This window comes from Pinus tabuliformis, chromosome 9, assembly GCF_031772625.1.
Source record: "Pinus tabuliformis cultivar Carrire ecotype Pingquan chromosome 9, CPIR1, whole genome shotgun sequence".
In the NCBI taxonomy this organism is placed as follows: Eukaryota; Viridiplantae; Streptophyta; class Pinopsida; order Pinales; family Pinaceae; genus Pinus; species Pinus tabuliformis.
The window spans coordinates 1,461,988,149-1,462,060,237 of NC_142307.1; the positions used below are offsets into that span (position 1 = coordinate 1,461,988,149).

The following is a 72,089-nucleotide window of genomic DNA, read 5'->3' on the forward strand; positions in this document are numbered from 1 at the left end:
GAATTGTTTCTGAAGCTAATTCCTGGATAGACCGAAGTTCTCTGAGGCGCATATCCTTGTAAGCAGCGTTGCGAAAATCACGATTAAATCGCAATTTTTTCACGCAAAGATTTAATTGGCAATTTTTTCAAAAAAATCACAATCCGATCAGAAAAAATCATGAGGCTGCGAAAATATATATATATATATATATATATATATATATAATTGTATTTTTTAATTTTTTTGAATTTTTTTAATTTTGTGGACTTTTAGCGATTTTTCCTTTCTCCAGACAATGGCCAATTTAATCTCGATTGCGATTATCGCAACATTGCTTGTAAGATCGCTTCGTGGCAGAAGAAATACCATCTGAGGCGGGCCGAACTATTCCTGAGGCTGGATAATATCTCTGAACAAAACTTGAGGCCGAATTGTGGAATGAATTCAATTTGTGACCATTCAAAATAGTCTGAGGCTAAAAGAAGGCCTTCCAAGCCAAGCTGAAACCCTCCTGAAGCCAAACGTCACATTTCTGAGGGCTCATTTGTAGGACAGGGTCAAGTTACTTTCTGTGGCCGTCTTAGATTGCACATGAGAATTTTTGGCTAGTCTGATGATCTGATAATGAGATCTTAGACAATTATTAAGGTATTACAGACACGTGCAAGGATTTGCCTATGTTACTTTATGCAATGGATCAATAAGATTGCGAAATACATAGACAATGAAGCAGTTAAAGAACATAATAGACAAACACACATAAACACAGCAAGTTTAATATGGAGTTCACCCAACACTCCTGGGCTACGGCTCCTAGTCCAGCCTTCAGTGGTGACCTCTCTATTATGTCTTCAAAAGCAGAGTTTTTACAAAAGTGAGCTCAATTTGAGTCTCACACAACAAATACAAACAACAAGGCTTTACTTGGATCCCCCTAGTCTTTCTGAGTACACTGACTCTCTGTCTCTGTTTGCTCTTTGTCTCAGCACTGCTTGCCTTGTTTTCTATCAGTCTGTGGCTTTAAAGCCAATCGGCGTTGTCTGTTCGTTTCCCTTTCTCGAGCTCTCTGGCTCCCGGCCCTTGTCCGCTCAGATCCCCCTCTGAGCGTTAGCAATCATTGCTAAACGCTTTCAGGGATGGTGGCCACCTGTTCTGTAACGGAATGGGTCATCAGGCCTTTGAAATCCCCAGCAACAGTGTTCTCTGTTTTCACTGAGAAATACAATAAAAAAACACAGGAAATTCGCCAAACTGTCGTTTATCGGATTTGAAATACTATAGATTCTGCCTTATAACTCCTATCGGGTCTGCCTTTATGTCGCTTATCGCATCTCCACCGTTGATCTGGAAGATCTAGATCCAACTGCTCTGATTCATTTCGGGCGGCCCATGCGTACAGGAGTTAACCGCCTGAAAGAGTGGTTTTCTCTCTCCAGGGCCTGGACACGTGGCAGCCAATGTATGGGCTCGGGCGAAGCCCGGCCAAAACCTCTTTCCGCCTTCGGTCCTCCCAAAATCCCGCTTGTTTCCTTTGTATTAAAAAAAGACATTAAACACTGAAAAACCCCGTAAAATGGCTTTAGACGGACTTGAAATATTATATATTTGCATCCATAAACCCTTTCGGGTCCGGTTTCATCGCATCGGTGCATTTTCTTTTGTTTTTCGTTTATTTAACGAAAATGTGATTTACAAAGGAAAACCCTGTTTTCCGGATCTCAAAATATATATAATACCATCTATATTTCCATCGGGTCCGGCTATCGCGAATCATATTTATATCGGCCCCACTCCATTGTAATGTTTCGATGCGATGTTGCGATGCGATTGATCGCAATCGCATATCGCACATACCCCCAGCCGTTTGTGAGCGCTCCTTTGTAATCGCCGATTGCGATATCGCGATTCAACTTGGGTCGTCGATCTATGCGCTTGATCGACGGTCCTTGTTGACCGCCCTAATCGCTATCGCAATAAGTCTATGTAGCCTCCGATAGCCTCCATCGATTGCGATATGCCGATCAGATCTGGATCATTGATCGGCCAACTCCGACGGCTCTCATGCAAAGTAGTTTTAAGCCGCTGATACTCTGTTTTTCAATGTTTTCTCTATGTTTTTGCCTCCCGATAGTGTAATCCGACTTTTTAAAAGGCTCTTCTTTTGCGATAGTCTTGAATGTTTAGAAGACTTTGAAGACTTAGAGGGTTTTCTAGGATCCATTTGGATCATGCCTTCCCACTGAAAAAGCTTTTGGACCACCAAAAGTTGGTTTTTAAGCATCAATCAAGTGAGGATACAGCTTCCTCACTTGTCCAATCTCTATCCATCTTGCACTGCTTGGTTTTGAACCTTTGAGTCCGATTTTGAGGTACTCAACATCCCCTCTGCGCGTAGTTCTCACCTTCCTGTCCAGAACTATATCTTCCTACAACTCATTGAGATATTCAGGCAACAGATCATCAATAGAAGGCAACTGACTTTGCTCTTCGGGATCTTCAATCAATGAAGGTTCAAATAGTCTCAAGTTCTTTGCATTAACTACTGAATAGATGTGCATGTAAGCTGGCAAATCAAGGCGAAAAGCGTTCTCACCAATTTTCTCAAGTATCTTGAAAGGCCCATACCTTATTGGCTTCAGCTTCTTACCTTCACCTTGCATTCTGTCTTTGCTGATGTACAGCCAGACTTGATCACCAACTTGGAAGCTATGCTCAATTCGATGCTTATCATGCCTTGCCTTGTACTTGGCCTGGCTCTGTTCCAGCTGTTCCTGCACTACCTGGTGAATTTCTTGGATCTGTTCAATGAACTTGGTTGCTTTGTCCACATCACTGTGTCCATCAACTGCTATGTCTTTACTAAAGACAAAATCCAAGGGAGACCTTGGTATAAAACCAAAACAAGTCTCAAAAGGAGATCTTTGTGTAGAAGAGTGCTTAGCACGGTTGTAAGCATGTTGCACATAACACAAATGTTCATCCCAAAGCTTGGGATGCTTGCTGCAATAGCCCCTGAGCAACTGGATCACTGTCCTGTTGACCACCTCTGTTTGGCCATCTATTTGTGGATAAAAAGCTATGCTTTTCTTCAGTCTGGTGTCCATCAATTCCCACAGACTTGACCAAAACTTCCCAACAAATCGGGAATCTCGATCAGATACAATGGAAGTGGGTAACCCAAAACGAACCCATACATGCTGAAAGAACAATTTTGTTGTTTGTTCAGCCGTGATCTGCTTATTACAAGGTATTAAAATACACATTTTGTTGAACTTGTCCACAATAACATATAAATAGTCATGACCTTTTCTAGATTTTGGCAATCCCCCAACAAAGTCCATGGAAACACTTTCCCAAGGACGAGAAGGAATTGGAAGTGGAGTGTACAAGCCTAGTTTTCTATTGCCGGGCTTGCTTTTAGCACACATGGTACACCCTTTAATATATCTAGAAACTGTTTCATGCATTCTTGGCCAATAACAGAACCTTTGCAGCTGTGCAACTATTTTACTTACACCAAAATGACCTGATATAAGAGAAGTATGTGCTTCTCAGATTATGTTAACTCTTTCAGTTTGAGGAATGTATAACTTTCCCAAATGATACAAGAGTTGGTCCTTAACATGATAATCCAATTCTTCTACTTGTTTGCCATGACTTAAAGTTGCATATACATCTTTAAAATCTACATCTTGAGCATATTGTTCAATGTATCTTTCATGCAATACTGAGTTATGCTTAAGTATAGTAGATGCATTTCTGATTGGTCTGGACAACATATCTGCAACTTTATTGTGTATGCCTTTCTTCTATCTGATGACAAGATGAAACTGTTGTAGAAAACCCATCCACCTATAGTGTCTTGATTGCTACAATTTAGTTTGTGAGTGTAAATATTGAAGTGGTTGATAATCAGTATGTATAATGGTCTCCTTGCCCAATAGGTAATGTTTCCACTTTTTACACTCTGCACTAATACATACAATTCTTTATCATATGTGGGATAATTAACTACTACAGAATTAAATGTCTCAGAATGATAACATATGGGTTTACCGTGTTGCATCAACACTACTCCCATGGCATAGTCACTGGCATCTATTTCAATCTCAAATGGTCTTTGAAGATCTGGCAATGCTAGTACTGGTACTGTACTATTTTTTTCTTTCAAGGTGTCGAAGGCTTTCTGTTGGTTGCCTCCCCACTGAAACACCTTGTTCAATCCTATCAAAACATGTAAGGGAGTTACAATCAAAGAAAAGTTAACAATAAACTTTCTCCAATATTGTGTTGCTCCTAAGAAGCTCCTAACTTCTGTAGCAGATTTGGGTTTAGGCCAGTTCACAATGACTTCAACTTTAGAGGGATCTATCTTCAATTCACCACCCCCTACAATATGACCCAAATAATTTAAAGATGTTTTGCCAAATTCACATTTTGATAACTTCACATAGAGATTTTTTTTTTTCAAAACATCTAGAGTCTGCTTTACATGCTTCAAATGTTCTTCCCATGTTTTACTGAAAACAAGAATGTCATTTAAATATACAATTACAAAATCATCAATAAAAGGCCTGAGTACATCATTCATAACTCTCATGAAAGTGGCATGAGCATTAGTTAAGCCAAAAGGCATAACCAGCCATTCATACAGCCCTTGCTTTGTCTTGAAAGCAGTCTTCCATGCATCTTGTTTTGCTACTCTGACCCGATGATAGCCACTACGCAAGTCCAACTTGGAAAAGTAAACAGCTTCTTTCAACTGATCTAATAGATCATCTATGCGAGGAAGAGGATAACAATTCTTTATCGTTATTTTATTCAGTGCTCTGTAATCAATGCACATCCTCCACGAACCATCCTTCTTTCTCACCAACACGATTGGAGATTCGCATGGTGATGTGCTTGGTCTTATAAACCCTTTCTCGAGCAGCCACTGTATCTGCTTCTTGATCTCTGCATTCTCTAAAGCGGATAACCTGTACATTCCGATGTTAGGCAATGGAGCACCTTGCTGCAAATGAATATCATGTACAATTTCCCTTTTGGGTGGCAAAACTTTAGGCTCTTGAAATAGGATATCATATTCTAAAACAACTTTTTCTATATCAACTTTCTATTTAGCATCACAGCCTTCAAATGCATTGGTTTTATCAGGGTTCTTTTCCTTTACAACCATTAGTAAAATTCGCTTGCATGAATTTACAATTCTTTTCATCTGCCCTGAGTTTATGAGAATGTAGTTGTTTTTGAGCTAATGAACTCTTACAATATATTCTATTGCATATTTTTGTGAGTTGATACATATTTTCAGTTCTATAGAAAATGGCTTTTCTATCATACAAGTAAGGACTTCCTAAAACAATACCACATATATCCAAGGGAACTATATCTAACTCAACCTCATCTACAAATGTTGACCCAAAAGCAAACCTAAGTTTACATTGTCTAGTCACTTGTAGCTTTGCTTTATCACATACCCAACCTAATGGATATGGCTTCTTGTGAGGTGTGGTTAGTAGTCCCAACTGTTTTACAATTGCTTCAGAAATCAAGTTTACTTGTGATCCACTATCAAATAAAGTATCAATCATTTGATGCTTGGAAATAACTCTAATATGAAAAAGCTCATGTCTTTTCCTCTCATTTTCTTCATTATCAATAGATTGTGCAGAATTACTAGTAGATGCTTCAGAATTTTTATCTTTTATACCTGTAGCTGTGACTATTGTTTCATCACCTGAGTCTGACCCCAAATCTTTCTGAATAGCAGCAGCAGTCTTCTTTTTCTTGCCATCGAACTTCTTGGGTTTCAGCTCCGGATGCAAAGACCAATAGTGTTCATCATCGTGTCCACCCTTCTTGCAATGAGTGCATGAAGGCTTGTCTTTCTGTACAGTGTTTGTCTTCCTCTCCTTCCATTTTTGCTTCTTCTTTTCCTTGTTCTTGGTTGCAGTGGGTTTTGATGATCCGCCAATCTCTGGGTTCACATTCTTGCCTCTAGCCTCCAAATGTGTAGCCTGAACTGATACCTCATCTATGCTAGTAGGGTTAAACATGAGAATGGTGTGCCTCAAATAGCTATGCAGACCACCTATATACTTCAGCAAAGTTTCAAGTGAGTCTAGAGAAATGCCTAGAATTAAAGCTCTTTTTCTAAATTCCTGGGTATAGCTTTGTACACTTTGCCCCTTTAATTGGCAAAGAGTTTGCCAACTCATCATTGCTTGTTGCATATAAGCTAGTGGATAGAATTGTTTTTTAATGGCAGAAACAAATTCACTCCAGGTAGAAAGAATTTTACCATGCTTCTTCAAATTAGCTTGTGTCCTGCCTTCCCACCACACTAGGGCAGTTCCTCCAAGGTGAAGGCTGGCCAGCTGAATCTTTCTCCTTTCTAAATCGATGTTTTGCACCCTGCAATATACATCAATCTGTCTAATCCAGTTATCTAGCTTTTCTGCATTTAATTCTCCATCATATATTGGAAAATCAAACTTTACATCTAATTTAATCAAAGATGTTTTCTTCTTTTTATTTTCAGGGCTAGAAGGAGGTGTTGATGGAGGCTTTTCTCCTTTCCCTTTGCCTTCTGAATGGGCAAATAGAAGAGGTTCCTCTTCTCCTTTGCTTCGTTCGGGTGTTGAGGTGCTTGCACCTCGATCCTTCTTAAATTCCCGATACATTTCTTCCACCATGGCTCTCATGGTCATGAAACTGTCCATGAACTGAGAGTCTGATTCCAAGGGAATTTCTTCTGCCATTTTCCTCCTAGGATAGACTCTTCCAATTTCTGGGTTAGTCTCAACCAATTCTCCTTCTCCTAATTTGAGCTTTGACCTAGTTAGCATTCAACAATCCAGCACAAGCTTGTCTAACCTTAGCAAACCTAAAGCTCTGATACCACTTGATCTGATAATGAGATCTTAGACAATTATTAAGGTATTACAGACTCATGTGCATGGATTTGCCTATGTTACTTTATGCAATGGATCGATAAGATTGCGAAATACATAGACAATGAAGCAGTTAAAGAACATAATAGACAAACACACATAAACACAGCAAGTTTAATAAGGAGTTCACCCAACACTCCTGAGCTACGTCTCCTGGTCCAGCCTTCAGTGATGACCTCTCTATTATGTCTTCAGAAGCCGAGTTTTTACAAAAGTGAGCTCAATTTGAGTTTCACACAACAGATACAAACAACAAGGCTTTACTTGGATCCCCCAAGTCTTTCTGAGTACACAAACTCTCCTCACTGACTCTCTGTCTCTGTTTGCTCTCTGTCTCAACAATGCTTGCCCTGTTTTCTGTCAGTCTATGGCTTTAAAGCCAATCGGCGTTGTTTGTTCGTTTCCCCTTCTCAGGCTCTCTGGCTCCCGGCCTTTGTCTGCTCAGATCCCCCTCTGAGCGTTAGCAATCATTGCTAAACACTTTCAGGGATGGTGACCACCTGTTCTATAACGGAATGGGTCATTGGGCCTTTGAAATCCCCAACAACAGCATTCTCTGTTTTCACTAACAAATACACTAAGAACACAGGAAATTCGCCAAACTGTCGTTTATCAGATTTGAAATACTATAGATTCCTCCTTATAACTCCTATTGGGTCTGCCTTTATGTCGCTTATCGCATCTCCACAATTGATCTGGAAGAACTAGATCCAATGGCTGTGGTTCATTTCAGGCAGCCCATGCGTACGGGAGTTAACCGCCCGAAAGAGTGGTTTTCTCTTTCCAGGGCCTGGACACGTGGCAGCCAATGTATGGGCTCGGGCAGAGCTCGGCGAAAACCTCTTTCCGCCTTCGGTCCTCCCGAAATCACGTTTGTTTCCTTTATATTAAAAAAATACATTAAACACTGAAAAACCCCGTAAAATGGCTTTAGACGAACTTGAAATATTATATATTTGCATCCATAAACCCTTTCGGGTCCGGTTTCATCGCATTGGCGCATTTTCTTTTGTTTTTCGTTTATTTAACGAAAATGCGATTTACAAAGAAAAACCATGTTTTCCCAATCTCAAAATATATATAATACCATCTATATTTCCATCGGGTCCAGCTATCGCGAATCATATTTATATCGGCCCCGCTCCATTGTAATGTTCCGATGCGATGGTGCGATGCGATTGATCGCAATTGCATATCGCACATACCCCCAGGCTGTTTGTGAGCGCTCCTCTGTTATCGCCGATTACGATATCGCGATTCAACTTGGGTCGTCGATCTGCACGCTTGATCGATTGTCCTCGTTGACCGCGTTAATCGCTATCGCAACAAGTCTGTGGTAGCCTCCGATAGCCTCCACTGATTGCGATATGCCGATCGGATCTGAACCGTTGATCGGCCAGATCTGACGGCTCTCATGCAAAGTAGTTTTAAGCCGCCAATACTTTGTTCTTCAATGTTTTCTCTATGTTTTTGACTCCCAATAGTGTAATCCGACTTTTTAAAAGGCTCTTATTTTGCAATAGTCTTGAAGGTTTAGAAGACTTTGAAGACTTAGAGGGTTTTCTAGGATCCATTTGGATCATCTTAACCCCCATGGATTTATACAGAGGCCTGGAGTAGGCCAAGGCTCCTAAAGCGTACGCAAGATTAGTTTTGAGGAGTCTAGGCGAGTTCAAGGGTGGATCAGAGTCTACAATTACCTAACAATCTCTCTGAGGCAGCACACACTCCATTTTTGCATCATAGTCACAGTACGAAGAGCCCTGTAGCAGGATAAGGGCTCGATCTAAGGCTAGTTTCTCTGGTAAGGATTAAAATAGTATAGATCAATCATTTGATTAGATAAAGTGATCTTCATCTACCTCTGTTGAGTTCCAAATTTGCTTAGAATTTTTCATAAACCTGTAAATAAATTGAAATCTCTGACAAAATAATTCCAAGAGCAATACAAGAATAAGATATAAATGTTTCACTCTTTATTAATAAAAACCCTTGAAGTAGGGTAACATCATATAATCACTCCTTAAGGAAGGAGAACACTCCACAAGCCATGTGTTTGTCAATACAATACGATATTTCACATCCCTTCCCTTCCTATCTTTAACAATGTAAAATCTTCTAAGATATAAAAACCTAACAAACTCTAACTACTTGTGGCCCTTGCATAATGCGGGTTAACCACTTTCTTTATTAACTTTGGCCCATTTATTTATCATCCTTAACTAAACTAACGAATTGTAGTCCATTTTTATAATGAGGGTCAACCACTTACAATCATCATTAATGTGGGTAACCATTTACGGACTTTATTTACTAAACTAACTAATTGTAGTCCCCTTCGACATCACAATATGCCCTTGGGTACCCCCCCCCCCATGTACCCCATATTATCCACCCCTAAGTATACTACATTCCACCCCCCTTAAAGCAAGTTTCGTCCCCGAAACATGAGAAGAACATAAATAATAAGATCTACTCAAAAGAGTAGTCTGTTGGTGCCATGCACATGCATTCATCCATCCAAGAAAAAGGCGAACACTCTGTCTATCAGTTGCCTCGCTCGCTTGACATGGAAACTAGTTCTTGTGGTTCCCATGTGTTGATGTGTTGTGGGTAGATCGCCATGGCTCTTTGTGTGTCTTCCAAGTGCCTCCATCCTTGTCATTAGTCCAGTGCCATATTATTGGTTGTTGTCTTGTTGATTGAAGACTTGTTGGGTGGTATGGGTGGTATGGGTGGTGATATGCAGAAGCCTTGACTGATGGTGTTTCCTTCTCAATTCCCCAAACGATGGTGCCTAAGTGGTGTCGGGTTCCTTTTGTGGTACCTACTTGGTGTTTGTGCTAGATTGTCTTCCATTAGTGCTTCCACCATAGACTCATCATCTGATGTGTCAGTATTTGTAGAGTTTTCCAATGTTCCACCAAGACTGTGATGCGGGGAGACGCATAGGGGGGACGTGTGGGAGTACCCTCAAATTTTAGGGAAATTTCAGGGGTGCAGGGGGACATCGGGGTATATTATTTTTTATTTTATATAGATATAGATATAGATATATAATTCAAGTTCATATTCATTGTCCAATAATGAAAGCATAAATATTAAATACACTAATAGTAATATGGATACCAATACATTGAAAATTGAAATTTGATCCACACATAAAATTTAAATTCATAATTGAATTAAATAATGACATACATTCATCCATCCTCAGCATTCATTTTGATACAAACATCATTCATATGACATACTCATTATTCATCCATACCATGAGATTCAATAAAAATATTCAATAATAAAATATCTAAATACATTGATCCATAGCATTCATCATTCATCATTGTACAATCTACATTGATTTAAAAATTAAATTCATCATTCATCATTCTAGAATCTAAATTGAAAGCAAAACATAATAGTATATTACCATATAATATATACTAGATACTGAAGTTTTGAGGGGGGATGCCCAGACACACCCCATTTGGGGAGTGTCGTCTCCCACATTGGGGAAACACACCCCCTTGCGTTTCCCCAAGACTCCCTAAAAAGGGTGCGTGGGGAACACACCCCCAGTAGACTCCTCATCTCGGGTGCATGGAATGCGAGGGGTGCGTGCACCCGACCCTAGGAGACACGTCCCTATGGAACACTGGAGTTTTCTACGTGTGCCTCCTTGGTCTCTACCTGGTTACTAATGGACATATCCTGCAAAGTAATTTTCTTCTTTTTGTACCATAGATTCAACAATTTCTTTGTACATTAACATTGACTGTACCAACTGAGTCCATCCAAGGATATACCAAAACAACATCCTCCCCATCCATATCTAAATTATAAAAGTCGACATGTAACACATATTTATCTATGGTAACCTTCAAGTCCTTAAATATTTGAATATGCGCACCATCAATTTGTGTGTTTCCAATATGCTATGTTGGAACCTGCAATATTTTGGCCAATCGGAGATTGACGAGATGATGTTGGCAATTAGGGTTAATATAAACAATGACCTTCTCCTTGTGAATATATCCATGAACCTATAATATGGAGATGTCGGCAAAATATAACCCTTTATGGTTCTGAATAGCCTTCTTTCTAGCATGAGACCATTTGTCCAAAAAGATTTTCAAATTCTTCAGCTGGAAGTGCCTGCATCTGATCATGGTTAAGTGAGTACATCCATGTGGCAACATCATCTCTGAAATCAATCCATGGTCCAAATCTCCAAGTTTATGGGCATAGTGACTTGTTATATTTTAGGTATTCTTCAATAGTAAAACCATCATCTTTTCCAGTAAAAATCATCTTGCTATAACTCCTAAAACAGAGTGAGGCTTTTGAAAAAAAATCGCTTTCTTTGGAGTTAAAAATTTGAAATGGTCACAACTCGACCAATATAGTTAGAATTCTTATTATAACCTGTTTTAGGAAATGGAATGACCACTTTGCATCTTCCCATGTGGCTGGAATCACAAACTGAGCACTCTGTGAACTCTGATTTGCGTTGCAACTTTCCTACCATCACAAAATTTTCTGAAAAAAATAAAAAAAATAGTTGATTTTAAATCAGCGAGATCTCCTCAATCCAGATTCTGATTCAAACGATTTTTTAAGAATTTGGGTATTTTCTGGAGAGGAAATCAAACCTACAATTAATTTCTAAAAAATTTGCACCAAAATTTCCATATCTACTCCACGAACTTGCTTGATGTCACAAAAATTCCTGAAGAATAGATGATTTTAAATTAGCCAAATCTCCTTCGTCTAGACTCCAATTTAGACGATTTTTTTTTAAATTGGCTATTTTCTCAAGAGGAATTCGGATCTGCAATTATTCTTCTGAAAATGTTGCACCAAAATTTTCAAAAATTGACTTGAAAGTCGTCGCCCACTATTTTTCCCCAAAAATTCCTGCAAAAAGCATTAAAAAAAATCTCCTCACTTTGCCAAAGAAAGAACTCAGATACGACTTGTCGTAAACCTGCAAATAAATTAAAATCTCTAACAAAATAATTCCAAGAGAAATACAAGAATAAGATATAAATGCTTCACTCTTTATTAATAAAAACCCTTGAGGTAGGGTAACACCATACAATCACTCCTTATGGAAGGACACTCCACAAGTGTTAAAATTGGCAACTAGGGCCAAACTCCATGTGGGTCATCTTATTTATGGCAGCTGATATTTTTCCTAGATTCCTCTCGTCAAGAGGTGTAGGATTGATCTAACGATCATCTGATTCTGACAAGTATTTATGGAGATATGAATTTATTTGTATTTACTTGACAAATTGTCAAGGTTGGCCAGCAGCTAAATGTGTGGCACACATGCCCAACACATCATATAAGTACAAGTGAGGTTGAGTCATTATTCACTCATCTCATCCCAACTTATCTTCTCTCTCCTCATCTCATTGGGCTAGCGAAGGAGCAGCGTCTCTCACACGTGCAAGAAGAAGGACGCATTTTCTATTTAGGGCAGCGTTCACTGATTTTAGGGCAGTGTTGACTTTTCTAGGGCTGCATTGACCAAGTGTTGGACTGTTTTGTGAAGCGCTGACCTGCACAGGCTATCTGGGTGTTGCGTTGACCAACGTTGACTGGTTAGGGCTAACCACAGACTGTTGATCTTTGACTATTGTTTTGACCGTTGACCAAGGGTTGTTTTGGGCTGCCGAAATTTGTTGTTGAAGACCGAGTTCTTCAAGGTTGACTAGAGGTCAATCCGGGGCTGTTTGACTAAGTTTGACTTTGCTGATTTAGGGTTTGCTGCTGCTGTCATAAAATTACAGATTTCTGAATTTGTACTATTTCTCTCTGCTGAACTATTGAAGATTAAAGAAGAATTGATCAAAGGGTTTCCCCGCATTGGGGTTTGTCCCTGGCTAGCCGCCACATCTTGTGTCTCTTGTCTTGGCTTGTTTTCTGTCGATCTATTAATGTTCTATCAGCATTTTACTTTATGTTTATGTGATTGCTAAATAGTGGCTAATAAGAAGAAATCGAAGTAAACTGCACTAAGCATAGAACATACCATAAATTAACATGGTATCAGAGCTGAGGTGAAGACAAAGCCCAAGCAAGAGCAAGAGCAAGAGCAATCACCGAAGGCTGTTGAAGCAATCCTAAAGACTTCATGGGGTCCTCATCACACTTCCCCGTTGAAGACAAGCTCCGTGAGAAGTCTGACTATCACGGATGGAAGATGTCTCTCGATCTGACATTAGAAGAGCAGGAAGTGTTGGACCATGTGAGAGGCAGAATCATTGAGCCTCCATCAAATGCATCCGCTGCTGCTAGGAACAAGTGGACCAAGGGAGAAGTCAAAGAAAAGAAGACCATCCAAGACTCTATCGACAAGCACCTGGTGGCCTATGTTTCCGAGCTGAGCACCTCCAAGGAAATCTACGATACGTTGGTAAGCTTATTTAAAGTTAATGATGCAAATCAAGTTTTGTTCCTTAGAAATAAGCTAAAGGAAATTAAGAAGGGCAAAGATGAGAGTATACAAGCATACTTCTTAAGGATCACCGAGATCAAGAATGATCTCTTATCAATTGAGAAAGTCGTTCTTGACAAGGAAATGACTATCACAACTCTCAGAGGGCTCCCATCTGAATGGTATATATTCAGAACCACTCTTCTCAACAATAATGTAATCCCAGGATTTGAGAAACTGATGGCGAGATGCATTCAAGAAGAAACTAGGATGGAAAAGCAGGAAATGCCTACACTTAGAGGCAATCCCGATGCATTCTCCTCTCATGCTAAAAGGAGAAATAATTTCGGGGCAAAATCTAAAAGAAAGGTCGAACCGAAGGGTGGAAGAAAAGGAAGATGTTGCAATTGCAACAAAATGGGCCACTATGCAAGGGAGTGCCCTGATAAAAAGGACTCACATCATGACGATGATCAAAATCACTCCCGAGGCAATCAAAGGAGTGGCAAGTTCAATGGCAAAAGGAATGTCAAAAATCAAGGAAGTGGTCAACCCTCCAAGAAGGCAAGAAACTTCAGGTATGAATCTAACGTTGTTAACAATAAGCAAGATGAATATTATCTACCAGCAGCCCTCTCTACCACTGCTCCCCCGGACTCGCTTGGAAATTGGCTTATTGATAGTGGTGCCTCAAGGCACTTCACTGGTTACAAAGAAGCTCTCTCTAATCTGATAGAGAAGGAGACCAACCTGGAAATTGTTCTTGGGGACAACTCAAAATATCTCGTGAAAGGCGTAGGGAATGTCACTCTTCAATTGAATCAGGGTAATACAATTCATTTGCAAGAAGTCCTATATGTACCTGATCTCAAAAAGAACATGGTGTTCATTTCGTCAATGGAAGACAAAGCTACATGGTGGCCTTCATCGATGACAAGGTACATGTATGGAAAAAGAATTTTAAAGATGCTTTCACTCTTAGGTTTCGAATTGATTCATTATATCAGGTCGGAGGAAGTCCGTTGGGTGTCATGTCTTGTGACACATCCCTTCAGTCCGAACTATGGCATCGGAGGTTTGCTCACCTTCACTATAAAGCTCTACCCATTGTGAGATAAATGGTGACACGGATTCCCAAGTTCAAAATAAAGCAAGAAGGTGCATGTCCGAGATGTGCCGAAGGAAAGCTCAAAAGGGGACCATTCCCCTCAACCATAGCAAGACCTCCGATATATTGTAGTTGGTTCACTCAGAGATATCTGGTATGATGCCTATGAACTCCTTGGGAGGATATTTATATTACCTCACTTTTACAGATGATTATTGTTGCAAGACTTGGATATACTTCTTGAAAAAGAAAGATGAAGTGTTCTCCTGGTTTTGTCACTTCAAAGCCTTGATCAAGAATCAAACCGAAAAGAAGATCAAGATCTTAAGGACTAATAATGGGACTAAGTATGAATCCAATGAGTTCCACGACTTTTGCAAAGAGGCTAGCATTAAGAGGGAGACTACAACACCATATACTCTTGAGCAAAATGGTGTGGCGGAAAGGAAGAATCGTATGATTGTGGAAGTTGTCCGTGTTATGCTCCATGATCAAAGGCTCTCGAAGTTTCTATGGGCCGAAGCTGCAAATACTGTCGTATATGTGCAAAACCAATGCCCTCATCAAGCATTGGGTTCCAAGACTCCCGAAGAAATGTTCACTGGTAAGAAACCTGACGTATCTCATTTTAGAAATTTTGGAAGTCTTGTATATTTTCATGTGCCGAAAGAGAAAAGTAATAAATTGGGTGCATCTGGAAAGAAAGAAATCTTCGTGGGCTATAACGAAAATACTAAGGGCTATAGAATCTATGTGGTTGGTCAAAGGGAAGTCGAGATTAGCCATGATGTCACCTTTGACGAAGATATCGCCCTTAGCAAAGTTAACAATCTTCCTACTCTAAGGGAATCTAAAGAAGTTGACACCAGGAAACTAGAGGAAAAGGAAAATGAGACAATGCCCGATGTGGAAGAACTTATGGATCCTATTGATCCCCTTCCGCAAGAACCTTCCTCTTCTAGGAAGAGGCCTTCATCGCTGAAGGGGACACTTGATGATGCCGAAGGACACATTACACCCAGAGGGACTTTCCGTGAAAGTAAGAAGCCGGCCAAGTATCAGGGATACTTGACCATCATGAGCACGATCATTCAAAATGAGCCTTCGTCGTTCGCAGAAGCTATCAAGCATCAAGTATGGAAGGATGCTATGACTGAGGAATATGAGTCCATCATGAAGAACGATGTCTGGGATGTGGTCCCCAGACCCCAGGACAAAGCAGTTGTCACTTCGAAATGGCTTTACAAGATAAAGCATGGAGTTGATGGAAGTGTTGAAAAGTATAAGGCTCGTTTTGTCGCTCATGGCTTCTCTCAAAAGGAAAGTATAGACTATGACAAGATATTTGCCCCTATTGCCTGATATACCACCATCCACTCGATCATAGCCCTTGCTGCGTCGCAAGGATGGAAACTACATCAGATGGATGTCAAGGCCGCATTCTTGCATGGTTTGATCAAAGAGGAAGTCTATGTGGAACAACCCGAAGGATTTGAGATTCATGATCAGGAATCTCATGTGTGCAGGTTGAAGAAAGCCTCTATGGGCTGAAGCAAGCACCCCGAGCGTGGTATGAGAAGATCGATAGCTACTTGATGAAGCTGGGATTCACTAGGAATGAAGCTAACCCTAACCCTTACTTTAAGGTTGAAGATGACAAACCTCTCATACTGGTGATGTACATTGACGACCTCTTTCTGACAGGTGCAGACCCTCTCATTCACAAATGTAAGAGGGAGTTGGCTTCTGAGTTTGAGATGAAGGACTTAGAACTGATGCACTATTTCTTAGGACTAGAAGTCTGGCAAAAGCCAAGGGAGATTTTCTTATCTCAAGGAAAATATGTGGTGAAGATATTGGAGAGATTCGGTATGGTGGACTGCAAGCCCGTGACTACCCCTATGGAGCTTGACTTCAAGAAGTTAAGCGGTAGTGTTGTCGGACCTGTTTTACAAAATGCTACTGAGTATCGTCAACTCATCGGAGCATTGATGTTCTTGGTGAACTCCCGTCCGGATATATGTTTTGCAGTCAACACATTGAGTCAACATATGGTTGAGCCTCACCACACACATTGGATTGGTGCCAAGAATCTGTTGAGATACCTTCGTGGCACAATCACTCATGGGTTGAGATACACTGCCAGAGATGTGAGATTACATGGATATATCGATGTTGATTGGGCAGGCAGTGTGGTGGACCAAAAGAGCACTTCCGGGTGTTGTTTCTCTTTGGGATCTGCCTCGATATCCTGGATGAGCAGGAAGCAGAAGTCGGTGGCTTTGAGCACTACTGAGGCATAGTACATTGTTGTGAGTATGGCCTCTTGTGAGGCGGTCTGGTTGCGAAAGCTCTTCAGTGAGCTGTTTGGATTTACATTGGATACTACCGTGATCTTGTGTAACAACCAGAGCGGGATTCGTTTATCCGAGAATCCCGTATTCCATGATGGCTCCAAGCATATCGATATCAAGTACCACTATATCCGGGATATGGTGCAACGGGGAGCAATAAGGCTCCAACATATCAGTACAGATGAGCAGGTCATCGACATTTTGACGAAGCCGCTGGGAAAGGTCAAATTCTTGAATTTCCGAGAATGACATGGTGTCATTGAGAGACCCTCTTATGAGGGTCGTGTACGATGCATACATTGAGCTCTGGGAGCTCCGGGGGGCTTGGATTACTTCTTGGAGCGACATGCGACCACAGGGCGACTCACCCTCCCCTAGCGGTGCACTATGTACAGAGTGAAAGGTTCAACCTTCCCCTGTGATACCCCCTGGCGACTTTGGGACAGGATGATTAGTTCTTTGGGACTCATGGGAAGTACCTCTCATCTAATCAATGAGTAGGGAAATGGGTTTAGGGACCATTAGTAGTACTATCGATGGACACATCATTGTATCTACCGTACTCCCCAATGTTACTTGGGAGCGGGAGCGGGAGCGACCATTTTCAGAAGCTCCCGGTTTGGGAGCGAATCCGGGAGCGATTTTTTAAAAATATATATATTTTTTATATTTTTTTATTTTTGATACATATATGTCAACAAAAACATGTAGAATGATGAATTAGATATAAAAAAATATAAAAAAAACATAGATTGATCATTGAACCATATCACATCAATCATCTAGAAATTATAATCTTCATCAACCATGTCCACAAGTTAGTAAAATACATATTACAACTGCAACATATTGAGTCTCGTGAATCATGATTCATCAAATTCAATCTTAAAGTTCAACTTCAAGCTTTCAAAATTGAAAATTCAATATATAACATTTATCATCATTGATCACCAAAGTTGTACTTGTAAGCTAAGTTTAACCATTACAAGAAGTAATATCTTAGATATTTCTAAGTCCTAACTTCTAACTGTTAACATGAAATGAAATGTTATAAAATGAAACATGAATAATGAAATGAAATGAAACAACTTTAGTCTTTCACGAAGCATCATATTCATAATTCACAATCATTACCAATGAGTTATAAACTTATAATTGCCAACTTCAAACTTCAAATTTTCATTGTCACAGTCATATATTGTTTACAAAAAATATCATTATGATATGAAGGAGTCAAGAGTCAAGAGTCAAGGACTCAAGACTCAACAGTTATGAAAACTAATAGAAACTAGAAAAGACAAGTAAACTGTAAATCTACATTTGGCCCTTGCCACGAGAGTCTCCAAGAGTATAAGCAGGCCGTGGTGGTCTTCTAGGAGTCTCCCACACAGACCGACGACCAGAACTAGAAGGCACATGCCTTCCACGTGAGGGTGTAGATGGAGGTGGCGACAGCAAAGGAACAAGACTCGGACCTCGAGCACTACTACTGGATGGTGGAGGTGGAGGTGGCATGGCTGCTGCAGCTGCAGCTGCTTCATCTTCATCCCTTATAAGTTCCTCTTCTAGTTCTTCAAGATGCACTATACCATCCTCCAAATTGTCATCCTCTGGGTGATTGTCCCAAATTTTATATGTGGGATCCTCATAAGCCCGATCACAGTAATGACTCAACAACCTCAAGTTGTAGTGCACATAAACCAAGCTTTCTGCTCGGTTTTCATTGAGTCTGTTTCTTTTCACATTGTGTATGAAGTTGTAGGTGCTCCAACACCTCTCTGCAGAAAAAGTATTCACAACCTGTGATAGAACCTTTTTTGCCAATTTTGGCAAAAGTCCATGGCCGCCATATGTTTCCCACCATGTGAGACCATCAAATTTGTCTCTGTCTTCCATTGCATGGAAGGTACCAAACAAACCAGTGCCACTGAAGTATTTGCCTATTTCAAGGCGCACAGCTGCACATTCCTCCCTGTCAGGTATCAACTTTTCTAATGCTTGCAAATATCCACTAGTTACCTCTGCATCTAAATGGGGTTTGGTTCTAATCCCACCCCCTGGTGTAGGTTGGCCCAACCAAGATGTAGAGTAGTATTTTGGCGTAAGGATATACGCCAAGCAATGTAGTGGAAGATTAAGTCTATTCCACCGTTCACACACACAATCATGAATCAGTTTGTACAAGTCGGGATCTCTGTTATGAACAATATCTTTTATTTGCCCCAACATGGTATCCATCTGCTCATACACCTTGCCAATCACTGGTTTGTCTGTATCTGCAAATCGAATCATGTGATAAATGGGCTTGGTGAAATCCAATACTTGCCTCACACTTGTCCAAAACTGACCATCAAGAGCGGCCTCCTCCACCAGTTCAAAACCTCGCCTATCAGCTGCATTTGTAGCCCTTTCCTTTAATACCTGCCAATGTGGACTTGATACCATGCTAGCCAATGACTCTCTTACCATCAAAAGGCGCCTGAAGGTGAGGTAATAGCTACCAAATCTGGTCTTCGCAATCTTCAACAACTCCAATCTCAAGTGACTGCGAAAAAGGCCATGGATATTGCTATGATTTGTAATAAATTTTATCATTTGTTTGCCTTTCCTGTACAAATCACCAATCCATTTGTATTGTGCATTTTTGTTCTTGACAACATCATGCATCAAAAGGTTCAATGTGTGAACCAAACATCCAGACCAAAATATGTTGGGGTATTTATCCTCAATAATTGCTCTCGCTGCCTTACAATTAGGAGCATTATTAGTGATGACTTGGATGACATTGTATGGCCCAATATGGTCAATTTTTTCAAGTAATGCTTCTGCAATGTTGATGGCGGTCCTGAACTTGTCTGAGTAATCATGTGCAGTTAGAAAGATGGCACCACTAACAGACACAGCAAGAACACTTATCAATGGCTTGCCTTTTACATTTGTCCATCCATAAAATACAATGGACACCCCATGGTCAATCCAAGAACTTGTCATTTTATTCAAAGAATGTGATATTTTTGCTTTTTCATGATCAAGTCCAACGGTTCTTGCCTTGTCATACCCAGGGCTCTTGTATCCTTTAGGGGCATCATTTATGGCAGAAACCATTTCGTGCCAATAAGGTGAGCGAAGAACATTGAATGGTATCCCACATGCATAGAGAAACCTGTAAACCTTTGAATCCACATCATTCCTACACCCCTCATCAAGGAAATCTGATATGGTTCTACGCCTTAAACCTGATGACCCTGTGCCTCCATATCCACTGCCTTGGGAGGATGCTGAAGGAGTTCTTTGTGCTTGTGATTGTGAGCTTGGTTCAAAGAAACCCCTTGATTTTTTTGATTTGTATTGGGCTTCCTCCTCTTCCCTTATGTATTTGGCTCTATCCGCTACTGACACCGCTGGACAAGTTTTGATTCCTATTTGTTTGTCTCCATCCCATGGCCTTTTCCCGCAGAGGTGTTTTCTGGCACGGGTGTATGAACCTGTGTAATCATTGTTGCAATGGGGGCAATGAAATTTAGTGGTTCCACCCCCTCTCCCTGCTTCAGGCCTGTTAACATATTTCCACAATGGGGTTTGGTCTTGTTTAGTTTTTTGAGAGTCATGTTCACCCTCCTCCAGCTCCTCCTCACCGGGGTTTTCATCAAATCCACTTTCTCCAGCTTCCTCATCCCCCTCTTCATTTTGGCCCCTCCGTTTCCTACTCTCCAGTACCATAATAACCATAAAAGGGACCAAGAAGAGGAAAATCCCAAGAAATATAGCCAGGTCCATGATGTTTCATATTTGTAGGCTTTTGAATCTGCAAATTAGTTTAATTTATTTAGATTAATTGATTTAATAATTTTAATTTATTAATTTAATTTAGATTCATGATTTTTTTACTAAATATAGTTAATAAACTAAATTAAACTAACTAAATTACTACCTAACTAAATTAAACTAACTAAACTAACTAAATTACTAAGTTACTTACCTCTTTGCAGGCTTGCTCCTCGCTCCTCCTCGCTCCTTTGCTCTTGCTCTCATTCAAGTGATAATGAAATTTTTGTTTGCCCCATTGAGTTTTTAAAACATAATTTTTTTTTTAAATTAGATTTTTTTTCGCGTCCACGGCTTTTTTTCACCCGGATCGCTCCCGACGTCGATCGATTCGCTCCAGGAGCGACGCTCCCGGTGTCGCTCCCGAAATTGGCAGGGAGCGCAAATTTTTTTATCGGGAGCGTGCTCCCGCCCAGAGCGCGGATTGGGTGCAGGAGCGAGGGGGGGTAGCGCTCCCCCGCAACTCTGGTACTCCCTATGCTAGGATGACCTCCATTGATCTAGGATCAATGATACTGATCTGGGATCAGTAAGACTGGTATGACACACTCTGAGACTGACTTCGGGTCAGTGGAGGATGGTATGATACATCCTCAATCATTTCTTCTTCTTCATAGTTCAGCAGAGCAGAGCATAGCTGAGCAGTGCAGGGCAGTGCATTTGATGGCAAAGATAGTACCAACGGTCAGACAGAGTAGCAGATGGAGTTCTCCCTAATTGAGAAGGAGTGTTAAAAATGGCAACTAGGGCCAAACTCCATGTGGGTCATCTTATTTATGGTAGCTGATATTTTTCCTAGATTCCTCTCGTTGAGAGGTGTAGGATTGATCCAACGATCATCCAATTCCGACAAGTATTTATGGAGATAAGAATTTATTTGTATTTACTTGACAAATTGTCAAGGTCGGCCAGCAGCTAAAGGTGTGGCACACATGCCCAGCACATCATATAAGTACAAGTGAGGTTGAGTCATTATTCACTCATCTCATCTCAACTCATCTTCTCTCTCCTCATCTCATTGGGCTAGCGAAGGAGCAGCGTCTCTCACACGTGCAAGAAGAAGGACGCATTTTCTATTTAGGGCAGCGTTGACTGATTTTAGGGCAGTGTTGACTTTTCTAGGGCTGCGTTGACCAAGTGTTGGGCTGTTTTCTGAAGTGTTAACCAAGGGCTGACCTGCGCAAGCTATTTGGGTGTTGCGTTGACCAACGTTGACTGGTTAGGGTTGACCATAGACTACTGATCTTTGACTATTGTTTTGACCGTTGACCAAGGGTTGTTTTGGGTTGCTGAAATTTGTTGTTGAAGACCGAGTTCTTCGAGGTTGACTAGAGGTCAATCCATGGCTGTTTGACTAAGTTTGACTTTGATGATTTAGAGTTCGCTGCTGCTGTCATAAAATTACAGATTTTTGAATTTGTACTATTTCTCCCTGCTGAACTATTGAAGATTAAAGAAGAATTGATCAAATGGTTTCCCCGCATTGGGGTTTGTCCCTGGCTAGCTGCCACATCTTGTGTCTCTTGTCTTGGCCTATTTTCTGTCGATCTATTAATGTTCTATCAGCAGTTTACTTTATGTTTATGTGATTGCTAAACAGTGGCTAATAAGAAGAAATCGAAGTAAACTGCACTAAGCATAGAACATACCATAAATTAACAACAAGCCATATGATTGTCAATACAATACAATACTCCACATCCCTTCCCTTCCTATCTTTAACTATATATAATCTTCTAAGATCTAAAACCCTAACTACTTGTGGTCTCTTGCATAATGTGGGTTAGCCACTTTATTTATTAACTCTAGCCTGTTTATTTATCATCCTTAACTAAACTAACTAATTGTGGTCCCTATTTACAATGAGGGTCAACCACTTACAATTATCATTAATGTGGGTAACCACTTATAGGATTTATTTACTAAACTAACTAACTGTGGTCCCCTTTTACATCACAATATGCCCTTGGGTACCCTCCTATGTACCCCATATTATCCAACCCTAGGTATACTACAAAATTAATTGAGACTACACTGGAATGGACTGGTTAAAATAAATAGTTGAATTTGGATTACATTGTTAATTTGTTACTATTGAATTATTGAACGACTTGCCCTGTACTATATGATTAGTCACATTGTTGAAAGAGCAGGATTGTTTATTGAAGGTTACATGTATGCTAGTGGACTAACAAAAAACCTAGGGAAAAAATTACCCTAGAAGCTTACAGTGGTACCAAAGCTGGAATCTTGCTAGCTTATGAGGGTGTTAGCCTTGTATATTTCCAGGGGATACAAGTAACATTATAGTCAGAAAGAATAAGGTTAACCACAGTGCAACCATGGGGGATAGGGAAGATCAAGGAGAACCATATTTCGAGGATCTCTTACATATATTGATTCATAGATAGATAGAAATGACAAATTTGATATTACAAGCGCAACAACAAGGACAACAATTAATTTAGGGGCAACAAGAAATAGCTCGGGTCCTAGCTCAAGGACAACAACAATTAGCCCAACTAATGACACAGCTCATAGGAAATTCAAACATTGTTTGTAATAATGGTAACAATGGTTTGAATGCATGTAACAGGGTTGGTACTGAAGGGGGCAATAGCCATAACCCTAGTTTCTCCAATGCTATTCCTCAAACACACAACTAGACAAACAGTTGAAGGAACCTTAGACCCTTACGCCCTCAATTTTTAAACCAATAGCAAACAGTGACCCAAGAAGCAGCAAAGCAGAATAGCCTCTTTGACGAAGACTTTGGGGAGTATGTAGCACTAGAAGAGAACACTCGAGCAGCCCTAACTTTTTGGGAATACAACAATATTAGATATTAGAATAGACCCAAGGAACAACAAAATTTGGATTTGATACGCAAGGTTGGAAAGTTTTCCATCACCTATTTTGATGGGTCATCAAAATGCTCAACAAGGGCTTGGGTGTAGAAGTTGGACACCTATTTCCAACCTAATCCCATTTAGGAAATAGATGTTATTTAGTTTGCCATGCTACACCTAGAAGGAGAAGCACATGCTTGGTGGTATCATGGAATGTTTACATTGGGGCATGCAAACATCACTCCATATGTAAACTTTACGTAGAGGTTGATAAATAGATTTGATCTGAAGAACCCGAATATACACTTTAGAGAGCTAGCACAACTCAAGCAAATCAGATCGCATGAGGAGTATATCGTAGAATTTGAGCGGACTGTAGTCATGGTCACAAACATTGTCGAAGAAAGACTGATCATGCTCTTCACAAAAGGGTTAGTTGAACCCCTATGGGGTTGGGTTAAGGCTTTCAACCCCCCAACCCTACAGGACGCCATCAAGAAGACTCAAGATATGGGAGGTGCAGCAACAAAGGTGAAGGCTCCACCCATGCCACTAGTCATTCCAAAAGACAAGGGCAAGAAGATGCCTTTATTGTTTTTCCACAATACTGGAGTCTAGGTTAGAATCTTACAATCATTGATGCTACCAATCCAAGTATCACAACAAACTACTTTGCATGACGGAACAACATACAACAATAAATCTAATAGTGCACAAATATATACAACTTTTTACAAAACCCAACTTTGTTATATTAACAAACTGATAATACAACTGTCTAGGGCTCTCGTACCAAGGATAATGGCCCTCATACATCCACTAGTACAAGAATACAAGAACAAGATACACTGACGATCTAGCTGATCTAGTGCAAAATCATAGCTGCTTTGTCGTATCCTGAACACACTGCAGGTCCTGCGCTCCCGTTCTGCAACACTACCTCTATCATCGGTCTTGGTCCTTTAGGTCACTAAACTTGACTCTCCAATCTGCCCTCTAGCTGATCATAAGTCCATCTACAACCAACACATAGGATCTTCATGCTCACTAGTTGCTCCTTAGCCCTTCAAGGACACAACACTCTGAGACTTCTTGCCCATTGATGCTCCTCAGCTACTTAGGGACTTCTTCCCACTATTGTCTTCCTGCGTTGCTCCAATAAAGACAAACATAGCACAGGAGGGCTACCACCTATCACTGCTAGAAGTCCTCCAACAGTGAACTTGGGCTGATGTGAACTGCTCCCGTGACCTCCTTTCTTTGTCCTTCAAGAATCAGTCTTGAGCTCACCCAATCTTCACCCTTCCTTTTAGTTGTCAAAGTCCTTCTTGGCAACTGATCTAGGGCTACTTTGAGCACCTACTTGTTGCCCTCCAACAACCACAATATGCCCAATGCAATTTGTCCAACATGGACTACTATCCTCCAACAACAAATCAACCTCAAATACATCAACACATACCTTGTTCTAGGTCTGTCCACGGTGTTATAGGTTTTGGTCCTGGTTAGGGTTGATGTCAGTCTGCTTCAACTCCTTATTTCTCCTCCCAAAACCTCCTCCACAATTGTGGCCTCCTTCCTCCCTATTCCTTCCTCCCTTCATTGGTTGCTAGGGCTAATACTAACCCACTGTTAAGCCTTTAGGCACTCATAAATCATCCATCCAGCTTAGGAAGGACTACAGCTACCAAACAGAGGTATGTTCCTTTGTTTCTAGGCCTCTCGGCCCTCTCCACAAGGTGCTACAAGCCTCAGCCTAGGTCTGAAATCAATACAAGGACTACAACTAGAAGAAAACCATTTCAAATGCACCCAAAACAGCGCAGAACTGTGCCCAAACAACTCGTCCTGCTCTCTAATCTACTTGGCCTCCAAAAAGTCTTAGAAAAACACCAAACGACTCCTATCTTCGTTGAAGTTTTCTCCTTAATTAGCGGCCCCAAAACAAAGATGTATTTTCCTTGTGTTTGTTGCTCGGATGTGCATCTAAGCCTCAACGAGCTCCTTTGTTTATATGCTTTTCCTTTGGGCTTGTCCAACCTGTCATGAGGGCTCCTTCTACCCTAGCTGACCTATTCTTTTCTTATGCAAGCCCAACAGTCACATAAATAAATTCATAACTCCAAAACTACTAACCCAATCTCGGTGTTCTTTGTGTCCCCTAGCTCCATTTAGGGTCCTCTACAATCTCCAAGGGTTAGGTCATCAATTCTTCATGTGGTTTTACACCCACAAGCTTGGCTGCAAAGCCCACACCTTGGGTTCTAGGCCCACAAAGCCACTTGTGGTGCTCCTTCATCCAAAACCCTGAACCCTAGGGCTTGGAGTACCTCCCAGGCTACTAATCTCAACAATCTCTGGACAACGAAACCAAGAAGGATCAGTGAGATGATGAGACTCGAAACGAGCTTAGAAGAAAGGAGCTTTGTTTCACTTGCAAAGAACCATGGAACCAGATCACCGATGTTTGGGAAAAGGTAAGATTCACTACATTGAAGTACTACCTGATAATGATAATGAGAGTGATACAATGCAACCACCAAGCAAGGAGCTTAACATCTATGAAGAAGCACCACCCCTAAAAGCAATGAGGAAGCCACTTCTGAGAATTGAAGGAGGTATTATCACCACTCTCTCAGGAGTTCCTAAATATCACACATTCAAAATCAAGGGTGCTATACAAGGGCAACGTGTCATAGCATTGATAGATGGTGGAGCAACATACAACTTTATCAATGTAGTCGTAGTGGTAAGGAGAGGCATCCCCATACAAGAATTTGGGGGCTTCAAAGCGAGGGCCGCTGATGGGTATCATATGGCATGCACCTAGGTAGTTCCACAATTGAGCATCACTCTTGGTAAGTATATGCTTACTCATGATTTTTATGTGATAGAATTGGCAGATACTAATATGGTGTTGGGAGTTCAGTGGTTGTACTCGCTAGGAAGAATTGTGATGAACTACCAAACGATGGAAATGGAATTCCGAGACCCAAAGGGCAGCAAGGTAGTTTTGAGAGGCATGACCAATGGTGGTCCCCGCATTGTCACAACCCAACAAATTGAGATCATACCCAAACACGGTGAAGTCCATATCAGCTTGTAGAATTACACGTAACAGCTTACAATCTAATGAGGTCAGGTATGTGGAACATGACACATTCTTGAGAGATTGGAGAGCCCATCTCTTAGTAGAGTACTCCAAGAATAAATTTGCATGTGAAGTATTGGATGGACTCATTCATGATGACAGGTACAAGGTGGAAAATGAAATCTTCTACAAAGATGAGATATATTTTGTCCCTGAATCTACACTCAAGGAGAAGCTCGTTAGAGCTACACATAACAAACCAATTGAAGTTACAATAAAGTCTCACCCTCAAGACAAGGATTGCTTAGACAATGAGAATTTAATTGCAGCAACAAGGGAAGAAAGGGACACAAGACCAACTGGCATGCAGACACAATATCCAGCCAACACCAATATTTCATATGCTGATTGCCCTGTTCTTGAACAAGTGGGGTCAAACAAAACTGCGGCATCTTTACCAGCCATGATTTTGAACCAAAGGAAGTTTGTTCCCTACGATGTCTATCTTGGTGTAAAGCATAGTTTATATGCTAGCAGACTTGAGGGCACAATGCAGAATATGATGCATGGGACTGAAGATAATGGCTGAGGAAGTTTGTTCCCTAGGATGTCTATCTCGCTGTAAAGCATAGTTTATATGCTAGCAGACTTGAGGACACAATGCAGAATATGATGCATGGGACTGAAGATAATGGCTGCTTCTTTCTTGTTTTTCTGCATCCTAACCACTTTGGGAGATGGCTAGGTGGAAACCTCATGGAAATTATGTTGGAGGAATTTTTTGGAAAATTGTGGGGCAAGGTGGAAGCCTAATTGAAGACATAATGGGTCATTTGACTGCTACAAAACAGGGACAAAATGAAGCCTGCACATTGCTAAAATTTCTAATGAAAAGATTGATTGGATTGTACATTGGCAGCACCAATTTCAAAGATGAGAACCGGTGAAATTTGTGCCTCATGGGAGTGCAGAATTTGAAGCATATAAGGGTCACCACTTTCGAGTAACTAATGCAAATTTGGGCATAGGCAGGTGAATGCAACCTCTAATGAACGAAATGACATCTCACAGTGTTGGTATGTTCAGAATGGTAATTGTGAAGTTTGAAGGCAATTTTTTATGTTCAAGAGTTGATGAGAAAAAGTTGCAGCACCCAGATTTGTCATTGCTTGGGCCGTCTGAGATTGCACAGGAGAATTTTTGGCTAGTCCGAACACCCACTGGGTTTATACAGAGGTCAGGAGCAGGCCGAGGCTCCTGAAGCATACACAGGAAAAGTTTTGAGGAGTCTAGGCAAGTTGAAGGGCAGATCAGAGTCTACAGTTACCTCGCAATCTCTCTGAAGCAGCGCACACTCCATTTCTGAGTCATAGTCATAGTACAAGGGCAGATCAGAGTCTACAGTTACCTCACAATCTCTCTGAGGCAGCGCACACTCCATTTCTCAGTCATAGTCATAGTACAGACAGCCCTGTAGCAGGACAAGTCCTCGATCTGAGGCTAGTTTCTCTGGTCAGAATTAAAATAGTATAGATCAGTCATTTGATTAGATACAGTGATCTTCATCTACCTCCGTTGAGTTCCAAATTTGCTTAGAATTAATTGAGACTGCACTGGAACGGACTGGTTTACCTGAACAGTTGAATTTGGATTACATTGTTACTATTGAATTTTCGAATGATTTGCACTATACTGTATGATTGGTCGCACTGTTGAAAGAGCAGGACTGTTTATTGAAGGTTACATGTATGCTGGAGTAGTTAATTCAATTTTGAACAGAAAGAAAGTTTGTTGAAAACCCTAGTGGACTAACAAAAACCTAGGGCAAAAATTTCCCTAGAACCTTACAGACTAGTTCTATTTTCAGTGGGTGACTCATTGCCATTTTTGGACCCTAGGTCGCCTAGCTTAAATTGGATGCTTTCCAATTTCTCTTTGCTAACTTTGGAGAAGTGGAAATATTTGAAAATTCCTTTTTTTTACCAAGTCAACCTTCTTGACCAGTTTGCAAGAGGGATGGTTCGATTTGATATTTGGAGTCTGGACTAGTTAGCTAAGTTTAGAAATTCTTATTTGAAGAGGTGGATTGATCATTGACTATTTAAGAAGTCAACCTGATCTTCGAATTTTGTAAGAGACAAGTGTAACCCTAATCTGATTTGTGAATGGAATTTGACAAGTGTGAGGATTAAATATGCTGAAGCCTTGATTTACTCTGCCAAAACAGAAATTAGAAGTTGACTTCGTGTCTTGTAAATGGAGTTCTAAGAGTGTTTGCATGAGCCCTGTTTTATTCATGGTAGGTCAACCCCTAGTTTATACTTGCTGGCACAGTTTTAGAGAGTTTTAAAGAGAGGTTGAGCCATGTGTGTAGCTGTTGGAACAATGGAAGATTGCAAGGTCAGTTTACTAGCTATCTGCTCACTCAAATAACAGTAGTTAAGAAGGTGGTGTAGTAGTTTGTCACCTACCTAAAAAGGACTGCTACCAAACAGCAGTTAATTATGAGTTAAAGCGCTGATGATCCATGGGTGCAGGGTGACAGTGTGCTGTTTTGTGGCAGTTATCAACAGCTGTATCTTCATTTAGCTAGCTGCCAGTTATTCCTCCACTAAACTTTTCTTAGAAACAGGTCTACAAATAATCTGGGACTATTCTGAAGCAGATTTAGAGAGGTTCGTTCCACAAGTGCACCAAGATGTAGAATTTCACTGAAAACATTAACTCCTGTAATTGACCGTAAATTCAAACTATTAGCCTATCTCCCCAATGGGTATCCAAATATACTTTCATTTGCATAAGAATATGATGCATGGGGACAACTGCTAGAAATAGAAGCATGAACTGAAAATTTACTAATAATAGCACAAAATGTGTTATCCCCCTGAAATACTGATATTTGAATGCTCCCTACAACTCTAGAACAAGTTAAGGCTGGAACAAAGCTCTGCAACACAGTACCCATGTGGCTAGGTACTCATGAACCATCAATGTCTAATGATGGACTCTATAGTGTTGAGTACATCCCATCTAATGTCCAAGAATCATCAATGCCGAATGGTGACTCTATAACATTGAGCTCAACTCAAATAATATCCACAAACATATACTGAGAAGTAACACAGATTTTTGAAGGCAAAGATGATGCAAACAAAACCCAATTTTAACAATAGACAAGCTCAGCTGCTCAACAACAAGTATAAAATCTGTTCTTGGAGTGAGGAACTCACATCCACCCCATTCTCCACAGTTTCTTGCATCTCAGGGTAGTAGGAACAGTTATAGCTCTGGTTGTAGTATAGGTGGTAAAGACCTTCGTTTAATAGTGTTAGGTTCTATCAAGCATGCACCCTGATAATCTCCTGAATCTCTGGACTTTTGTGAGCATGGAAAGTTGTTATCAAATTTGGGGTTGAAAAAATTTGGGCAGTCATAAATAGATTAGGGTGAAAAAAGTTTCATCAAAAGCAGTCACAAATCCATGGCCACAGTTTGACAAAGAAGACTCGCACTAATACTGAGGGCAAAAAATATCCACATAGAAGACTCATTAATCCCATGATGAACTGTGTGCCCTAAACTTCTTGAATTTTCCAGGACAAATCTGAAGTGTGCACCTTAGATTTTTCAGGATGAACCTGCAGTCAGCATTAAATCTCTTGAACTTTTCGGGACAAATCTGGATTGGAAATGTAGAGGGTGTTAGCAAAATATTGGACGTCGTTAGAAATGAATTTGATTATAACATGAGATATTATAGCTGAAATATATTTTATTGGCCAAACTTTAGAGAGTACTAGGAGGGAGAATGTCCAGGCACGTAATATTTTAACACCTCAAATTTCGCCCAATAGCAAAATTTCACCCTTAAGATTTTCACTGATTAGGGCAGGCATATGCCTCTTGTGTGAGAGACGAATACTTCTAAGCAATGATGCAATTATTGTTGGCATATATATCACTAACAGTCAGGTAAGTAACTTATCAGAAATATTGAAAAATATCGGCAAACTTTAAAAAATAAAAATAAAAATATACTCATTTCCCACTTCCACTCTCAATAAATTCACTAATGGCAATGACGACATGCAATCTCCTCCTCAACTCGAGGGAAGATGATGAGTGACCTCTTTGCTCTCAATCCCCTGCTTCTCCTTTTCAAAATAAGAAAAAAAAATTCCAAAAAAGTAAACTTTATAAGCAACGTAACATGCCCCAAAACAATACTTCTTGCAACTTGCGCAATATTTTGACAATATCCCACATCATTTTCATACACCCCAAAAAATTGCGATTTTTTCAGTCCATAGTATTAGGAAGGTGAAAATTTAGTTTGAGATCACAATATATTCGTGATATTTGCAACACTACTTCTAAAAACCCTTGATAAGTTATCATTACCTTTATAACCTTTGCCTCTTTGTTCTAAGACAGCTAAGCATCAAATACAGTTATCTTTTCCACAATTGTTTTTCCCAAGAGGTACCTTTTCAACATCAGTCCATTGTGAAAACCCTTCCAAATTCCTTAATTTAACCATTTTATGGCTGTGTTGCAGGAGGTGTTTTTAGATTACAGTGCTAGGACTGTTTAGCTCAAAGTCACAAACCTTGTGTATATCATTGCCTCTATACTGGAACTTGGAATAGACTTTCCTATTTGAACATTATATGATTCTGCTATATCAAACTCAAGAAAGTGCCCGTTTATACCATCCCTTCCTATTAAAGAAAATCGACACCAGAATATAAGACAATTCATTGCATCTTTTGTAGGTTCAAAAGCTACTAAAGTTTAAACAATGGTTCCATTCCACTTGTATAGATTATCAGTTGATATCACAACAAGCACATTACCAAAATGCTTTGATCAAAAAGTTTAGCACCTGACAAAAATCCCTAGAAAGGGAAAGAAACTCTGCCCGAGTTATATAGTCCATCTCATAATTTCTTTTACAACTTGAAATATCCATAGGCTTCAAGTCACAATTAACTTACCTTCTATGTAGAAACCAACGAACATTGAGCTCGTGTTGTTTCAATAGAGAAGAGCTTACATTCACAATTAAGATTCACTCCCTACAAAAGAGCAATTAGTATGCTAATTAAGTTGCTGCAACACTTGATAACTTTTGTTTTGAGGCAATGACAAAAGTACTTAGGTCTCAGTAAGAGAATACTTGGAAAAATCTTATTATGAACATTCAACTTAAAAACAAAAAGACAGATTTCCGACACTTTGAAGCTACCCAATTAAGTTATTTTAGGCACAGCCCTTAATTTATATCAAATAAAAGTTTGCACAAGAATGGCCTTTCCACGTCCATTTGGAGATACAAAAGAAAACCTTAAAAGGCTTATATCGAAGCATATTACTGAGAAAATTTCAAACCTTAGTATGGAAATTTTCTCCAACCAAGCTCACCTTATATGGCAGAAAAATCTCTTATTTCGGAAAGATACCCTAGTAATGATCGAATGCACTTATCCTTTCAGTACCAGAGGCTAGGCTTTAAGAAATTAATCTGGTCTAAGATGATACACTGGAGAGATAATCATGGGGTTCACAGTTTCAGGCTTCAGCAGCTACCATAATCCCTGACTCTGGATATCCTCACTATTTCTCAGACTGATGTAATCGCACGCAATGCTTGACACTGACATGATAGGAAGGCATCCTATGAGCAACAACAGCTCTATAGCTTTTAAACTCGTTAACTGATCTATCCGACGTTCATCTACAGAAATTGGCACCCATTTATGCTAGTTTTAGCTACAAAAATGGTTTTGTCAGCTCATCCTGAAGCAACAAAGCAGCATCTCTCGCCTTCTTTTTACTCCAAAATCCTTTCACAACAGTACTCCATATACAATTATCAGGAATACAGTCATTGGTGAACATTTGACTGACAATATGAGCAGCTTTGTACACTTCTCCTTTCTTGCAAAACCCATCAACTAGCAAATTAAAGGTTTCCAAACTAGGGCAAATGTTCTTCGTCGGAATATTCAAGTAATTCTGGAATGCCCTGTTCAAGTTCCCTCCTTTGCACAGATTCTGAATAACAATATTGTGCATGTTTTCATGAAGGCGCCTTGTAAGTCTGGTTGGGGCAACACCACTTAGAACCATCTCATCCAAAAGATTGGCAGCTTCTTGTGACTTGTTCTCAGAGCACAAACCTGTTATAAGCTTGTTGTACAATCCAGCATCTGGAGACCAACGCTTGAGCTTCATTTGGTCTAGAATCTCCATGGCATCTTGAATTTTTTGTTCGTTGCAAAGCCCACTAATCAAAGTACTATAAGTGATCATGTTGGGGGATTGGCGCTTACTTATCATTTCTCTCAGAAGATCCACGGCTTCCAACGATCTCCCGCCCTTGCAGAGGCCATGCATGAGAGCAGTGTAAGTGAACTTATTTGGGTAAATTTTGCTGGCCACCATTTGATGGAGAAGGTTCATGGCATCATCCAGCTGGCCTGCCATGCAGAGACCATGAATGATGGTGGTATAACTGACAACATCGGGAGGACAGCCACCCTTTATCTCCATGTCCTTGAAGAGCTCCTTCGCCTCATCCAATCTGCCATGCTTGCAGAGCCCATCTATTAAAGTACTATATGTGAAGGAATCAGGAATACAACCCCTCTCAGGCATCTCTCTAAAAACCCTAAATGCTCCATTCAATGTCTTGGGGCTCTTACTTAGGGCCTTGATCAGAATATTGCACGTCGATGCATTGGGCTTAATGCCGACTGTATTCATATGGGCATAGAATTTATGGGCCATCTTGAGGTGATTTTCCTTGACCAGAATAGCAAAAATGGTTGTGTAAGATTTCTGGGTGGGTTTGCATTGGAACTCTTTCATTTTGTGAAAGGTTCTGAGGGCCTCCAATGGCATATGAGCCCGTCCATAGGCTCTGCACATCGTTATGAAGATGTCTTCAGGGCACTGGCATTTTTCCTCGTCCATCCTCTGCAAAAGGGACTCTGCTGCTGCGAACTGCCCCGAACTTGCCAGTCTGCCTATCATGAGCCCGAAAGTTGATTCGTTGTGCCTGAAGCCATTTGGATACTCGCCCGTTGCGGAATTGAAGATGTCCAAAGCTTTTCTCACGTCTCGTTCTGCCCTTATCAGTTGTGATACAAAATCTGGATTTATTTGCTTTGGCCATTTCAATATCATCGTTTGCCGCTCTCTCTCGAGGAAGAGTTCGTACCGCTCTCTGGCGAGGAAGAGTTCGTTTAGATGTTGAATCGAAATTGGAACCACCAGTCTCCGGGAAGGACAATGTACTAGTGATATGTGTTGTTTATTTGTTTATTCGAAAACGCTACGTCAAAGCACCAGGAAAACAATGCACCCGTTAGAGGAGACACTGATACGGTACTATCATAGTGTTGCCAAAGCGCAAAGAGTGTGCAGTTAATCTTGGCCAAGCGAGGCTAGTGTCCAGCAGTTCTAAATCGAACACGTCACAGCCTTTCAAGAGGGTATGCAGGTCTGTCAGAAGAAGGTATGAATGATATTTTAATGTTTATTTAGAAGAATGAATGAATGATATTTTAAAGTTTATAGGGAGCAAAGAGAAGAAAGAATGAATGATATTTTAAGAGTGAATCTTGGTGAAGCGAGGATAATGTTCACAAGGAGCAAAAAGAAGAAAGAATGAATGATATTTTAACAGTGAATTTTGGTCAAGCGAGGATAGTGTCCAATATGGTTCTAAATTGAACAGGTCACAGCTTTTCATTGAAAGGTTCTGTCGGTCTTAGAAGAATGAATGAATGATATTTTAATGTCTACAAGACTAAAAATAGTCTATGGGACTAATAGCTTTTTTCTTCTTCTTTTTTCCTTTTGTAATTTAATCATTTTTTACTCAAATTGATGATGAGCTGACCCAAATTTTAACAGTGCTTTCATTGAAAAGACAATGTCAAGGAATTGATGCTAACATACTGCCATAATTGTCCCATGTTGTCTCTGAAAGCATCACATTCCAAAAGGAAATGTTTTTCCTATTCCACACTCGTTCTTCCCAAGCTTCTTTAGGTCTCTTCCACTTCTCATTACACACCGAAATTGATGTGAGTTAGTTCTTAATTGAGCAATAAGAATCTTTGTTCTCCACAAAACACTGGCTCCAATGTACTCTTTTTGTTGGGGATCACAAGTGGGGTTGAATTCCTGAACATAGTACTCTTCTTTCTACCGAACTCTTTTCCCCATATACACTTACGGAACTTCTCAATAACAAAATCCTTTAACTTCTTGCTATTTGTGGGACATGCATTGAGGTAAATATTCCATTTTTGCATCCATTTGTTGTTTTGTCTCATCCATTATTTCTTTCTTTCACTCATGCCTTCATTGAAGATAACTTTAGATCATCAACCTACTCTCATTTACTCAATTCTTTTTAGATACCTTACAAGACGCATCATAGCAATTTACTTCGATGGAAATTGTCGATGGAAGTGTGAAGCTAAAAATTACTAATTTTTATTTTACTGGTTTTAAAAAATAAAAATAAAAAAAATATCACAAAATACTTCGTGAAATAATTTGCCGTTGTCAAATAATTTGGGGCTCAACGCTAGACGGTTGAACCCTTACTACATGGTTGCCTTGTTCTCATTTCTAAAATAGTTGATATACAAAGTAAGCAACCAGCATTTCAAGGAGTGGTCTATTGAATTGTATGACAGTGATTCGTTAGACTATCTGGCAACGATGAGTTAATTCTCAGGTGGCAGGTTAGTGAGGATGAGATATCAAACAAAACCTGGAATTTTGCACCCTAGTTCTCCTTCCAAAACATTTTTGCAACCACTTCTTTGGTGTGTTCTTCAACTTCATTCCAGACAGTTCTGCATCAGGAAAAAGCAGCAAGAGTTGAGGAAGTATCAGTGCATTAGAAAAGGCACGGGTCGACACATTCTTCAGCTTCATTCCAAGCGATTTTACATCAGGAAAAAGTAGCAGGGTCGACCTTCACTCATATCTCGATAAGTATCACAGCACCAACTCCGTCAAAAAAGTTGATTATTTTTTCTCACGTTGAGCTTAATTTGTTTGATGTTTTATTGCAACGATTGTATGTTGTATGTGACTCCTCCACCATTATGCGTCTATTGTTATAAGGTGAAAGAATTAAGTGTCTTAATCTATTGTTTTATGTTGAGTATTAATTCAGTGAGAGCATTAAGTTTTGGGTGTATAATAATTCCAGGATTGAGATGAATCTGTGTTGAGTACACATAAGTAGAAAATAATTAATCAATCCTCGTGTAAAACTTGGTTATGCCCCTTCAAAATTTGGATGTATATGGGTTAAATTTATTTCTTCTCTCTGCATAAAAGACTTCATGGGAGAAAAAAATTTAGTTGTTATATATTTTTCATGTGGTCCAAGTTGAAGTAGAAGTAGCAATAAATGAAACAAACAATATTGTCTAACCATTCTTAGTTGGTTGGCCTTGATAGCCCCACATCCACGTGGGGGGAATTGTAGTATTTGATTGACCAAAGAATTAAAAAATTTAAAATACAGCGGAGACTCTGGTCAGCGGAATACTACAATTTCCCCCCCTGAAAGTGGGGTTGTCAACGGCAACCAACTAAGAATGGTTAGACAAGGTTATTTGTTTCATTTATTGCTACTTCTACTTCAATCTGGACCATATGGAAAAAATATAATAGCTCAAATTTGTTCTTCCATGAAGTCTTTTATGTAGAGAGAAAAAATAAATTTAACCCATGTACATCCAAATTTTGAGTGGGCATAACCAAGTTTTACATGAACATTGATTGATTATCTTTTACCTATGTGTAATCAGCACATATTCATCTCAATCATGGAGTTGTTATACCCCTGAAACTTAATTATTTCACTCGATTAATACTCAACATATAACAACATATTAAGACACTTAATTCTCTCACCTTATAACAACAGATGCATAATGGTGGAGGAGTTGCAGACAACATACAAATATTGCAATGAAACATCAAACAAATTAAGTCTATACTTCTACAAAGTTACATAAATATTAAAAATATACACTGGATAACTATTCACCCATGTGATTGTTCTTTTGTTGTTAATAAGATGTAATTACGTTGAAATTCATGAGAGCTCCTTCCAATACAATATTCTTATGGGCCCAATACAAACAAATTGATGGACTAGATGCTTCGTTGATGGTATATTATAAAAGGGTATATATCACATTTATACATTCAATTAATTTATGCATATGGACTAGATGGTTATGTGATCATACGTAGAGATTATACTTTCTCAAACTGCCCTCCATTATGTGACAGTAATATTATTGAAAACTATTATATCAATAATCAAATAACAAATAACAATAACATAAATTATGAATACATAAAAAAATCTTTTAGATCTTCTTCCAAGTGATCCTCCTACTAGGAAGAGACCACTTTGGCTATGCGATACTCTACAGAATGCTGAAAGAAATGTTCTCATTCGTAGATCATTTAGAGAAAGGAAGCAATCATGTAGGTATCTGGGATATGTTGCAGCCATGAGCACTATGATTCAAGCCGAGCCGTCCTCATTTGAAAAAGTTGTAAAAGAACAAGTTTGGAAGGATGTTATGTGATCTGAATTGGATCCTAAAACTCTCTAAGTTTTCATGGTTGTTTTAAAAGATTAAAGTCCTAGAAAAGATCGAAGCTTTAGAAGGTATCCTCATAACAATTGCAGTTGTGGCCAGATCGGAGCAACGAGGACCTTGGTCAAGCGCGCAGACCGTTGGCCCATGGTAAAGCGCAATGGCACAAAACTGGCAAAACCGGAGGCTAATTCGGGAAACAGAGGTGGATTCTAATACACGATTAGCGCTAAGCGCTAATTGTGTATTGTAGGGCATCCCCCTCAGTGAAGGAAAGCCCTGAAGCGCCCGGACCCGAAATTGCTATAAAATTCGAAAAAGTAATTGTTTCGGTTCCGTAGCGCGGGATTCCTCAAAATCGGCAGGATATCGGAAGGCTTCGAAGCGGTAAGCAGTTTTGACTGAGTCCCACCCGATGCCACACATCGAGCGACACGCGTCTGGCGAAAGAGAGAGAAAACCGCCTGCATCGGACGGGTAAACGTCGTGCGACTTGTCCACCCGATATGAAGGACAACCGTAGGATCTAGGGGGTTCAGATTGACAGCGAAGATACGTCCTGATGACTAACCGGATTTGACAGATCAAAAAGCAAGATGACAGGGGATCTGAAGTCTAACGTGGATGATGAGTTGGCAAACGATTTGTGTTCGGAGGCGATCTTGAAGCAAACAGATTTGACGGTCATTCGATTATGATTCAGAGAATCTGACACCCAGTTCGTTAGCAAACAGGTGGCCACCTCCCTTCGAGGCGTTACCCAGTGATGATGATGACGTAGAGCAGAGGAATTCGAACAGACAGAGGAAAGGAAACTAGAAGGCCGAGAAGCAGAAACAAGTAATCAAAGAACAGACTGGCTTTAAAGCCATGAACTGACAGAAGCAGAACACAAAGGCAGACAGCGAAGAGACGCAGATTTCTAATAGTAGAGAACAGAGAGTAGAAGCCGAGCTGACCTGAAGGCAACATCGAGCCAAACAGAACCAGAGAGACTCAGAGAGTTTGTGTAGTCCATTGAAGGCTTGAGAGGTTCAAGCAAACTCCTCGGCATAGGCCTGTCATACTACTATGACCCTCAGAGGTCGAGTTTCAGTAAGGAGAGTCTGTGCACTCCATTCCTACTGACTTCATTCTGTTTAGTGAGTCTCGAATCGAGCTCATCGCTATAAAAACTCTGCTTGGAAACATAATAGAGAGGCCACCACTGAAAGGCTGGACCAGGGGACGTAGCCTAGGAGCATTGGGTGAACTCCTTATTAAACTTGTTTTGTTTACATGTTTGACTGTTATGTTTTCTCTGATTGCCTCAATGTCTATGTATTCTAGCAATCTTATCGATTCGTTGCATAAGTAACATAGGCACATCCATGCACATGAGTCTGTAATACCTTTCATTCTTTATCCTGGATAAATTCCAGATCAAGTGGTATCAGAGCATAGGGTTACTAAGGTTAGACAAGTTTGTGCTGGATTTTGTTGTTGAATGCTAACTAAAGCAAAGCTTAAATTAGGAGAAGGAGAATTGGCTGAAACTAACCCGGAAATTGGAAGAGTCTATTCTAAGAGGAAAATGTCAGAAGAAAATCCCTAGGAATCAGACCCCCAGTTCATAGATAGTTTTATGACCCTGAAATCCATGGTGGACAAAATGTATAGGGATTTTAAGAAACATAGAGATGAAGATTCATCAAGCTCCAAACAAGACAAAGGAGTAGAAGAATCTCTCCTCCATGACCATCCTAAAGGCAAAGGGAAAGAAGAAAAATTTCTCACGCCTCTTAATAGCCCTTAAAATAAAAAGAAGACATCTTTGATTAAATTAGATGTTAAATTTGATTTACCAATATATAATGGAGAGTTGAATGTAGAGAAGTTGGATAATTGGATCAGATAGATTGATGTTTATTGCAAAGTGCAGAGCATTGACTCAGACAAGAGTAAGATTCAGATGGCCAGCCTACGCCTTGGAGGCACTACCTTGGTATGGTGGGAAGGTAGGACACAAGCTAACATGAAGAAACATGGTAAGATTCATTCTGTCTAGAGTGAATTTGTTTCTGCAATTAAAAAGCAATTCTATCCACTAGCCTACATGTTGCAAGCCATGATGAGCTGGCGAACTCTTCAACAACTAAAAGGGCAAAGTGTACAAGGTTACACCCAAGAATTTAGGAAAAGAGCTTCGATTCTAGGAATTTCTTTAGACTCACCTGAGACTCTATTGAAGTATATAGGTGGTCTACACAGCTACATGAGGCACACTATCCTCATGTTTAATCCCACTAGCATAGATGAGGTATCCGTTCAGGCTACGCATCTAGAAGCCAGAGGTAAGAATGGGAACCCAGAAGTTGGGGGATCATCCCAACCCACTGCAAGCAAAAATAAGGAGAAAAGAAAACAGAAATGGAAAGAGAGGAAGACAAACACTGTACAGAAGAGCAAGTCCTCATGCACTCATTATAAGAAGGATGGGCATGACGATGAACACTACTAGATTCTACATCCGGAGCTGAGACCTAAGAAGCTCGAGGGCAAGAAGAAGAAGACTGTCGCAGCTATTCAAAAGGATTTGGGGTCAAACTCAGGAGATGGAGCAACAATCGCAGCCACAGGTATAAAAGGTAAAAATTCTAAAGCATCTACTAGTAATTCTACACAATCTACTGATAATGAAGAAAATGAGAGAAAAAGACGTGATCTTTTTCATATTCGAGTTATTTCCAATCATCAAAAGATTGATACTTTGTTTGATAGTGGCTCACAAGTAAATTTAATTTCTGAAGCAATTGTAAAGAAGTTGGGATTACTAACCACACCTCACAAGAAACCATATCCATTAGGTTGGCTATGTGATAAAGCAAAGCTACAAGTGACTAGACAATGTAAACTTAAGTTTTCTTTTGGGTAAGCATTTGTAAATGAAGTTGAGTTAGATATAGTTCCTTTGGATATATGTGGAATTGTTTTAGGAAGTCCTTACTTGTATGATAGAAAAGCTATTTTCTATAGAGCTGAGAACAAGTATCTACTCGTTAAAAATGGAATCGAATATATTGTAAGAGCTCATAAGCTCAAGAATAATTATACTCTCATAAACTTAGGGCAAATGAAACGAATTGTAAATTCATGCAAACAATTTTTACTGATGGTTGTAAAGGAAAAGAAACCTGATAAAACCAATGTATTAGAGAGCTGTGATGCTAAACAACAAGTTGATTTAGAAAAAGTTGTTTCAGAATATGATGTATTGTTTCAAGAACCTAAAGGTCTGCCACCCAAAAAGGAAATAGTGCATGATATTAATTTGCAGCAGGATGTTCCATTGCCTAACATCGAAATGTACAGGTTGTCCGCTTTAGATAATGCAGAAATCAAGAAGCAGGTACAGGAGCTGCTCGAGAAGGGGTTCATCAGGCCTAGCACATCACCATGTGGGTCTCCAATTTTTTTGGTGAAAAATAAAGATGGCTCGTGGAGAATGTGCATTGATTACCGAGCATTGAATAAGATAACGATAAAAAATCGTTATCCCCTTTCTCGCATAGATGATCTATTAAATTAGTTGAAAGAAGCTGTTTATTTTTCCAAGTTAGACTTGCATAGTGGCTATCATCAAGTCAGAATCGCAGAGCAAGATGCATGGAAGACTGCTTTCAAAACAAAGCAGGGATTGTATGAGTGGCTGGTATGCATTTTGGCTTAACTAATGCTCCTACTACTTTCATGAGAGTAATGAATGATGTACTCAGACCTTTTCTTGATGATTTTGTTATTGTATATCTGGATGACATTCTTATATTTAGCAAAACGTGGGAAGAACATTTAAAGCATGTTAAGCAGACACTAGATGTTTTGAAAAGAGAAAAACTTTATGTTAAACTCTCAAAATGTGAATTTGGCAAAACATCTTTGAATTATTTGGGACATATAGTAGGGGGTGGTAAATTGAAGATAGATCCCTCTAAGGTTGCAGTGATTGTAAACTGGCCTAAACCCAAATCTGCTACAGAAGTTAGAAGCTTCTTAGGAGCAGCACAATATTGGAGAAAGTTTATTTCTAACTTTTCTTTAATTGCAGCTCCCTTACATGCTTTAACAGGATTGAACAAGGTGTTTCAGTGGGGAGGCAAACAGCAGAAAGCCTTTGACACCTTGAAAGAAAAGATGAGTACAGCACCAGTACTAGCACTACCCTATCTTCAAAGACCATTTGAGATTGAAACAGATGTCAGTGACTATGCAATGGGAGCAGTGTTGATGCAGCACGGTAAACCCATATGCTATTATTCTGAGACATTTAATTTTGTAGTAGTTAACTATCCCACGTATGATAAAGAATTGTATGCATTAGTATAGAGTGTGAAAAAGTGGAAACATTACTTAATGGGCAAAGAGACAATTATACATACTGATCATCAACCACTTCAATATCTACACTCCCAAACTAAGTTGCAGCAATCAAGACACTATAGATGGATGGATTTTCTACAACAGTTTCATTTTAGTCATCAGATATAAAAAGGGCATACACAATAAAGTTGTAGATATGTTATCTAGACCAATTATAAATGCATCTACTATACGTAAGCATAATTCACTATTGCAGGAGAGCTACCTTGAACAATATGCCCAAGATATAGATTTTAAATATGTATATGCAACTTTAAGTCAAGGCAAACGAGTATAAGAATTGGATTATCATGTTAAGGACCAACTCTTGTATCATTTTGGGAAGCTATGCATTCTACAAACTGAAAGAGTAAAGATAATTCGAGAAGCACACACTTCTCTAATATCAGGTCACTTTGGTGTAAGTAAAACAGTTGCAAAGATTTTTGTTATTGGCCGAAAATGAATGAGACAGTTTCTAGATATGTAAGAGGGTGTACCATGTATGCTAAAAGCAGGCCCAACATAGAAAACTAGGCTTGTACACTCCACTACCAGTTCCTTCTCATCCTTGGGAAAGTGTTTCCATGGACTTTGTTGGAGAACTACCTAAATCTAGGAAAGGTCATGACTATTTATATGTTGTTATGGATAGGTTCAGCAAAATGTGTATTTTATTACCTTGTAACAAACATATTATAGCTGAACAAAATGCAAAGTTGTTCTTTTAGCATGTATGGGTTCATTTTGGATTACCCACTTCCATAATATTTGATCAAGATACCCGATTCGTTGGGAAATTTTGGTCAAGTTTATGGGAATTAATGGACACCAGGCTGAAGAAGAGCACAACTTTTCACCCGCAAACAGATGGCCAAACAGAAGTGGTCAACAGGACAGTGATCCAGTTGCTCAGAGGCTATTGCAGCAAGCATCCCAAACTTTGGGATGAACATTTATGTTATGTGCAGCATGCTTACAACCGAGCTAAACATTCTTCCACACAGAGATCTCCTTTTGAGACCTATTTTGGTTTCACACCAAGGTCTCCATTTGATTTTGTCTTTGGTAAAAACATAGCAGTTGATGGACACAGTGATGTGGACAAGGCAACCAAGTTCATTGAACAAATCCAAGAGATTCACCAGGCAGTACAGGAACAGTTGGAAAAGAGCCAAGCCAAGTACAAGGCAAGGCATGACAAGCATCGGATGGAGCATAGTTTCCAAGTTGGTGACCAAGTCTGGCTGTATATTAGCAAAGACAGAATGCAAGGTGAAGGTAAAAAGCTGAAGCCAATAAGGTATGGACCTTTCAAGATACTTGAGAAAATTGGTGAGAATGCTTTTCGCCTTGATCTACCAGCTTACATGCACATCTACTCAGTTGTTAATGCAGACAGCTTGAGACTATTTGAACCTTCATTAATTGAAGATCCTGAAGAGCAGAGTCAATTGCCTTCTATTGATGATCTGTTACCTGAATATCTTAATGAGTTGCAGGAAGATGCAGTTCTGGACAGGAAGGTAAGAACTACATGCAGAGGGGATGTTGAGTACCTCAGGATTGGACTCAAAGGTTCAAAGCCAAGCAGTGCGAAATGGATAGAAATTGAGCAAGCGAGGAAGCAATACCCTCACTTGATTGATGCTTGAAAGAAAACAAACTTTGTGGTCCAAAAGCTTTTTCAGTGGGAAGGTCGTGATCCGATTTGGATCCTAAAACTCTCTAAGTTTTCATGATTGTTTTAAAAGATTCAAGTCCTATAAAAGATCGAAGCTATCAGAAGGAATCCTCATAACAATTGCAGTTGTGGCTAGAGCGGAGCAACGAGGACCCTCGGTCGAGCGCGCAGACTGTTGGCCCATGGTAAAGCGCAATGGCACAAAACTGGCAAAACCAGAGGCTAATTCGGGAAACAGAGGTGGATTCTGATACGCGATTAGCGCTAAGTGCTAATCGCGTATCGTAGGGCATCCCCCTTAGTGAAGGAAAGCCCTGAAGTGCCTGGACCCGAAATCGCTATAAAATTCGGAAAAGTAATTGTTTCGGTTTTGTAGCGCAGGATTCCCCAAAACCGACAGGATATCAGAAGGCTTCGAGGCGGTAAGCAGTTTTGACTAAGTCCCACCCGATGCCACACATCGAGCGACACACGTCCGACGGAAGAGAGAGAAAACCGCCCACATCGGATGGGTAAACGTCGTGCGACTTGTCCACCCGATATGAAGGACAACCGTAGGATCTGGGGGGTCCAGATCGACGGTGGAGATACGTCCCAATGACTGACCGGATTTGACAAGTCAAAAAGCAAGATGACAGGGGATTTGAAGTCCGACATGGATGATGAGTTGGCAAACGATTCGTGTTCATGGGCGATCTTGAAGCAAACAGATTTAACGGCCATTCGAATATGATTCAGGGAATTTGACACCCAATTCGTTAGCAAACAAGTGGCCACCTCCCTGCGAGGTGTTACCCAGTGATGATGACACAGAGCAGAGGAATTCGAACGGACAGAGGAAAGGAAACCAGAAGGTTGGGAAGCGAAAACAAGCAGTCAAAGAACAGACTGGCTTTAAAGCCATGAACTGATAGAAGCAGAACACAGAGGCAGATAGCGAAGAGACACAAAAAGATAATAGCAGAGAATAGAGAGTAGAAGTCGAGCTGACCTGAAGGCAGCATCGAGCCAGACAAAGCCAGAGAGAGTTAGAGAGTCTGTGTACTCCATTGGAGACTTGAGAGGTTCAAGCAAACTCCTCGGCATAGGCCTGTCATACTACTATGACCCTCAGAGGTCGAATTTCAGTAAGGAGAGTTTGTGCACTCCATTCCTATTGACTTCATTCTGTTTAGTGAGTCTCGAATCAAGCTCACTGTTGTAAAAACTATGCTTGAAAACATAATAGAGAGGCCACCACTAAAAGGCTGGACCAGGAGACGTAGCCTAGGGGCATTAGGTGAACTCCTTATTAAACTTGTTTTATTTACATGTTTGACTGTTATGTTTTCTCTGATTGCCTCAGTGTCTATGTATTCTAGCAATCTTATCGATCCGTTGCATAACTAACATAGGCACATCCATGCACATGAGTCTGTAATACCTTTAATTTTTTATCCTAGATAAATTCCAGATCACTATGGTCAAGGAGTATGAATCAATTGTGAAAAATGATGTATGGGATGTTGTGCCAAGATCGAATGGGAATTCTATCGTGACTTCAAAGTGGATATTCAAGATTAAACATGGAATTGATAGCAACATTGAGAAATACAAAGTAAGGTTCGTAGCTCGAGGATTCTCTCAGAAAGAGGGAGAAGATTATGATGACGTATTTGCTCATATGACTCGATATATAACCATCTGTTCGATAGTTGCCCTTGTTGCTAGTTAAGGATGGACTCTTCATCAAATGGACGTAAAGAACGCATTCCTTCATGGCATGCTACAGGAAGAAGTATATGTTGAATAACCACAAGGATTTGAAGTAGAAGATCGAAGAACACATGGTTTCAGGTTGAAGAAGGCATTGTATGGTTTGAAGCAAGCTCCTCGAGCTTGGTATTCACGCATTGACAATTACTTAATGAAGTTAGGATTCACAAGAAGCAATGCCGACCCCAACCTTTACTTCAAGGTAGTCCAAGGTATGCCATTGATTTTGGTTTTATATGTTGACGATCTATTCTTGACAGTTAATGAGCCTCTGATGATCGAATCTAAGAGGGAGCTAGCCTTTGAATTCAAGATGAAAGACCTTGGACTCATGCACTATTTTCTAGGCCTTGAGGTATGGAAAAGTTCCAATGAGATTTTCCTTTCACAAGGAAAATACGTTGTGAAGTTGTTGGAAAGATTTGGAATGACTGAATGCAAATCCATGGCTACACCGATGGAAATGAACTTCAAGAAGTTATGTGGAGAAGTTGTAGGAGCCGATTTGTCAAATCCATCTGAGTATAAACAATTGATTGGGGCTCTGATGTTCCTTATGAACACCCATCCAGACATATGTTATGCAGTAAACACATTGAGTCAATTCATGATTGAACCCCTCCATGCACATGGGATCGTTGCCAAACACGTGTTGAGATATTTGCATGGGTCGATCACACTTGGTCTGAGATATTTTGTCAGAAATGTTCAACTTCATGGATACACTGATGTTGACTGGGAAGGAAATGTTATCGATAGAAAGAGTACATTTAGATGTTGCTTTAGCCTTGGATCTGCCATGATATCCTGGATGAGCAGGAAACAAAAGTTTGTAGCATTGAGCACCATCTAAGCAGAATACATTACCGCTAGCATGGCTAGATGCGAAGCAGTTTGGTTGAGGAAGCCCTTTGGAGAGCTATTTGAGCAGGTCCTAGACACTACAATAATATATTGCGATAACAAGAGTGGGATCCTTTTGGTAGAGAACCTTATATTTCATGAAAAGTCTAAGCACATTGAGATTCGATATCACTTTATTTGAGACATGGTGCACAGAGGAGTTGTTAGACTACATCACATTTTGACGGAAGAACAGATTACAGATATTATCACCAAGGCATCACTGAAAGGAAAGTTCTTGGTCTTCAGAGAGCAGCTTGGATTGATGGATGTAGCTCATCTGGATAAGGAGCAGCGTTGATCGAGGACACTGAGCCAAATCTTCCCACCCTGTTTGAGCTCCTAGGGTAAGGAATTAAGATAGAGGGCTCGTGGGGTTGAGGGATCTCTGGACAATAGGGTACTCCCCTATCTGTTACCCATAGGGTTGGAGATGTTGCTACCCTATCTTGATAGGGTCGGAGATTTTTCTCCCCTACTTGGTCTATGTAGAGTATACCCCAGTTGGCATCATACCCTCAAGCAAGGCGTTTTGGGAATATTGCTCCCCGTTTGGCCAACAAATTGAGAGTGTACTTAGGGTGTACAACCCAAGTCGATTATGATGCATGTGTTCTACCACATGACCATTGAGGGTCATTGATGGGAAGATCGGTAGGCAATAGGATTGGGTTGATACTTGCTCCCCTTTTGAGATTTTGGGTTGAGAATGAGCTCCCCGATGAGATTCTAGGGTCGAATATGTGCTCCCTTGTATGATTAAGTTATCCTATTGCTCGGTATGGGTGGAAGCTATTTCTCCCTGATTCTTCTTCTTTTAGATTCGAGAAATTTTTAGCAGATAGAGTTGAGTAGAGACAACCAAAGCATGACGACAACATGACAAGATGATGTGATGATCAATAGACAGATATTGGCAGGTGGAATTCTTCCTAGTTGAGAGGGAGTGTTAATTTTTGAAACTAGGGTCAAATTCCACCTTGGACAGCTCAGATGACCGAGATGATGATTGCATTAAATTCCTCTTTTCGAGAGGACCAAAATCAACCTAAAGATCACCCCATTTGGACAAGAAGAAGTTGATTTTTGAATTATTTTATTCATTCATGTATAATGGAATGGGTCGGCCCTAAGCACATGTGAAATTGGTTAGGTCGGCCTCAACCCCAAGTGGACCCTCATGAAAGCCTATAAATAGAAGTGACCTCAAGCTCATTTCCACACATTGATCAATCCATCTTCTACTCTTATTTTTTGTCTTGGTTCTCACAGGTCCAACAGATGAAGTTCGCGCAAAGGTCTGAAATCATAGGAGTGAGGCTCGCATGGATCTAGGGTTTTCTGTTTCCCAGACACAACCACATAACTAAGCTTTTTCGTCCCCGGATGCATGCACAAAGTAGCTAAGGGAGCATCCAGGGAGTCTTGGATGCTCGCACAAAGGCCTGAAGGGAGCGTCTAGGATTTCAAAGGTATGTCAGACAGTATTAGTCCTCTGACGCTCGCACAAAGTGGTCATGGGAGCATCCAGGCAGTCCCAAACGCACGCACAGTAACTAGAAGAGAGCGTCTACGGGTTTGGAGCAGATCTGAGAGGGTTTGACCCCGAACACACGCACACAGTCTTCTTGAGAGCGTCTAGGTAGACACAAGCACTCTCACACAGTGGCTGAGGGAGCGTCTAGGGATTTCAGATGCACACAGTTAGTCTTGTTGAGAGCATCCAGGCTTTTGATCTAAGGTTTGTTAGTTGACTTTAGTTGGCTTCAATAACTCTCTGTTGAAAATTTATGTATTGGGCTCATTGTACTCTTTGCTGAAAACTTTTTATGACGATCTAATAAAGAAGAAGATTTGAAAGGGTTTTCCCCCTTGTGGGGTTTTTCCTTGGTCTTGGACCAATCTGCTGTCTCTTATGGTTGTGCTATTATCTTCTTTGTCATTGCATATATTGTTCTATCTTCAGTTACAGTTTATGATTGATTACATTGCTAATAATTGGATGCATTGTTAATAAAGAAGTAAATTGGGCTAAAGTAATTGATTCAACATAGAACAATATGAAAAATTAACACTATTGTAAGGTGAGAGAATTAAGTGTCTTAATTTGTTGCTTTATGTTGAGTATTAATTCAATGAGAGCATTAAGTTTTGGGTGTATAATAGCTCCAAGATTGAGATGAATCTGTGTTGAGTACGCATAAGTAGAAAATAATCAATCAATCCTCATGTAAAACTTGGCTCCACCCCTTCAAAATTTAGATGTATATGGGTTAAATTTATTTCTTCTTTTTGCATAAAACATTTAATGGGATAACAAATTTTAGTTGTTATATATTTTTCATGTGGTCCAAGCTGAAGTAAAAGTAGCAATAAATGAAACAAACAATGTTATCTAACCATTCTTAGTTGGTTGGCCTTGATAGCCCCACATTTAGGTGGGGGAAATTATAGTATTTGGTTAACCAAGAAATTAAAAAAAAAAAAAAAAAAAAAAAAAAATTCCCCCACCTAAAAATGGGGTTGTTAAGGCCAGCCAACTGAGAATGGTTAGACAACGTTATTTGTTTCATTTATTGCTACTTCTTCTTCAGTCTAGACCATATGGAAAAAATATAATAGCTCAAATTTGTTCTTCCATGAAGCCTTTTATGTAGAGAGAAAAAATAAATTTAACCCATGCACATCCAAATTTTGAGCTGGCATAACCAAGTTTTACATGAAGATTGATAGATTGTTTTTTACCTGTGTACTTAACACATATTCATCTCAATCCTGGAGTTGTTATACACCTAAGACTTAATGCTTTCACTGGATTAATACTCAACATATAGCAACATATTAAGACACTTAATTCTCTCATCTTATAACAACAGATGCAGAATGGCAGAGGATTTGCAGACAACATACAAATATTGCAATGAAACATCAAAGAAATTAAGTCTATACTTCTACAAAGTTATAGAAATATTAAAAAAATACACTTGAAAACTATTCACCCATATGATTGTTCTTTTATTGTTAATAGGATGTAATTACATTGAAATTCATGAGAGCTCCTTCCAATACAATAATCTTATGGGCCCAATACAAACAAATTGATGGACTAGATACTTGGTTGATGGTATATTATAAAAGGGTATATATCACATTTATATATTCAATTAATTTATGCTATGGACTAGATGGTTATGTGACAGTACGTAGAGTTTATACTTTCTCAAACTGCCCTCTGTTATGTGACAATAATATTATTGAAAGTTATTATACCAATAATCAAATAACAAATAACAATAACATAAATTATGAATAGAATATGAACACATAAAAAAATCGATCTAATGCAAGTGATTGTGGATACTCTCACTACCAAATATTATCGATATTATGGATCATAAATGCATGGTGAATTCAATCAAATTCAGAGAATCATGAGTGTTGGGCCTTAAATATGCCCATGTTTTCATCTTTCAATATCACCATTCATACCCTAAACCCCTATGTTTTTAACTCGTTCTATACCCTAATTCCATAACTTGCCGCCAAATACATATTTTACACTCTATGGTTGGTTATCATTAGTTTTCCTAGATTTTCTATGATTAAAGATGATTTTGTCATGATTTAATAATGACGGTTTCACTAAGTTCATTTGTCGAAGAGTTCCATCGTCGAAATTCTTCACAAGGCAGTTAAACTAGTTACTGCAGAGTTGAGTATGGAATGAGATTGTTGTAGGTGAAAATATGAAGTTTGTGACCAAATGGTGAAGAATCTCGATATTCTGAGACTTGCATTGCGCTCAAAATACCCTCTTTCATATAACCCAGAAACTGTTTGGCAAAATTCATTACCATGAAGGAGCTACAATCATGGGAATATTATAACACAGTTTTAAGTAACAGAATCGGGGTCAAATTCGGATTTGCCTATTTTCGGCCACAACTATGGTTTGGATAAAACTCTTATGCTCAACGAGGAGTTGGTTTCATTGTTTATGCTGAGATTGGGACCATGCTAATGTTAGCATTTGGTTGGAAATCGTTGTGCCAAGGAGAGCAAGTTGTTTAAGCAATTAGATCGCAAGCCTGGATTAGTATTAATTTGTTGAGTTTGCCATGTATGGACTTACTGCTATTTTGTATATGAACTATTGCCTATAAAGGCCAGTGCTATAAGGAGTTAGGGGAGTTAATTGGTGCTAATTATTAAGTTTTCAAGTTGTTGTAAGACATTATATTTTGTAATTGAAGACTTTGTTCCAAATAATATAGTATGCCTATGTTTTGAACCATATTATTGCGAGTTATGGTCTACCGCAAGTTTTTAATTTGAATGTTCTAAATCGTTTTTTACTGCAAATCATTTAAGCTTGCCTAGGTGTGGCAGGGCCCGCCATCATCTGAGAGAAAGCTTCACTGTTAGTTCTTAAGTAGATCGATGTGTGATAACTCTATAAAATTCGTCTTTCATCTAGTTAATGCGTGAGATATTCTATTTGATTTTGGAGTGTTTGTAATTGTTACAACATTGCATTCATTGATAAATAATAGGATCAAAAGTTCTGAATATACAGATTTCCAATTGTCATATAAATCATGTGTGAACCTCCAACACAAAGCTATGCTTTGTTCCTCATAAAAGAGTTGATCCCATTTTATTTGCAATCAAATTATCCTTCGATTAGAACGTGTCTCAAGTTATAACAATTTGCACGCACTAGTTCATAGAACATGGTGAGGATTTTGAGTGAATCTCTTCCTAAATGCATCGAATAGTTAACTTGTAATTCGTTTGATGAATGAAGTTTTAATTTGATAATAATCAGAGTTGTGTTTGGTAGCATGAGGTAATTTAGTTCAAACAATAGCATAAATTTTGATTTTGTGAGTAGTGCGATTATAATTAGAAACAGAGGTTGAATTGTCATTTGAGTTTCTTTCCAGCATTAAATAAGGAGGTCATATTGATAGGTTTCTTAACAATAGGATTTAGTTTCCTTAAATTTCATTTGTGTATATTGTTTTGAGTATCATTTTAGTTGCTTTGAGATCGTTAGTCTTTGCGTTTGAATGTTAAAAGTAGAGAGCTTCAGAGCTTAATTCCAATTCCGCATTCACTAGCTTAATTCAGATTTCGAGTTCATTAGCTTAGTTTAGATTTAATCTTTATGCCCTTTTGATTTAGTGATTCATGTTTTGTCTTGATCAACATTAGAATAGATAAATGAGTGTTTTCTATTATACATAATTTGAATCCCATAATTAGCATTTTTATAAGTCGAAGTGATTTTACTAGAAATAGTGTTTGATTTGTTTATGTACTTAAATGACAAGTTGATTTCTTACTCTAGTCTAGGTTAGATGCTCTGATCCTACGTTACCTGCACTTGTGCCTCTAAGTCTTACGACCCCAGATTGATAATTTAATGTTGGAAACTATAACACATATAATTTTGCCAACATTTTTGGCGTCGTTGTTGGGGAGGTGCTAAAGGGATTAAAGCATATGTTCTTTCACAAGTTTTTGGTGTAATCTTAGCTGCAGGGCAATCAAAGGGCAGAGAGTGTGAGTGAAGAGCCACGCATCCACTATAGTGGGGTTGCTCCAAAGTTTGGTTGTCCAATTAAGCAAGTTTAGGGAGTTTTCTTGCAATTAGCAGTTTTTATTCATTTAGATTAAAAAATTCAAGCTCTTAAGGACAAAACATTTTTGAGGTGTTGTAAGAACCCCCAGGCACTTATCCATGTGTGGAGACATGGATTTCTAAACTAGCAAACACGATTCAAGGATGATTAAGAATTTGAAGGAGCTATCTCAAATCCTAGCAGCAGCTGGGGTCTCTGCCTCTCAGGAAGAGCAAATCTTGACAACTGTCAAGAACCTTTCTACCTCTCTAGAAGTGATTGAAGAACCTGATTTCCATGAGCCATAACCACTTGAAGAGCTATAATCCTCCAATAATCACATTTTCCAATCTTTAGAGGAAACTGAGGACTTATGGACAACATCTATTGGAGAGAAGCCCCTAAAACCAGAGATCGAAGAGGCCAAAGAAGAGGACATGCAACATTGTCCAAATGAAGAAATGGACCAAGACCACTATGATTACATCGAGCATTGGTTCCAAACCAGTACTCTAGCAAGGCATCATTCTCTTCTTTACACTTTCTTAGCATCATATAATTTGCAGCTGCTAGTTTTACATGCTCATGTGCATTGTAAAGTTTATATGTTAAATCTGAGCATGAATATATCCTTGTACCTGATCTACACATGGCTTCACCGCAAGTTCTCTTTCACTTGAAGGAGGACATCTTTTATCTAGTATAGTGGGAAAGTTAGTAAATAAATAAATGAATAGTAAAGAGAAAAATAAGTCCTTTTGTGAAAACCAGATTGTTTGGGGCAACTGGACAAGGACTTTTCTTGAAATCTAGGTAACTGGCGGGCAAGGTTCCCAATGAATTATGAGTTCTTGAATTCATTATGTTTGTACTCAAGTTGGTTGATGTGGGATTCCTTAAGGCCCACCTACCAACAAGCCTTATCCCATCGATATCAACACATTATCTGGGATTAGGGTTAGGGTTAGATAAGGTACGTGGGAGCCTGCATGCCTTAATGGAAAGTATCCTTGTCATCTACTAAGGAAATACATCAATGTTTCTTGGTGGATGAATTATGCAATCCATTCAAATTCGACAGATCTATTCATGGCTAGTAGAATGTACCTAATGCCTTGATTCCCATTGACATCAAAGGTGGGATACCTCACATTGGTTAATGACTTCCTCAATGGTTGGTAATCCAATGATTCTTGCTTATGTTCGAGATCAACATCATTTATTCACATATGCAAGATTTCACATACAATGTGTAGCGGTTGAATACTATATGGTTTTGTGATCTCAACACAGATTTGCAACAGTTTGGTTCTTTGTATTAGCATTTCCATTGTCATTTGCAACAACAATCACCTTTCCTCAATGTTTGGGGACATACTACTCCTTAGGCATGGGGGAGAAGGGGACCTTCAATTCATGCTTCAACACTTCAGTTCATCCTTCATCCTTCTCCAGCAGATCATATCAACAGCCACATCACCTCCAGCCATTCCATCATTCACTTAATCTTGCAACACCGAGCACATCAACAACAAAGGTAAAACTTGAGGTAAAGTTGGCTTAAGATTCTTTAATTTATTAGAGATTTAAGAATGCTTTGATGATAAACCACCTCATATTCCATATATTTTGTTTTCCATATACCCTCCATTTGCAAATTCCTCATTCATAATGGAATGCATGCTACTTTAATAAGGTCATAATCATGAAAAGAAAAGTATATTGGTTATTGTAAACAGAAGCAGTAACTATAGTGCCTTCCCCTCCTACATTTACATATATTGTCAGTTGAATAAAGGATGAAGTCATTGCTTCCTTTCATAAAGGAACCATGCATAAGCATTGGCCTCACAAAAACCGAGTATGCAAACACCCATTCACCATCTCCATCACCGCCTCATCTCATCCACCATTTCCATTGTCACCTATCATCTCATTTACCATTTCCTCCTATCACATATATTGTTTATCCTCAATTTGTATTGCTCTCAAAATCAAATATATGGTATTCAAATAAGAATGGTGTTGCTCCACAAGAACCAACACCCTCAAATCTTCAGGTAGTGTTACCCCACAAAGACCAACCCTGCCTAAAGCCATAATGCCATAAAATATATAAATGAGAAAAGTACTTGTTTGCACAAGGACATGCAAATCCTTAGGCATGGGGGGATGTTGGGCCTTAAATATGCCCATGTTTTCATCTTTCAATATCACCATTCATACCCTAAAACCCTATGTTTTTAACTCATTCCGTACCCTAATTCCATAACTTGTTGCCAAATACATATTTTACACTCTATGGTTGGTTATCATTAGTTTTCTTAGATTTTCTATGATTAAAGATGATTTTGTCATGATTTACTAATGACAGTTTCGCTAAGTTCATTTGTCGAAGAGTTCCATCGCTGAAATTCTTCACAAGGCAGTTAAACTAGTTACTGCAGAGTTGAGTATGGAATGAGATTGCTGTAGGTGAAAATATGAATTTTGTGACCAAATGGTGAAGAATCTCGACATTCTGAGACTTGCATTGCGCTCAAAATACCCTCTTTCATATAACCTAGAAACTGTTTGGCAAAATTCATTACCATGAAGGAGCTATGGTCACGGGAATATTCCAACACAGTTTTAAGTACAAAATCAGGGTCAAATTCGGATTTGCCTATTTTTGGCCACAGCTACGGTTTGGATAAAACTCTTATGCTCAACGAGGAGTTGGTTTCATTGTTTATGCTAAGATTGGGACCATGCTAATGTTAGCATTTGGTTGGAAACTGTTGTGCCAAGGAGAGCAAGTTGTTTAAGCAATCAGATCGCAAGCCTGGATTAGTATTAATTTGCTGAGTTTGCCATGTATGGACTTACTGCTATTTTGTATATGAATTGTTTCCTATAAAGGCCAGCGCTGTAAGGAGTTAGGGGAGTTAATTGGTGCTAATTATTAAGTTGTCAAGTTGTTGTAAGACATTATGCTTTGTAATTGAAGACTCTGTTCCAAATAATACAGTATGGCTATGTTTTGAACCAGATTATTGCGAGTTATGGTCTACTGTAAGTTCTTAATTTGAATGTTCTAAATCATTTTTACTGTAAATCGTTTAAGCTTGCCTAGGTGTGGCAGGGCCCGCCATCATCTGAGAGCAAGCTTCACTGTTAGTTCTTACGTAGATCGTTGTGTGATAGCTCTATAAAATTTGTCTCTCATCTAGTTAATGTGTGAGATATTCTATTTGATTTTGGAGTGTTTATAATTGTTACAACATTGCATTCAAGGATAAATAATAGGATCAAAAGTTATGTATATACAGATTTCCAATTTTCATATAAATCATACATGAACCTCAACCACAGAGCTATGCTTTGTTCCTCATAAAAGAGCCGAGCACATTTTATTTGCAATCAAATTATCCTTCGATCAAAACGTGTCTCAAGTTATAACAATTTGCACGCACTAGTTCATAGAACATGGTGACAATTTTGAGTGAATTTCTTCCTAAACGCATCAAATAGTTAACTTATAATTTGTTTGATGAATGGAGTTTCAATTTGATAATAATCAGAGTTGTGTTTGGTAGCATGAGGTAATTTAGCTCAAACAATAGCATAAAATTTGATTTTGTGATTAGTGTGATTATAATTAGAAACAGAGGTTGAATTGTCATTTGAGTTTCTTTCCAACATTAAATAAAGAGGTCAATTTGATAGGTTTCTTAACAATAGGATTTAGTTTCCTTAAATGTCATTTGTTTAGATTGTTTTGAGTATCATTTCAGTTGCTTTGAGATCGGTAGTCTTTGCGTTTGAATATTGAAAGTAGAGAGCTCTGGAGCTTAATTCCAAATCCGCATTCACTAGCTCAATTCAGATTTCGAGTTCATTACCTTAGTTTAGATTTAATCTGTATGACCTTTTGATTTAGTGATTCACGTTTTGTCTTGATCAACATTAGAATAGATAAATGAGTGTTTTATATTATACATAATTTGAATCCCGTAATTATCATTTTTATAAGTATAAGTGATTATACTAGAAATAGTGTTTGATTTGTTTATGTACTTAAACAACAAGTTGATTTATTACTCTAGTCTAGGTTAGATGCTCTGATCCTGCGTTCCCTGTGTTTGTGCCTCTAAGTATTATGACCCCGGATTGATAATTTAATGCTGGAAATTGTAACACATATCATTTCCCCAATAATGGGTATACCTCTCATAAGAATATTGGGATCTAAAGTGTAGTTATAAATGTCTATTTGGAATTTTGGATTTTATTTGATAAAGCAAGGAATATAAACAGAACTAACATGTGCTTGCAATATTTAAAAATAGATTTTAAATTAATTGAAAGTTGTTTTTATTTTCCCCTAAAGGAAGAAAAAAAAGAAATTTCATATTTAGTAAAGGAATGAATATGAATGAGATAGACATATTTAGAATAATATACACTAGATATGAGACAAGATATGGCTAGAAGATCTAAGATCTGATTTGGGTCATGTCATATTCTGTCATTGACAAATTGATAACATAAATAATATTAACATCTCAAACTATATTCCGGTGACGTTGAGATTCCCTCATGATCTCGTCCAATCATATAATCTCATTTACTACAATATTTTGCAGTGAAACTGAGATTTTCTCTCCTAATCCCATCCAATCCAATTATTTAGTCTCATCTACTGTAATATTCCTTTTATAGATGTATGCTGATAATGTAATTTACAAGTTACAAAAGACCTCTTTGCATTAACCAATAATCAAGCCATTCTAGTTCCAAAAACTTCGAACAATTAATCCTCAAATGGATGATATGAACGCTTAAATCCACCACAAAAAAGGAACAAAATCTCATTCTTTATACAATTTCTACAAATAAATCTCATTGAGGACTCCAAAAAAGGTTCGCTATCCAACGACCTAAAAAAATAATCTCTATGAACATATATTTGTAGGAAGTTTTGAACAACATTCTATGAACTTTTATGTTGGACTTCAAGTTGGAGGTTTATGAAGTTGACCAATATGATCCTAATTGTTGTTGAAACTAAAGAAGGAACCCAATCATGGTGGGATTTTCCCTTTGCTTGATCTTTTGAGGCTAGATATTGTAAAATGGATTTCATGAGTTTCAATCAAGTAAAATTGAAACCACTTTCAATCAAATCAAACCAGGTGTTTGCGAGGGTAATGGAGCAAGGGTAAAGGGACATGGGGCAGGCAAGGAATTAATGGATACCATAAGCTGGGTATTCGTAATACAAGCTATAAAAGATGAAAGACACGTGAATAGTGTTGGTCTTAATTTTAAATTTTAAAAATTTAGAAGAACACTATTTCATTTTGGCATTTTTTATGAATGGTTTATTTAATATAAACTTGTTAATAGAAGTATAATTTTTTTATTATAATTTTTCATTTTTGAATGGTTAAATGAATATGTGCTATTCCAAAATAAATTAAGACCAACCCTTCAAATTTGATCAGTTATCAATCAAGACAATACTTTTCTTTGGTGATTAGCGTAGTATAATTGTTGGAAGTTTAAATTATTGTAATTTCGTGGTAAAGTTTTGGTTATTGATTTGTATAACTAATACAACCACATTAAAAATATTATTGTGGTTGATATAGCCGAAGGCTTCATAAATATAACAAAAAAACCATTGCAACACGAAGAATGTCTTACTAATGCACACATTTACTTAATTAACCATGTATAAAAAGGTTATGGGTGAACTTTAACTTAAGGAAAAAAGAATTATAATTGAATGTTATAAATAATAATGAAGAACTTATCATGGAGAAACTTATTTGAATTGGAATAATCTCAAATCCCTAGGAAATTGGTGGGTGGTGAGTCGTGTGGCACAAATTTATTTTTTTTAATTTATTAAAAGTAACCGACCATTTTGCTAAATAAAATTTCCTTATATATAAATGAATGTTATAAATAATAATGAGGAACTTATCATGGAGGAACATATATCATACAATGCCCTTCAAGAAATCTATAACAACAATGGAGGAACTTATTAGAATTGCAATAATCTCAAATCCCTAGGAAATTGGTGGGCGAGGAGTCATGTGGCACGAATCTAATTTTTTAAATTTATTAAAAGGCAATGTAACCTAACAAACTTTTTAATACACTACAGTGGTTTGATAAGCATAAAGACTAACCATATGCTAAGCATATTCCCTCTAGAATCAATCTAGACCCTCAATTAAAAAAAATCAACAAATCCTCATCCACCTTAAGTTGAAATAAGAAGTCTTGGGCAACAATTGGAAGTTTAGATTATTGGAATTCGATGATAATTTGTTTTTTGTCATATATTGTATTTTTTGTTATTTAAAATGTGTTTTTAAATACATATATTAAATAATTTAAATTTAAAATTATATTAAAATTTAAAATAAAGTGTAATTAAAAAACTTAAAATATTGAATAATTAGATTACTTTTATTTAAATTAATATATAGAAATTTAGTCTAAGGGGGGAACTTAATTGGTAGTCGAAGGAATGTGAGTCTTGTGAGTTTTGAGAAATTTGTGAGATCCAAGGTTCAAATTCCCATATTGTGAGCTGGTTTACAGAGAAAAAGACAAAACAGATATATATATATATATATATATATATTAATGTTTTAAAATTGAATAAAAATTATATAAAGTAAGATAATATGTATATATATATATATATATATATTTTTTCTTTTATCATTTTAAAATTGAATAAAAATTATATAAAATAAGATAATAAATAAAATGTGTTTTATAATGAAGTAGGATAATAAATCAAATGTGTTTGGTTGTTTTAAAATTGGATAACCATTATAAAAAAAAGGGTGAATAATGAACTAAATCTATTTATGTCTAAAATTTATGTACAATTATTTTGAATTTATTATTATCAAAAAGGTTATTAATTTATTTTATAATTTATTGTTTTTCACATTTAAAGTTAGGTATTTCATTTTTAAGAAATAAGTTTAATTTTTTTAACATATTATTAAAGATTAAAAGGATAAATCTAATGCTTTCTAACGAGGATAGAGATCTAGGTATACTAAATCTAATGCTCCCTACCAATGTGCTTTCCAATAATGATCGAGGACTAGGTATACTAAATCTAGTGCTTTCAACCAATGTGCTTTCTAATAATAATCGAGGGTTATGGGCTAGGTGGTTAATGATTGAGGGTTATTAGCTAGGTAGGCTTAGTTATACTGAATCTGGTGCTTTCCACCAATGTGCTTTGCAATAATGATCAAGGGCTATGGGCTAGGTATACCTAGGTGTACTGAATCTAATGCTTTCCACCAATGTGCTTTATGATTGATGGAGGGCTATGGCATAGGTCAATGATCGACGGCTATGGGCTAGGTATACCTACACCTAAAGGATGGATCTAGTGCTTTCTCACTTATTTGAGAAATAACTAAGGGTGTAATGTCGTCTAGATTTTGAAACCTTTTGTGTTACTAAACATTTGTAGCCACTTGCATGTATTTGGTCTTGAACCCATGACTTCCTAAAATCTACAAATCAATTTGACCAACTAGGTTATATAAGTCATGCCTTAAATGTGAAATTATCAATGTATAATATCTATAAGAGAGGAGATTTTATAGTTGTAGAAGTTATTAGTCCTTGCCTTGCCAAGGACTATAGCATTCGAATCGCGGTAAAAGTGTGTTGACTCTGTATTATTTGGATTTTTTTTGCGATTTCAACCAAAGTTTCGGGAAAATGCTTAATATCTATATTTTTGCATAAATTCAAAAATAATTTTCTAATTTTCAGCAAATCTTATTTCTAATTTTCGATTGGCTGAGAGAGCTCTAATGGGACATAATTCCCATGGTGGAGGGCATTTTATTTTTGGTCTTTTCTAGTGCCTGACTGTTCATTAAAAAAAAAAACTAATTTTGTGAGTCACCATTTCGTTAGTGAGTGCTCTAACACTAACATTGTTATGTTACTACTTTACCTAATGATGTCAGAATTGATGTGGTTACAAGTCCTTTGCATAGGCAGGGAAGGATGAAAAAATATCCAATTAATATTATTATGTTTCCTTGTGTGAAGCTTTTACTGTGCGGAGGACAAAGTATGTGCGAGAGAAAGAAGGTTATTTGCATAGGTGGGAGTGCTCTAACAATGACACTGTTACGTCGCTACTCTGCCCAATGATCCCAAAATTGATGTAGTTGTGGGTCCTTTGCATAGGGTGGGGATAACAAATCTCAAATTAATATTATTTTGTTTCCTTGTGTAGAGATTTTACTAAGCAGAGGATTGAACATGTGCAGGATAATAGGGGTACTTTGCATAGGTGGGGGTGCTCTAACATTTACATTGTTATGTTACTGCTCCAAACAATTTTCAAACAATATGCAAACTAAAATCAAACTTTGTTCCCGAATACTAGGTGCAATAGCGTTTGGCCAATTCAATGTCTTTGAATTGTCAATCATAAATTGTCAACCAGGGTGTGTAGACTGTTGAAGTACAGGTGCACAATATGTGCTAGAAGTTATTCGATATGTCATTATGTATTTGTTAGGATCTAAACTTAATATGGAGGTGGTGTTTGTTAATTATATTGGAGTTACAATCCTTAGAGTTATTAGCTAATTTCTTGGAAGTTAATCTCTATCTAATTAGTTTATGGATGATATGAGAGTGATCCTACTTGTATTAGATTGTTTTGAGATTTTTGGTCTTGAATCTTTATGTTGCAACTTCTAATTCACTAAGTGCAAAAAGAAATCTATTCTATCAATTGTGAAGAAATATTGTCTGAACTCAATTGTTTAGGAGAAAACTCTCACACTTTTACTTATTCAATTTTCATTCAAACAAAATATTTCAAACAACATCTATACTATGAAATAAACATGCTTGAACTATGCTAGATAATAAGCAAATGAGGTAACCATGCAGTACTAGGTATAAAGCAATTCAAATGATATACTAAGCTAGGTATGAAGCAGATGAAAGTACTTATGCAAATAACGATTCATTAACGAATTCATTATGCTGCATTTTCACACAAAACAGAGTATTCAAGGAATGAAAAGAAATCGAGTTGTAATTGGTTAAGACCTGTCACTGTTCGTAGGGGCCATCCACAGATCAATTCACAATCTTTAGTCAATGCAACACATACACACAAACCCAATTTTATTGCTGGCAAACAAAATTCACACACTGTTTTAAAATTACATCATCCGGCGTGCACCCAAATCACAGTGCGACCATAAGTTTTATAACAGGTCTCTGGCATAACAACATGAGTAATTTAAGCCTAATATCTTTATCTTAGCTAAACTATATTGCTAAATCTTCAATTTTCTATTCCGAAAGCAAATTGATAAGATTTCGATTGAACTCAAATTTCGTTTCGGAGACAATCCTGCAGTTGAATTGGAGTTTTATTGTGATCTCCTGCGCTTATCTTAATGAATAGTTTCAAGGGGATAGGAAGGAATCCACGAGGAAACCATTCCCTATCCATCCACATCCTTCGTTGCTGAACTGGAGCTTCTGAACCTAGAAAACAATGGAGGCAGCTACAGAAATCTGGATTAGCTGCAGAAATAGACCGATTCGGTAGCTAATTGCATTCTTAACATTCTTTAACAAAACAATAAGGTGTAAAGTCAAACATGAATAAGAAGACATATTATTTCATAACTTCATCAAAACACAGTGGATATGGCTTTATTTAGGTGGTAGATATATAGGAAAAGAGAGGAGTATTAGGAAAAAAGGGATGTCATGGTAGGAAAATCTTTAGACTCTACATTCCCCCAGACTGGAGATTTTGTATGTCCTCATACACTTCTTCCTTGTCAGTCACCTGTGCCTTTTGCTTATCACCTCCAATTTTCATTGTTTTCTTCTTTTTGGCAGTTATTGGCATTCTAGGTTTCCTCATGAGAATTTTGTATTTTAAGTTGATAATCTCTCTTTGCATAATTCTGTTTTCCTTCTTGAGCTTTTTGTTTTTCTTATACCACAAGCTCAGATGAAGGATGAGATTGTCACTTTTTGCAATATGGATCTCACTTTGTGTCTTCAATGCTTGATTCTCATTCTTGAGATATTGGTTCAACGTTTCTAATTCAAAGATCTCCTGCTTTAAGATGTTTGAGGCTGATTGTTCATTTACCTAGTTGCTCCCTTCTCCAGGACTCTGAATTGTTTCTTTGGTTGCTGTCTCTTTCCTTTCCAATGACTCTATATAGTCATATATTTCCTGTTGAACAGGGTCAATACTCGAACTATGCACTGGGCTTCTTAGAGGTGAGTTGTATGGTTGTGGTGATACTCTTGGTGATGATCTCGGTGACCCTTTTGGAGAAATTTCAAGGTTTCCAATTGGCTCATCCTCTGTTGGTTCATTCTCTGTTGGCTCGTTCTCCATTGGCTCATTGCCCTCAAGGTCAATGTACTCTGTAATTTTTGAGATTGTCTGTGGAACTGTGCTCAGCCTTGTACTCCTCCTCAATCCTGAGGTTTGTATTTCCTGTACTTTTCTTCTTTTAGTCTTTGGCCTTTCTTCTTGAGGAGGGGGCTTAGTTTGTGAGAATTATTCTTTACTTTTGCTGGCTTTCTGTCCTCTAGGGTTTCCCTTCATTCTCTGCAAAATCTTCACTATTGGAAGTGCTTCTTCTGATACTTTTCTCTGAGTCTGAGGTGCCTGCCCCCTTATGATTTCTATGGTTCTCTTTCTTCCTCTGGGGACCCTACTGCTGCTTGCTTTTCTGGGGATTTTTCTTCAAAGTGGTTCCTCACTAGGAAACTCTCCTAGTTATCCCCTATACTTTGGAGATGAAATTCGACCAATATTTTGATTAGGCCATGATGATACATGGTGTTTTCTATACACTGAATTTTCTTCTGAACGTTTGTAGACATTTTCTTAAGACTATTTAAGAGGAAGTAAGGAAGGTTCATCTGGTGATCTTCAAGGAAATGCATCATCATCCTAACATGATAAAAATACATTTGCCCAAACCTACCCTCATAAGTGACAAACTTTTGAAGCACATGTAATAATTTTCTCCATTTATTCTTAAGGGCAGTGTTGAGAATACCTTTGTTGTAGATAGTAGTGTCCATGTTTGGGTTTTTGAGGAAGACCTTCCAATCCTTGCCATCAATTCCCCTGTTCTTAAACCATTTTTCCCCACTCCTTGGTAGCTCAGTAGCCTCCATGATCATGGACTCTGTTATGGTGAGCTTAATGTCTCCTATTTTGACCTCAGTCCCATCAAATGAGCGTGCAAATGTCTTGGTTACTTCCCTGTGAAAACCATTGAATTTTTCAATGAACCGCAACCATTGTTTCTTTTGCAGCAGCTCCTTAGTCTGTGGGTACCCCTCCAAGAATTGCTTTCCTGCTGGCTCAGTTCGAACAATTATCCCCATTCTAAAGGATGCTTTACCTCGAAGACTAGTTACCTTGACAAGAAAATGGAGCTGGTAGGGTTTTCTAAGTGGCGGAAAGATGGGGTAGCTATGAAAGTTCAAAGGAGTGTAAGAATAGGGAAGAACATGTGAATTATCATAAGGGTTATAGGAATGAATCTGATCGTTAGGTGCATTTAAAGTGATGATTTGGTAATTACTTTGGTGGATTTGGAATGGGGACGTGACATGACTTTTAAGTGGTGGCATATGATATTTTTGTTAGGCGGCCATCACCCTTAGGTTATAATGATTGCATTTTAATGTCCGGCAGTACTATATCTTCTTAATCATATATACAATATAACCTTCCCTATTGTTAAATTAAAGTAGCACGTACCTTTGATCTCTTTTGCTAACCTTATTTGTTGTCCTTTGATCTCTTGCAGGTACTTTGCTCTATCAGTTGTCCTTTAATCCAAATCACCAAGTGTCCTTGTAGGTTCAAAAATTTATTAGGCTGCAGAAACTTGTCGTAGCTACGGAAAATTGTCTGAGCTGCAGAAAATTGTCCAAGCTGCGGAAAGTTGTTGATTCTGCGCCTGTGAAAGAAGAATAAAGGGACTTTATTATTATTATTATTTTTATATTTTTTTGAAAGGAAAATTTGAAGTGCCAGCAGAAATTGGTTTTCATGTTTATACCTCTCTCTTTTTTTTCATATTATATATATATATATATATATATATATATATAGATAGATAGATAGATAGATATATTCATATAATTTATTTATTATATTATATTATATTTTTTATTTTTTTTAAGAGTAAACTGAGTAAAAATTTCTAAGATGGAAAAGAAGAAGAATTCTTCTTGACCATCTTCAGTTCTGAATTATCTTCAAACATTTTAACAAATTCCTCTTTTGTTAATGGCTTTTGGTAAAGCCTGAGACGATGTCCATTTACTAATAGAGGAATTTTCTCTTCATCAATAGTCCTGATTCTAACTGCACCATTGTCAAAGACATTTTCAACTTCATAAGGTCCAAGCCAATGGGTTTGGAATTTTCCTTGAAATGTTTTGAATTTTGAATCGAAGAATGCCCCATCTCTCGGATGAAATTTCATTTCTTTAATGTACTTATCATGCCATCTTGACCTCTGTTGTTGAACTAGGGTAGTTCTTTGGAGGGCCTCTTGTCTAATTTCATCGAGCTCATTTAGTTGTGTCATCCTTTGATTATGGGCTTTTGACAAATCAAGATCTAACTGGACTGCTGTCTTATAGGTCTGGATCTGGAACTCTATCGGAAGTAAGACTTGCTTCCCATAAACAAGTTCATAGGGAGTATGCCCTGTAGTATTCCTCCATGTAGTTCTGTAGGCCCATAAGGCTTCTGGAAGCTTTTCCACCCAGTCTTTCTTGTGTAGATGTACGGTCTTGGTAAGGATAGCCTCAATCACCTTATTTGTGGACTCAACTTGTCCATTGGCTTGTGGATGGTATGGAGTGGAATTCCGATGTTTTATCTTGTATTGGTCCACAAGATTCAGCACTAATGTGGATGTCAACTGTGTTCCTTGATCTGTCATAATTTCTCTTGGGACACCAAAACGAGTAAAAATATCCTAAAAGGAAATGAAACCACAACATTTTCAGTAGCTAAAAGGAAGTGCTTTATCTTCTACCCATTTAGTGACATAATCAGTACATACCAGAATATACTTCTTTTGCTTTGAAGGTGGGCTGATTGGTCCAACAAAATCCAGTGCCCATTTTTCAAATGGTTCGATAAGTACCTGTGGTTGCAGTGGCATTTCATTTGAAAGAGTAGGTTTGCCCATTCTCTGACAACTGTCACATCTTTTAACATATTCCTTGGTGTCCCTGAAAATGGAAGGCCAATAATATCCTAAAAGCAAGATTTTGTAAGCAGTTCTCCTGTCAGAAAAATGTCCTCCACATGGCTCATCGTGACAAGATTTAAGTATCTCCGGTATTTCGTCCTCCCGAACACATCTTCTGATGATGAGATCTGGTCCTGTCTTGTATAATTCTTCATTTATCCATGAATAAGATGTGCTATTGTGGACTATTCTTCTCTTTTCTCTAGGGGATAAATGAAATGGCATTTTTCCTGTGGCCAAATAGTTAGCAATATCTGCATACCAAGGTGATTTAGTAGATACTGCAAAAAGATATTCATCAGGAAATTTATCTTCTACGGGTTGATCATTATTTTCATTTTGTATTCTAGATAGAAAATCAGAAATTGTGTTCTGTTTTCTCGACCTATCTAGAATGGTTATGTTGAATTCTTGTAAAAGTAGGAGCCATCTAGTTATTCTTCCATTGGTGACTGGTTTATTCATTAAGTATCTAATGGAAGAATGGTTTGTGTGAACAAAGGTTTCATAGCCAGTTATATAATGTCTGAATTTGTTAATGGCATGAACTACAACTAAAAACTCCTTTTTGGTTACAGTATAATTTAACTCTGCAGGAGTTAAATTTTTACTGGTATAATAGATTGCATAAGGAGTAAGATATATTTTTCCTAACACAGCTCCTAAGGCTGAATCTGAAGCATCTATTGAGATATGGAAAGGCAATTTCCAGTTAGGTCCTTTTAAGATGGGTGCTTCAGAAATTCTCTTTTTCAAAGTTTCAAAGGCAGCTTGACATTCGGAATCCCAACTGAATTCACAGTCTTTGGTGAGTAGTTTAAAGAGTGGGGATGCAATTTTTGTGAAGTTTTCTATAAATATTCTATAGTATCCAGTAAAACCGAGAAAACTTCTAACATCCTTTTGACAACTTGGCACTGATAACTTAGAAATGACTTCAACTTTAGATGAGTCTACTTTGATTCCATCTCCTAAAATATGATGACCTAAAACAATCCCTTCATTAAACATCATGAAGCATTTTTCATGGCTTAATGAGAGATTTGTTTCTTTACATCTTATTAAGACATTTTCCAGTGCTGCATTGAAAGAATCCCCATAGACTGTGAAATCATCCATGTACACTTCCACACAATCATGAATAAGGTCAGAGAAAATGCCAAGGACTGCTCTTTGGAATGTTGTTGGAGCATTACATAACCCAAAGGGAAGTACCTGGTAAGAATAAGTTCCTCATGGACAAGTGAACATGGGTTTATCTTGATCTTCAGGGGCTACTTGAATCTGGTTATATCCACTGAACCCGTCCAAGAAGGGAATTTTTTTTCCTGCTAAAGTGTCTAAGACCTGGTCTATGAAAGGTAACGGAAAGTGGTCTTTTAATGTTGCTTTGTTTAATTCCCTGTAATCGATGCATACTCTCCATTTTCAATTCTTCTTAGGAACGATTACTAGGGGTGAAACCCACTGATTGTCAGATATTGGATAGATGAAATTTACATTTAATAGTTTCTGCAATTCTTCCTTAACAATTTCTTTTAGGTTTGGGTTCATTCTTCGCTGAGGTTGTCTAACTGGTCTTGCATTTTTTTCAATGTAGATATGATGTATGCAAGTTTTAGGATCAATCCCTCTCATGTCAGTATATTCCCATGCAAAAAGAGAAGAATGTTTTTGTAAAATTTCTATCAATTGATTCCTTTGTACTTCTTCTAGGTTTTTATTGACATTCAAGGTTTTTCCTGGAAAGATTTCTATCGAGGAATTCCAAAATTTTTCCATGGAGAGCAATGATACTTATTTAAATGAGAGATACTCATTTCGATTATGATCATAATGTGAGGAAGATTCATTATTTTCAAGTAAATTTAAAAGTTGGTCTTCCTCCTTTACTTATTCAGTAGCGAAAATAGGTTGTATATCTTCTTCATCTTCTATCCATTCTTCAAGTTTCTGTATCTATTGTTGTTCTTGCAAGGGGATATAATGTAAATTTCTTTATGGAATTTCCATCTGAGATAAACATATCACCTGATCTACAACCAATGAAAGCATTAGCTGTAGCCAACCAAGGCCTTCCTAGAATTAATGGATATCCTCCTAAATTATTCTTGGGTGTTAAGAACATGAAATCAACAGGATATTCCCAAGAATCTAAGGATACACAAACATCTTCCAACACACCATCTAGTTTAATAACATACCTATCTACTAATTGTAACAAGGTTGGTGTGTATTGAAGGTTAGGAAGCCTAAGTGTGTCCATAACTTGTTTACTCATTATGTTTATGGTTGCTCCTAGATCAATTAATGTGTTTGATATTTCAGTTCCATTGATGTGAATTTTTACAATGGGGCTTCTTAGATCTAAATATTTTTGAATTGTCGTCTTCCCTATCATAATGTTTGCAATTTTCCCGACTAATTGAATTCTTTTTATATCTTTTCTTCTTCTTCATTATCTTTGTGTACTTAATTCCTGAATTGTTTTTGCAAAAATTGGTATTTCTTTTATGGTTTGTAATAAAGGAATATTAATACAAACATTTCTCAATTCATCCATCATATTGTAATCAGGCAAGACAATTTGTTTTCTACTCCTTCATCGATTTTCAACCTTTCTGGGAAAGGTGGTTTAACTGATATCGAGTGTTGTTCTATGATAGGAGTATCTATTGGAGTTTCTTTTGTTTGTTTATTTTCTTTTTGAGGGAGAGAATTCTTCCCTTCTTTTGATTGATTTTTGTGTTTTTGAAGATCAGATCTTGTTTCTTGAATGAAAACAAGAGGTTTTCTTGGTAATACTCTTCCAGACCTTAATTGTACATTATTTAGGTCTAGTGGAGTTATTACATAAGTTTGAGTATTTTGACCCTCCATGTTGTACATTGGTTGTTGTGGTATTTTATTATTGGGATTCAGAAGTGGTTGAGCGGGTAGTTGATTTGATTTTTGTGGAAATGGTAGGGAAAGTTGTGGGTTTTGATTCTGAACTGGAACTTGTGGTAATTGATTATCTTGAGGAATTTGATTAGATGGGGGTAAGAATTGTGGTGGAAGGTAAGATGGAAAGTATTGTTGATATTGAGCATAGGCTCCATAAGGATTTTTCCATCCTTGATTCCAAGGTTGTGATTGTGGCAGAGCCCAAGGCTGCCAGGCTGAATTCCAATTATTTTGTGAAGACTGGGCAAATTGTTGTGGTCTAAATCCTTGTGATTGATTTGGTTGGGGGTTTTGCCATGGTATTTTGGCTATAAAGTAGAGAGGGTCTACTGGTTCTGAGATTCCTTCATCATTGAATACAGCCTTAAGACCTGGTAAGGATGGACATTCCTTCGTATCATGATTATCTGCACATATGACACAGGTTTCTATGGCTTTTGAGTCTAAGGGACACTCTCTTAGAGCATGTTTCTTTCGACATTTGGGACAAAAGATAGATAATGCAACATTTTCGGAATTTTGCTTGTTTTGTATTTTATGGGTGTCTATTTGCTCACTTAAGCTTCCTAGGATATCTGTTTTGAAGGTATCAAGCAAATTTCCTATTTCTACCCTGCTGATTGTCCCGACTGCAGATTTGTTAATTCTTGACAAGAGAGGGTCTCTAGGACTCCTTCCAACTCATGCTTTACCCCTTGAGATATGTACACATAAATCAAAAATTTCTACAAATGGTAGTTGGGAAATATCTCCTCTCCCAGTTAGGTTAAGGATATCGATCCATTCATCTTTAATAGCTCTGAGTAAGAGAGCTTTTAAGGTTTCTTCATCCAAATTATCTAGTTTTTTCTCTTTTAACATTATAAACAAACCTTTCTACCAAGTCTTCAATATTTTCATCTTATTTTTGTGTCATTTTGAAGACTTCATCTTTAAGGTTACTAGGCATATAATAATCTCTATATTTGCCTAAGAAAGCCTCTTTCATTTGTCCCCCTGTTGTTATAAAATGCACTCCTCGACTTATGAACCATTTTAATGCTGAGTCTTTTAATGTGGTAGGGAACAATTTTAACTTTTGAGCATCATGCAGATAGTCATACGATTTGCACAATACTTCAAATTCGAAGAGAAATGTCTTCGGATCTTCGTTTCTTTTCCCGTGGAAATTAGGAAGGATCGAGGGTGATATGTTTTTTATTGTGAGGGTTGTATCTTCATCAAGAATAGGGAATCTCGAAGGATCTTGATTTCCTCTGCCTCTACCCCATCCTCTACCTCTACCTCTTCTTCTTCCTCTTCCTCCAATCCTATCTTCTTCGCCATGGACATTGTGTACTTCTCCTTCCCCTTCTTCAGCCATGATAGATGCTTTGGAGCTAATATAGTGTTCTTCCAATCTTTATGGTTCCTCTATCAATGGTTCCTCAGAATAAGTTTCCAATTCCTCTTCTTCACTAGGAACTTCTAATTTTTCTCCCAAAATTTTCTCACTAGTGGAGGATAGAAAGATTACTCCTGTAGTTGGGGATGTAGGATTTTATTCAATTACAGCTTCAATAGAAGAAGTGGGTGAAGTTATCAATTGGATTTCTGAACTTGAGATTTCAGGAAGCCTTTGTCAACCTCTAAAAGGAATTCGGGTTTGAGTAGGTGGTGTGGACTCTCGAAGTCTAGGTGAAGTGAGTGGATTTGTGGGAATTAAACTTCTTCCTCTCCCTATAAATCTACCTCTAGAGTCTCTATCCCTATGCATATCATGTTTCTATTTATTTTTTAACTTCTATTCGTACTCCCCCAGCAACGACGCCAAAATCTTTGGCCAATTTAATGTCTTTGAATTTTCAATCATAAATTGTCAACTAGGGTGCATAGACTGTTGAAGTATAAGTGCACAATATGTGCTAGAAGTTATTTGATATGTCGTTATGTATTTGTTAGGATCTAAACTTAATATGGAGGTGGTGTTTGTTAATTATATTAGAGTTACAATCCTTAGAGTTATTAGCTAATTTCTTGGAAGTTAATCTCTATCTAATTAGTTTATGGATGATATGAGAGTGATCCTACTTGTATTAGATTGTTTTGAGATTTTTGGTCTTGAATCTTTATGCTCCAGCTTCAAATTCACTAAGTGAAAAAAGAAATCTATTCTATCAATTGTGAGGAAATATTGTCTGAACTCAATTGTTTAGGAGAAAACTCTCACCCTTTTACTTATTCAATTTTCAATCAAACAAAATATTTCAAACAACATCTATACTATGAAATAAACATGCTTGAACTATGCTAGATAATAAGCAAATGAGGTAACCATGCAGTACTAGGTATAAAGCAATTCAAATGATAGACTAAGCTAGGTATGAAGCAGATGAAAGTAATTATGCAAATAACGATTCATTAACGAATTCATTATGCTGCATTTTCACAGAAAATAGAGTATTCAAGGAATGAAAAGAAATCGGGTTGCAATTGGTTAAGACCTGTTACTGTTCGTAGGGGCTCTCCACATATCAGTTCACAATCTTCAATCAACGCAACGCATACACACAAACCCAATTCTATTGTTGGCAAACAAAATTCACACACTGTTTTAAAATTACATCATCCGACGCACACCCAAATCATAGTGCGGCCATAAATTTTATAACAGGTCTCTGGCATAACAACATGAGTAATTTAAGCCTAATATATTTATCTTAGCTAAACTATATCGCTAAATCTTTTATTGTCTATTCTGAAAGCAAATTGATAAGATTTCGATTGAACTCGGATTTCGTTTCGGTGATAATCCTGCAGTTGACTTGGAGTTTGACCGTGATCTCTTGCGCTTATCTTAACAAACAGTTTCAAGGGGATAGGAAGGAATCCACGAGGAAACCATTCCCTATCCATCTGCATCCTTCGTTGCTGACCTGGAGCTTCTGAACCTAGCAAACAATGGAGGCAGCTACAGAAATCTGGATTAGCTACGAAAACAGACCGATTCGGTAGCTAATTGCATTCTTTAACAAAACAAAAGGGTATAAAGCCAAACATGAATAAGAAGACATATTATTGCATACCTTCATCAAAACCTTGTGGATATGGCTTTATTTAGGTGGTAGATATATAGGAAAAGAGAGGAGTATTAGGCAAAAAGGGATGTCATGGTAAGACAATTTTCAGACTCTACAAATAGTGATTTCACATTTCTTAATTGAACTCGTATTATGTAGTATTAAATAAACTGTGTTTTCAATCTCTATGAGGAAGAAGTGTTGTGTAGTAAAACAAATATGCAAACCATAGTATGAATTTAAAGAAAGCACAACATGGTAAAAAATAAATTACAGATGTTCTGAAACCAGCTCACAAAAAGATAGAAAAGATAGATAAATGCCTTAGAAATAAGCTTCTTTGAGGGGGCAACCTCCTTTACATTACACAAATGAACAATTCTTAGATGATACAAATGACAAGACCTCCTTTCTATATATAGGCGTCTAAGGGGTCATAATATAATCAGAGCCGACATAACAATAATAATGTAAGGGCACAATAATAACAATAATGGGCTTCTATGGGGCACAATAATAACAATATGGGGACTACATGGGAACAACAATATAATAAGAGGGTTGTACTAATAACAATAAGGGGTTACACTAGTAGTATAGGGACCTAAAATGCCCCTCTCCTTCAAAAAGTGTTGTCCTCAACGCTTGAGTAGTTCTTGATGCTTCTGTATAAAATTCTTGTCCTCCCATGTGGAATCTTCAGCAGATAAGTTCTTCCACTTGATGAGATACTCTGAAATTGATCTATTTTGTAATTGTCGGGTTCTTGTTTCTATGACTGCTCCAGGCTCCAATATGATTTTCCCTTCCTCGTCAAGTTCTGGCAATATTGTTTGAACTGGGATCTTCTGCAACTTTTGAATGAGTGGCCACACTTGTTCGTCCTTCTTCCATTCATCCCTTGCTTCGTTTATCCAATTTGGTTGGATAATAGAAATAGCACAAAACAATTCTTCCACATTCTCATCCTTTCTTGAGAGTGCATCTGCAACAACATTTTGCTTCCCTTTTTTGTAGATGATTTCAAAGTCATAACCCAACATATTTGTGACCCATTATTTTTGTTCTTCTAAAGATGATCTTTGTTCTAAAAAATATTTAAGACTATTGTGATC

General features: G+C 38.1%; 1 protein-coding gene across 1 annotated transcript; it reads right to left on the bottom strand.

Moving 5' to 3' along the window:
• Positions 1-31,855: 31,855 nt before the first annotated feature.
• Positions 31,856-34,111, bottom strand: LOC149154100 (Pentatricopeptide repeat (PPR) superfamily protein). The gene has a single exon (XM_089440392.1). It carries the CDS (start codon positions 33,799-33,801, stop codon positions 32,383-32,385), a length of 1,419 nt encoding a protein of 472 aa, XP_089296518.1. The 5' UTR covers positions 33,802-34,111; the 3' UTR covers positions 31,856-32,382.
• Positions 34,112-72,089: the final 37,978 nt, after the last annotated feature.

Bases quoted from the DNA above. Each gene is read 5' to 3' on its own strand.
- LOC149154100 (XM_089440392.1), bottom strand. From the start codon at position 33,801: ATGATATTGAAATGGCCAAAGCAAATAAATCCAGATTTTGTATCACAA.